The sequence below is a fragment of the Oncorhynchus mykiss genome, chromosome 15 (genome assembly GCF_013265735.2).
Source record: "Oncorhynchus mykiss isolate Arlee chromosome 15, USDA_OmykA_1.1, whole genome shotgun sequence".
Taxonomy (NCBI): domain Eukaryota; kingdom Metazoa; phylum Chordata; class Actinopteri; order Salmoniformes; family Salmonidae; genus Oncorhynchus; species Oncorhynchus mykiss.
Genome location: NC_048579.1, coordinates 24858575 through 24918649, shown reverse-complemented (window position 1 = coordinate 24918649; position 60075 = coordinate 24858575). Strand labels below are relative to the sequence as shown.

Genomic DNA, 60075 nt, shown 5'->3' with positions numbered 1-60075 from the left:
TGGCCTGTCAGCCTGGTAGCCCTGCTCACGGTGGTGAACAGTGCCAGCATCGTCCCTCAAGAACAGCCTATCACTGGCCAACAGGGAACAGCAGTCGTCGCCATCGGAGCTATCAACCTCCTGATGCAGGGCATGTGCCCTCCGTTCAAGGTGGTCCCAGCGGTCCGACTCCTGGCCTCCAATCGTGCCATGCGTTCTGAGAACACCACACAAAACAGGCATCCAGTATGGCGCTCCACCTCCCTCTCTGCGTGGCTCAAACCCAGGCAGTACACAAGGTATGCACATCCCCAGAGGGGAGGCCACCATCACACCTGTCACAAAGGGAAGGCATAAGCTCAGCCAAGCCAAAAAGACCACGGAGCAGGGGTCCAACGCCCTGGGAGAGCTTATATCGTGACGTCCTTAGAGGAATAGGAACCCAGTGAGGGATAAATTACCCAGTATCTCTGCAAAAAATGGGGAAGACCCGTGTGGGAAAAGCAGGTAGACAAAAAAACAGCAACCAGCTAATGGATTTGTTTATTTGTTTTTGTTTCACGCCAACTGCAATATTACCTAGCCGGTTTAATATCCAAGCAGGAAAAACAGCACCATATGATGGAGTAACTCCATTAAGGAACTCCAAAGTTAATGTCTCAACGTAGTGGAAAGCCCACCACAATACTCTTACACTCTGCAGGGGAAAAAACAAGAAAAAACCCTGCAGGGTAATTATCAGAGAACCCGCATCTACGGTGCAGGGAGCAGTATGTTAAAGCAATTCACAACACACACATAGACCAAGCTAGTGGGCAAGTTGGGTAAGGTAAATTACAGTTTGTGGCAGCAAGAGCCGCCATACTAATGGATGCACACGGAGTCGTAGTGTAACGCTAATGAAGCACAAGTACGACAAACCAAGGGCGGAAGGTACAGATCAACCACGTGCAGCAAGTGGAACACTCAAGAGGAGGGGCTGGCCATGTGGCCAGCTGCAAACAGCCAGTGAGTATACTTCCACGCAATATATTATACTTACCAGTGACTTACCAAGCAAACTTCAGATAGTTTGTACCTCAAACCATACGGACGTCCACAGAGAAAATGAAAGAGAACATGCGGCCATGGGGTCTACAGTGCCTTGCGAAAGTATTCAACCCCCTTGAACTTTGCAACCTTTTGCCACATTTCAGGCTTCAAACATAAACATATAAAACTGTATTTTTTGTGAAGAATCAACAACAAGTGGGACACAATCATGAAGTGGAACGACATTTATTGGATATTTCAAACTTTTTTAACAAATCAAAAACTGAAAAATTGGGCGTGCAAAATTATTCAGCCCCCTTAAGTTAATACTTTGTAGCGCCACCTTTTGCTGTGATTACAGCTGTAAGTCGCTTGGGGTATGTCTCTATCAGTTTTGCACATCGAGAGACTGAATTTTTTTCCCATTCCTCCTTGCAAAACAGTTCGAGCTCAGTGAGGTTGGATGGAGAGCATTTGTGAACAGCAGTTTTCAGTTCTTTCCACAGATTCTCGATTGGATTCAGGTCTGGACTTTGACTTGGCCATTCTAACACCTGGATATGTTTATTTTTGAACCATTCCATTGTAGATTTTGCTTTATGTTTTGGATCATTGTCTTGTTGGAAGACAAATCTCCGTCCCAGTCTCAGGTCTTTTGCAGACTCCATCAGGTTTTCTTCCAGAATGGTCCTGTATTTGGCTCCATCCATCTTCCCATCAATTTTAACCATCTTCCCTGTCCCTGCTGAAGAAAAGCAGGCCCAAACCATGATGCTGCCACCACCATGTTTGACAGTGGGGATGGTGTGTTCAGTGTGATGAGCTGTGTTGCTTTTACGCCAAACATAACGTTTTGCATTGTTGCCAAAAAGTTCAATTTTGGTTTCATCTGACCAGAGCACCTTCTTCCACATGTTTGGTGTGTCTCCCAGGTGGCTTGTGGCAAACTTTAAACGACACTTTTTATGGATATCTTTAAGAAATGGATTTCTTCTTGCCACTCTTCCATAAAGGCCAGATTTGTGCAATATTTGACTGACTGATTGTTGTCCTATGGACAGAGTCTCCCACCTCAGCTGTAGATCTCTGCAGTTCATCCAGAGTGATCATGGGCCTCTTGGCTGCATCTCTGATCAGTCTTCTCCTTGTATGAGCTGAAAGTTTAGAGGGACGGCCAGGTCTTGGTAGATTTGCAGTGGTCTGATACTCCTTCCATTTCAATATTATCGCTTGCACAGTGCTCCTTGGGATGTTTAAAGCTTGGGAAATCTTTTTGTATCCAAATCCGGCTTTAAACTTCTTCACAACAGTATCTCGGACTTGCCTGGTGTGTTCCTTGTTCTTCATGATGCTCTCTGCGCTTTTAGCGGACCTCTGAGACTATCACAGTGCAGGTGCATTTATACGAGACTTGATTACACACAGGTGGATTGTATTTATCATCATTAGTCATTTAGGTCAACATTGGATCATTCAGAGATCCTCACTGAACTTCTGGAGAGAGTTTGCTGCACTGAAAGTAAAGGGGCTGAATAATTTTGCACGCCCAATTTTTCAGTTTTTGATTTGTTAAAAAAGTTTGAAATATCCAATAAATGTCATTCCACTTCATGATTGTGTCCCACTTGTTGTTGATTCTTCGCAAAAAAAAATACAGTTTTATATCTTTATGTTTGAAGCCTGAAATGTGGCAAAAGGTCACAAAGTTCAAGGGGGCCGAATACTTTCGCAAGGCACTGTATATATAGGGGTGGACCCCAGTCGTGAGACAGGTATACACGGGAGTAAATCTGTAAATCCTCCCCTCGGATGTATCCCTCCGCCGTGGATTGATACCAATATATTGGAGTGATCCAATATAGTGAAACATAACACAAGTTGCGTGCAAGTAGTTATTTCTCATTAAGCCCCCTCCCAAACGAAATAGTCAGTGAGTTAGTAAACTGTGCTGTGCAGTAGGGTGGGATTGGGTTGGGTTGCCCCCATTCTCCAATCTATGTCTGACCCTTACAGCTGGCACTGTATGGCTTTCTGATAACTGCAGTGTCTCTCTTATCTCACTCTACAACTCTGCAAAGTAATACAGCTTGGTCGTTCCACGAAATGAGTGCCTTTAACATCCCTTGGATATTTTAAGTAGAAATTGTGTGAAAATATATAGAATTTTAAAACCCTGTTATATTAAATTAAATGCCCTTTAATATAAACCGCATGGAAAATTCAATAAATCAGATTTTTAATATGAATAAAGAAGACTTGCCAAAGTGCATTTTGAATGGTCCCTTTTTGCACCCTGTGTGTCTTCTAGGAAGATTTTAACCCACCACTTAACCCTAACATTTCTCCAAGTTGTAACAATCATTGTAAAACCCTATTTATTATGTTGCCTTGACAAAGTCATTTCTGGCTATTATTATTTATTTAATATGATTAGTGATTCATTTTAAGGTAAAACCCTGTTACATGAACAGAACTCTCGTTTTAATATGGTGAAACTATTCCTTTAAAAATATATATTTTAAAGAAACATCGAACATCTTATAGTCAAACCCTAGTGTAAAAGCAGGTGAGCTGGTTCTACTCTTTTTGGCAATTTTCTGGTGTTTTGTAGTGGAAAACTGAGTGGGTCTAGCATAACACATAACCCCTGTTATCCATAGAAACTTGGATTCAATTGCCCCTCCCTGTTGCACACAACAAGCTTCCATTCGCCCTGTCACAAGGGGATTTATGGCTGATTTAAGATGAAATTGTCAACCCTGTTACTTTACTTGGTACTTACTATGATCACTTTTGTATTTAACTACTTGAGATGGGAAAACGTGTTTTTTATTAAGTTGACCATGTGCTCTTTATGGCAGAATGTAAAAATGAGGTGAAACAAAATGTTTTTACCAAATGACACTACTCAAAAGGCTTGGTGGAGTGACCCAGTGTCATGTACTGTATGCATATGGACTCATAAATGAACACATGCAAGAGACCATTCAAAGAGAAAATGACGAGTGAACTGAGAAAACCAATGTGTATACTGTATCAAATGAAAAAATGATAGCAGTTATTTTGTCACATCGACAAAGCAAACAAGCGTTATTTCAATTCCATAACTATTTATTGAAAGTGCCCACTCGAAAACTGACAGGATGTTTTGTGGTGTGTACCAGACAATAAAAATCCCCAATTGTATTCTGCTCTGCTGTAACTCTCCCCTAGGCCCAGAGCTTGTGTACGGGTATTAGGCCTGACAGCTCCACAGTAATTATGACAAATGGCCAGACGTGAGAAAAACACTGGGGTTCAGGACTTAAGCAGGAGGATGTTGCAGTGCTCGCGCGCTTGTGAGAGTGTGTGCGTGCATACAGTATGTCTTCTGCTTATCACACTTTTGCATCAATGTGAAAAGGTTAAGAGAAGGGTAAGAGAAAGATAAGAAAATATCATTCGATTTATAGCAGGTAGGGGACATATATCATACTATCCTTTCTCTCTTACTAAGATGTGCTTCAGAGACACTTGAGACACATTTGAGATGTTTCATAATAATAATAATAATAACTTGCTGGATGAGTAAGATGAACTCAACTCTGGGATCACAGACAGCTGCAAAATAGAAAACCACTCTAGAGAAAGAAATTGTAATATAGTATGTATCTTATTGGTGAATATGAACAAAGTTACAGACAATACATTTTTGGGGGGATTGCTCATTAAATCCTCACTGAAATATTAATTGGATTAATACATTAAGAACACATTTATATTGTGTGTTTTGTGCTATTTTGGGGGGGATAAAAACTTTTACAAAATTGATCAGCTCTTCTAGTTTATTTTGTATTAATACCTGTTTTCCCATAATCAATCAATCAAATTTATGAAGCTATTTTTAATTCAACAGTCCATCCATCAGGCATCAGAAAGCCGATTGGATTTTCCTGTCTCTGTTATGTTGTCTGTAGAGCCCGACAGATACTGTACTGTACAGTCTCCAAAACGCATCATAAGCAACTGACCTCAATTCCTGTTTTGACATATGGTGATTCCGTGCAGAAAATGAGGGAAATCCGTGTAAAACATGACATGACTTCCTCACAAACAGACCGTCAGCAGGCAGTGCATAATGGTGGTGTATATAAAACATTTGATTTGCTTGTTTGAATCAGGTAGCAAACAAGTTTCCAACTTAAAAAACGTAAGTATTTGCCCCCTTTCTAATTTTCTCTATTTTTGATACCGAATGTTATCAGATTTTCAACCAAAACCTAATATCAGATAAAGAGAACCTGAGTAAACAAATAACAACAATTACATACTTATTGGATTTATTTCATAAACAAAGTTATGCAACACCCAATGCCCCTGTGTGAAAAAGTCATTTCCCCCTTAAACTCAATAACTGGTTGTGCCACCTTTAGCTGCAATGACGCCAACCAAACACTTCCTGTAGTTGTTGATCAGCCTATCACGTCGCTGTAGAGGAATTTTGGCCCACTCTTCCATGCAGAACTTTTTCAAATCAGCGAAATTTGTGTGTTTTCAAGCATAAACTGTCCAGCCACAACATCACAGGGATTAGGTCTGGACTTTGACTAGGCCATTCCAAAACTTCCAAAAACATTTTTTTCTGACATTTTCACATGTTGATTTGGGGATGCTCGACGACAGGCCTTAACAGAAGGAATCATGAATTCTGCTCTGTATCACAGAATTCACAGGAGAATGTCAGGCCATTTGTCTTTGAGCTGAAGCTGAACGCAGCTGGGTCATTCAGCAAAATAATGATCCAAAATAGACAATCATCTCTACATGAAAATGGCTAAAAAGAAACAAATTTGAAGTTTTGGAATAGTGTTGTCAAAGTCCAGACCTGATCCCAACTGAGATGTTGTGACAGGATTTGAAACAATCACTTCATGCTTGAAAACCTACAAATGTCGCTGAGTTAAAGCAGTTCTGCATGGAAGAATAGGCCAAAATTCCTCAACAGTGATGTGAGAGACTGATCAACAACTACAGGAAGCATTTGATTAGAGTCATTGCAGCTAAAGGTGGCACAACCAGTTACTCAGTGTAAGGAGGCAATTACTTTTTTACACAGGGGCATTGGGTGTTGCATAACTTTGTTTATGAAATAAATTAAACAAGTATGGAATTGTTGTGTTATTTGTTCACTCAGGTTCTCTTCTTTTAATACTAGGCAGTTGTACAAAGTACTTAAGTAAAAATACTTTAAAGTACTACTTATTAAGTAGTTTTCTTTGCTACCTGTACTTTACTACTCATATTTTTACCAACTTATACTTTTACTTCACTACATTCCTAAAGAAAATAATGTACTTTTTACTCCATACATTTTCCCCTGACACCCAAAAGTACTCGTTACATTTGGACAGGAAAATTGTCCAATTCACACTTATCAAGAGAACATCCCTGGTCATCCTACTACCTCTGATCTGGCAGACTCATTAATCACAAATGGTTTGATTGTAAATTATGTCTAAGTGTGCCCCTGGCTATCCATGAATACATTTAAAAAACTAGAAATTGAGCCATCTGGTTTGCTTAATATAAGGAATTTGAAATGATTTATATTTTTACTTTTGATACTTAAGTATGTTTTAGCAATTCCATTTACTTTTGATACTTAAGTATATTTAAAACCTAATATTTTTAGACTTTTACTCAGGTATTATTTTACTGGGTGACTTTCACTTTTACTTGAGTCATTTTCTATTAAGGTATCTTTACTTTTAGTCATGTATGACAAATGAGTACTTAGGTTTTAGGATGAAGATCTGATAACTTTCAGTATAATAAATATGAAAAACTACAGAAAATTAGAAAGGTGGCAAATACTTTTCACAACACTGTACATGTAAACCATTTGAGAGATGAAAATGAAATCATATCTGCGAAGTTAAGGACAAAAACTCATTTGAACTGTTCATGACCTACCTCTGACCTTCCTAAGTTAGCATGTCTGGACTGCTGAAACAGGCGCCAGATCGGTCCAATTCACCCTGAAAATGTGGCCAACTGTTTCCCTCTGGACACACGTACACACACGCGTACACACACGCGTACACACACACACACACACACACACACACACACACACACACACACACACACACACACACAGAGAGAGAACATCTCAGAGCATATCTCAGCATTGTTGGCAAAGCAAACACAAATACCTTTTCCATATGAAGGCAAAACAGACGCTCATAATAAGCCTTTCAGATGGCCATCAGGCTTCCTCCCCAGTGAGCTACAGTGAGCTACAGTTGCGCTCAGCACTAGCTGGAGTCGCTGTTGAGTAAGTTTGAGGGGTGAATGTAGCACATGATGATGTGTGAAACGTACTCCTCAGCCTGAAGTGTCCGCACTTGCTCCGACGAATAGCTAGCTTTTCTTGAGGTGCCGACTGGTAAGACGCTTTAGGACACGGATGATGAAATACTAAAGTACAGATACAAAATTAAGTTTTGTAATGTATTTAACTAAAACACATTTATTTTGTATTTTAAAATACACAAACTAATCTAAGTAGCCGGTTTGAGCAGCAACAACATTCTCAGTAACAGAAACTTTTTTCTTGCTGACTGTGATGTGTTATTGTTTATATACCTTAGTTGAGCAATTCACTCTCAGTAAGAGCGTCTGCTAAATGACAAATGTGAATGTATAACTGCAAATCACAGTGGGTATTATTATTGGCCTTGTTTGTGGGCGGAGTGCATTAGAATAATACTCAGCATGCTTTGCAATTGTTCATTTTTTACATTTATATTTTTTACATTTACATTTTAGTCATTTAGCAGACGCTCTTATCCAGAACGACTTACAATTAGTGCATTCATCTTAAGATACTATAGCTAGGTGAGACAACATATCACAATCATATAAAGTACATTTTCCCTCAATTAAGTATTTATCAACCTTTTTACATATTCAAGTACATTTAGTTAATTTAGCAGAAACTTATCTCACCATAGTGCTATCAAACTTCAGATGCCAATACAGGGTGAAAGGGGATCACAAAATGTGAATCGCTATAACGAAAAAGGTATATAAAAGTATTTAGTATTTTGAAAATATATATTACAGTGTTTATAATATACACAAGACAAAATACATTGGAGTGTAGTTTACACAGTGTGTAATTCAAATGACAAAATACATTGGAGTGTAGTTTACACAGTGTAATTCAAATGACAAAATACAAAATAGAAGTAATTCAAATAAATATTTCAAATATGTGACAGAAAAACTGCCCCTTTCTGCTTCAGGAGGGCGGTCATGTGTGCTATTAGCAAGGCGGAGGCCCTGGGTTTGAGCCGAATTAGTAGGAAATGGTACTTGCTAAGCAAGCAGCGTGACGTCCTTTACACACAAATATTTGAAGGGAGGAACTGGTTTTCCAGATAATATAGCCTTTACAAGGATAAGCATCACACATCCAAATGTCTCAAATGTACTGCTGGTTCAGTGGCCCTGAGGGCGTCCACATACATACATTTGTTTTGCTAGTCTGCGCGAAGTGATAGTGCCTTATAATACATTAGCTTGAAAAAAATGGCAATATCAATGTTTGCTCCTTTTGAGACACCGTATCAACAACATAGCCAGTACACTTCCTCAAAATAGTAAGAATTAATATTTCCTGTTGAGACACTGTATCAACAACATAGCCAGTATTAATCTATGATAATTCAAGAAATCTGTCATTAATTTAGATGTTTTTGCAGAGTAATATTAGTCGCACAATTTTACATCTAAGATGTTTGATGCAGTATTTCTCAAGTGAAAAAGTGTGCATGAAAACGAGTTGTCCGTCATTAAATGACAACAAACACTTAATTGAAGAAACCCTACTGTCGACCAATCACTGACGAAGGGATGTAGATTTTGGCTACCAAACTTCGACAAGCCTCAAGGAAAAATTGTGTGTGCTCAATAAACCAAAAACCCCTTGCTAAATGCTGCTGAACACCAAAACGAACAAAAACGCCACGTGAATGCAGTAACATAGAAGCTCACTGCTCGATTGTACAGCACAGCCCTTTATTGTGCAGAATATCGTGAGAAGAGTTCAGGAGGTTTATTCATTCTCGGCCATGCAAATTAGTTGTGCATTGACAATGAATCTTACCGTCGAGTCATGCTTGCAAGCATCTGAAGTGAGAGTTGACTCGATTACATGACACACCCAAGCAGAGACAATATGCTCTCAATCAGCTGACGATGGACTGACCTGTACATTTGACATTAAGCCTTCATTGGTAAACTACAGATTGATGCAACCTTTTGCATTTATTCACATTATCATTTAACCTTAACCTGTAAGTAGCAGTGCTTATTTGTTCAATATTAAAGAGGTCAATGACTGGTAAACATTCAAAAGTAAACAGCTGCTTAAACTGCAGTATTCCAAAATAGTTTTGGATTAAATGTCTTTCCGTCTGTTTAAAATGATATTTTGGGCACTGCGGGGGCCGTTTACTGGACATAAAATCCCATCACACTACACACTCCAATAATACATTTGTATTCTAAAGTATCACAGGAGTAGACATGATTTAGAGATTTTTTAAAACCCTTTATTTAACTAGGCAAGTCAGTTAAGAGCAAATTCTTATTTTCAATGACGGCCTAGGAAAAGTGGGTCACAACATCACAACATGCCTTGTTCAGTGGCAGAACGACAGATTTTGACCTTGTCAGCTCGGGGATTTGATCTTGCGGTTACTAGTCCAACACTCTGACCACTAGGCAACCTGCCGCCCCAGATGTTGTTGTTGAGTAAACTGAGTCAGTCTGGGGTTTTCAGCGATTTGACGACAGCTATGCTACTGCACAGTGAATGAAGTGTTGTACAGCCAAAATAGATGGCTACTCAACTTGTCTCTATGCTGAATAGACATAAATAAGGAAAAACGTGTTCTTGCAGTGTTCCAATAAAACAACCTTCTGTGGCTAATATTTTAAGTCTCAACAAGAACTGAGCTGGATTATAATAGCATACTTATGTACTTCCATCTCCATAAAATGATTACACAGAACAAAGGTCTGCATTTATTGCCGTTTAAGATTGGTGTAATTGTTTTAATCCACCAGTACTTTGCACCTGAGGCTTAGTTATGCTTCAGAGACACAAACATTCGAACGAGGAAGTCGCATAAATCCCGAACAGCCAGTATTTTTAATTGTAATTCTGAAACAATGTAAACCATTATGAGAAGTGCTGAGTTGGTAAAGGCCTCTGCCATCACATTAATGGGTCAAGGTTACAGGTCTCAGGGCCAGTCGTTAGAAAATAGATCTCATTATCTTAAAAATAGAACACAACGCTTTAATCGTCTTAGTGAAATCCAAAAGTATTACCACACCCCCAAGCATTCACTATGGCAATTCCGTGTATCTGCCTAGTCACAGACTCGTTGACATTGTTAGACAGGGTTACTAGGATTTCAGATTTCACATACTGTAAGTGCAGACCACAGAATCTCTTGAGAATCAGTGTTCACCCAAGCATGGTTTCTTCCTACCCTATTGACTCCTGAATTTGACTTATACATGCACTAATTGTTCAAAGAATGTCGATACAACTTCTTACCATGCATTTGATTCTCCATTTTATCTTGTGATGAAAGACCTCTGTGAAGTCTGTTGAAAAGGGGGTGCTTTCCCCTGTGTAAATATAAGGTCTAATTGCATTTCCTTATGTAGAAGTCTCCATTGCGAGGTATTTCCTGTATAAACTGTATACTGGGGTCTACAATCCAGCGAGACCAACTTCATGCAATTAGAGTGATCATGCAAATGATAAGATAAACTGCATGCATGGCCCTCTGGACGTCACGTCCCATAACGGAGCAAACGGTATACGAAGGTCAAACGTTCAAATAACCCCCAAGTCCACTTTGTGTTGGACAAACAAGATCCTCCAGTCTTGCCATGCTTTGATGTATGATGTTTATTGTCAAAACAGGCTTGGTCAAAACAGTGATCTAGACAAAACAAGATCTTATGGTTTCATTGCAGTGAAACACGTAGATTATCCTGAATTTCAATTTTGAGATTGGGTTCAACTCAAATTTTGGTTAAGTTTGAGGTCAGGATATTCCACACGTTTACAGCACTACTATGGTAATTTTTAGAACATTTTATGTTCTGATACATTACCATATTTGATTGATGATTTCCATACCCATCTGTCATGTATTTGACATATTTGACCTTTTTCCCCTGTAGGATAACAGGTGCTGCTAATTTCCCTAATAAATCTACAGTGAGATTCTCCCACAATCCTGCATGTTCTCAAAGCCCCATGGGTATCTCCCCCCTTGTCTTACTGGTCCCTGGCTCACTGGAGCTGGCTTTGGTTCTGCTTCCTCCTGAGGGGGGAGGGGAGTGGGCGGAGGGGGGACACTGTGCCAAGTATAATGTATGTGGGACGCAGATCAGGGTAAGCCATGGGCAGGAAATAACAAGGCAAAGCTACTCACTGTTTGTATGTGCCCGATCCTGACAGAATGGGAACAAGAGGAATGCCTGCAGTGACATACAGAATTTCCTCCAGTTTACACCCAAATACATGGCTACTGTTTTCTAGAGCGGTTTTTATACAATAGTCGCAGCCAGGGTGCGTTTTATTAAGAAATTCGGAGTTCCGACCATCCTCCCTAGTGTTGCCAGACAATCCTCCCAAGTGTCGTTCAGGTTCGCCAACAATGCATCACTTGCTTGGTGAGTGAAAAGCCGTCCTTTGGAATCACATTGGACCCGTCAGACAAAGGCTAGAATACAAAAAGTAGATTTTAGCATTCGTACCACATATTCAACGGTCTCAAACTAGTCTTTTTACGATTCAATGGTGCTTTAGTTTAGAGGAGACCTTGTGCATAGATAGGAACCATGGCCAACTGTAATCTCATTCCATTCTGTGGTTCATAGGTTTTGGTAGCCATGACAACGTGTTAATCTCTTATTATGAATTGGTGTCAAAAAATAAATAAATAAGCCAACCAACCAGGATCAGTGTTGGTTCTGTAAACAGAAACAGTTGGGGTTTGAGGGTAAGGGTGGTTTTCCTGATGGCAATACATGTGATGTACGCAAACATTCAAAGAAAGTTGGCAGGAGATTCAGACTGTGGTACATTGGTATTTAATATTATTTTCATAATTATTTTTCTTGGGGGCCAAACTCAGTGTGTGCTCACTTCATTACAGCCAATAGAAAAACAGGAGAAAATAGACAGGGAACATTGGATATTTTCCAAAAGCCCATGTCCATCCCCTTTTAGCTGGCTGGATCAGGGGAGAGCATAGGATCAACATACTGATTTTTCATCACTTCTAGCCTAGTACATCTGTCAAATGCAATTGAGAGTGCTTCCTTGATTGTAAAAGTGGTGGCACAACATCAGTTATATTTGCTTGAAACAAGTGTAACAAGAAAACATTCTCAGCAGTGTTGTAGCATTTTCTAGTTACTCAACTGTGAGCCTTTTCTAGTTATTCAATTGTTACCAAAGTTACCCTTGGGACAAACTCACAAGGACATGAATGGAATATCAATAGTTTACGGTTGGACAGTTTTCCGCTGTGGGCCCAAATGTTCTATGGACAGCTCGAAACCTGTTGGAACGGTTTTCATTCAGATGCCAATGAAGCTTGAAATTGCAGCCTCTCTCTCCCTCAGACTCTTATTGAGAGTCTGTCTTTCTTTGACAAAGCCACTTTCACTCTGAATTTTCTGCAGTCCCTTCAACTTTTGCTTGAGAATGTGGGATGAATAGTAAAAAGTTCCTGAAGTTCATCTCCAAGTGACTGTTACAAAACCATAGACGCAGGATTTGTCCAAAGGGTTGCTGAAAGTAATTTCAAGACTAGAGACATTTGTTATGTGTGTGAATAGATTCAAATCACTTTGATCTCACTGCTGGAAAACATGCAGTAGATACTGCAATGAGACGGTATCAGAGAATTACATTTTGGTTTGTCTTAGTTGCTTGTGTGAAGAACCCTAATAAGCAGTGAGCCTGTTTATTACATCAGCAACAGATATTACGTTGTTGATTCTATTGACCTGTGACCTGAAAGTCAACTCCTTTTACTGTGTGTGTGTGTGTGTGTGTGTGCGTGTGCGCGTGTGTGTGTGTGTGTGTGTGTGTGTGTGTGTGTGTGTGTGTGTGTGTGTGTGCTTGCAATACAGTAGGCTGGAGCATCAGTTCATTTTACATTCTCTACTCGTCTGCTGTGTACAAGTTTGGAATGTGGTGCAGTGTTTTACATACCGCATAGATGTACTGTACCATTTGACCTTATCTGTGTCTGGCATTATTGGTCCCAATGCTGTGGACAACTATGGCAGAGTTCCCAGATTTATAAAGATTTTTCACCCCTGTTCAGCTCTACGGATAACCAAGGACATCAGTCCACCACTTCCTGCAGTACCAACTTTATATTGCTCAATGTTAAATGATCGTTTAGCACTTGACAAAAAATATGCTTGGTGAAAAAGGTAATAATAATGTAATCTACCAGCTATCCATTTACAAAACATGAATATATTCAAGAGTAAACACATCAAAGTACATCAAAGTGCATCGTAAATTGTCAGAATATGCACCAAACCTTTTGGCAACCACATACTGGTGGCTTGGTTTTTATTTTATTTTATTTTGAGTAGATTCTAATCCATTATTTAATCAGACCTGAAATCTAGATTGAATACAAAATGGGATTATGTGGCTCTTTACATAATGTAATACCTAAAGGAGGGTAAAGCCAATATCAAAGCTGCACCCTGCTGTAGAACAAAAGGACATCATCTGCCTATGTGGCCCATTTCCTGTTGAAACTCAGGAGGAGATGTGCTGTACTGTACTGTGCTGAATACCCCATACAACATTCAATGCACGCCAGAAGGGACATCTGCATACCTTCATGCTTTAAACAGCTTTCCAGAAAATGTGTAAAATTCTCTACATGTCCTCTAGGTTCTTTACTTGACCTCTATTTGCTGGAATATTGTAGTATTAGGGGTCATATGCAGATGAAAGGTACTTTAGCTGTGTCTATTCAAATCAACAAAATAAATATACAACTCCAGTATCATGAGCCAGCACTGAGTAAATGTAAATCTATCAACTGATACAACCAAGGTTGGAATAATAACAAATGTTCTTACCAAATATGGTTTGATATAAGAGATGTGTGCTACAAAATCAATTTGGTGGATGAATCCATCCCACTCTGATTATGTAAAAAGGTCATTGAATCAATTACTGCCAAATGTATTGTCTGTGCTCAGTTTGGGTATTTTTTGGAACCCCGTCTGTACAAAAGCCTGTCAGGCAGAGAGGAGAGCAAGCACAGAAAAGATCTGTGTGTTTTCCTATTGGAGCAGGGAAATGTCTTATTATTTACCCTCCAAATGGCTCCCTTCATTTTTTTCAGGCCACTGGTCCATGACTAACTTCCAGTGCCCGCAGTCCAAACTGGCTGTCTCTCTGTGCTCTCTGTCTGCCTTATTTGTGAATTAATGTCCTACTTTCCTCCCTGTAACTACCCATCATGTCTTCATCTAAAGCTGTTACATCATCAGTAGTCGTCAGGGAAGCCCTATGGTTGATACAGTATGTTTGAGCTCAATTACTAGGAGTAAGAAGTCAACTGATGTCATACAGTACCAGTCAAAAGTTTTAGAACACCTACTCATTCAAGGGTTTTTCTTTATTTTTACTATTTTCTACATTGTAGAATAATAGTGAAGACATCACAACAATGAAATAACACATAACCAAAAGTGTTAAACAAATCAAAATCTATTTTAGATTTTAGATTCTTCAAAGTAGCCAGCTTTTGCCTTGATGACAGCGTTACATACTCTTGGCATTCTCTCAACCAGCTTCACCTGGAATGCTTTTACAACCGTCTTAAAGGAGTCCCCACATATGCTGAGCACTTGTTGGCTGCTTTTCCTTCACTCTGCGGTCCAACTCATCCCAAACCATCTCAATTGGGTTGAGGTCGGGTGATTTTGGAGGCCAAGTCATCTGTTATCACACTCCATCACTCTCCTTCTTGGTCAAATAGCCCTTACACTGCCTGAAGGTGTGTTGGATCATTGTCTTGTTGAAAAACAAATGATAGTCCCACTAAGCACAAACCAGATGGGATGGCGTATTGCTGCAGACTGCTGTGGTAGCCATGCTGGTTAAGTGTGCCTTTTAACTCTAAAAAAAACACAGACAGTGTCACCAGCAAAGCACCGCAACACCATCACATCTCCTCCTCCATGCTTCACGGTGGGAGCCACACAAGCGGAAATCATCCGTTCACCTACTCTGCATCTCACAAAGACACGGTGGTTGGAACCAAAAATCTCCAATTTGGACTCATCAGACCAAAGGACAGATTTCCACCGGTCTAATGTCTGTTGCTCATGTTTCTTGGCCCAAGCAAGTCTCTTCTTATTATTGGTGTCCTTTAGTAATGGTTGCTTTGTAGCAATTCGATCATGAAGGCCTGATTAACACAGTCTCCTCTGAACAGTTGATGTTACTGTCTGTTACTTGAACTCTGTGAAGCATTTATTTGGGCTGCAATTTCAGAGGCTGGTAACTCTAATGAACTCATCTGCAGCAGAGGTAATTCTGGGTCTTCCTTTCCTGTGGAGGTCCTCATGAAACACAACTAACTGGCTCAAATGCATTAAGAAGGAAAGAAATTCCACAAATTAACTTTTAACAAGGCACACTTGTTAATTGAAATGCATTCCAGGTGACTACCTCATGAAGCTGGTTAAGAGAATACCAAGAGTGTGCAAAGCTGTCATCAAGGCAAAGGGTGGCTACTTTGAAGAATCTCAAATCTCAAACATATTTTGATTTGTTTAACACTTTTTTTGGTTACTACATGATTCCATATGTGTTGTTTCACAGTTTTTAAGTCTTCACTATTATTCTACCATTTAGAAAATAATAAAAAATAAAGAAAAACACTTGAATTAGTAGGTGTGTCCAAACTTTTGACTTGCACTGTATATAACAGTGAATTAAGGATGACTTGCCATATGTTGTAACATGCAAAGCAGTACTATGACACTTGACACTGTCAACCATTTTCTGTTTCATGCAGGCGTTGGCCCCCTGCTGAGTGGTTTGACTGATGGTCCAAATGCCTCAGTGTTTCTCCAGCTGCCTTTAGTCTTACCAGAGCTGGATATAGTCATCAGTTCCAAGATGGTCTACACCTAATCTGTCTGAGTGGGCACACAAAGAGAGTGACCCTGTACCAGTAGCGTGTTTGGGTGGATCCATCTGAGGGGCACGGTGGATGAGATATGGTACTCTTTGTACCCAATGACAGGCGGGGTGGTGATGCAGTCCGACTTACTAGATGTAACATAGTATAGTGTGATGGATAGACCACAACCACACCCTATGTGGAGAGGTTGAGCTGAAGTTTACCACAAATAAATGTGTCAGAAAGATAGGTGTAAAGATTACCAGCATGATTTAGATCCATAAACAGGAACAATACCAGTGAAGACATCCACCTGCCTGCTCTAAATGTCATAAAAGCATGCTAAAGATCCATTTCAGCCATACCCATCAAATAAATTGTGTTGAACAATAACATATTTTGTAGAAGCTCAGTCGACTGCAGACTGCCTTAAAATGTGCCATAAAATGGCTTGACGGTGAGCAAACAAATCACTCAAATTTACAGTATAACACTTTTTATGTGAAATATTAAACATTTGCACATTTACTTTGCTCCTACACGCACAATCACAGCTGACGCCCAACTAATGAGGCCAACAGATACAGTAGCGAAAAAAAAGCCAAACAAAATGTTACATTCACAGCTGGACATTCAAATATGACCCCATGACTCACAAAGCTCTAGCAGGCTCTAGACAGCATCCATAAAACCAGGCTGCGCTGGGCCCTGAAGGACTGCAGTTGTTAGCCACTGACCTGACCTACAATATTGACTCCTAGACTCTATATATAGCCCTGACTGGCAGCTTCCTGAGGCTTGTGGTGCATCAAGGCCCTGATGACTGCCTCTGCAACTTCAAAGCAGCAGAGCCTACCATCACCTCAGTGCTATCCTGAGATCCTTCTCAATCTAATTACTGTACGTCTTAATAATGGACAGAGAGGCAGATCGCAATAAATCAGCTTCAGTAAAGAAACAGACCTATTTTATGCAGCCATTTCCCTGTGTGCCAATTTTCTTTATCAGAGGTGATGTTTGAATGGAGGATGTTGACTTCAAAGATAAAATCGGTGAGATCAAAACATTTGATTAAAATTCATCTGTGTTTGGGGAGGTGGGGGTAAAGCTTGTCGGTTGCGTAATGTCGCTTTGGTGGAGAACTGGGATCGTATCTGGGAATATATTAAGAGAAGCTAAAAAATATTTCTGAGGGAGAGACGGTGATTACTAATTTTCTGTTAAATTTTTTAAATATGTATTTCAATTCTAAGTATTCTCTCATTTGAATTACATTGGGCTGAATGACACGTTAATGTATTTTGTAAAAATATACTTTCAAGAGCTGCAATTTGTATTTTCTAAATAGAAAATACTTTGCTATACCATTTATTTGTAGCAGTTAACTTTTTGGGGCTCCCTTTCAGACTGCATTGGTATCAGAAGTCTGATGGCAATATGGTGTGAAAGGAGCATCTGCAAAATTAACAATTGCAAAGCATGCTGAGTATTATTCTGAGAGCTGCCCTGAAACAATAACAACAATAATACCCAGTGTGCTTTGCAGTTGTTCATTTTCACATATACATTTCCATTTTGGTCATTTAGCAGACAGTCTTTTCCAGAGTGACTTACAGTCAGTACATTCAACTAAAATAGATTAACAACAACATCACAGTCAGAGCAAATATAAAGTTATGTAAACTGTTACTGAGAATGTTGGTGCTGTTTGGCTGGCTACTTGCAAATGTAGTTTAAAATGTACAATACATGTATTTTAATTAAATATAAGTATTTTGTCGTTTATTTTGATACATTGATCTTTATGGTATTTTGTAATTGTATTTTGTCATTTCTTCCCATCCCTGGTCATTTAATGGAGAATATGCCACTTACACAATTATGTTACTGGTATATGACGCTCACTTTCTGACCAGTAAGAGTCATTGTACACTGGAATAATTTCAATGCATTATGGTCTGGAAGTTAAATTAATATTTGCATTCTGTGTAGATCATGTAGAAAATGCATCAGTTATTACCCACAGTATGAGTGGGGCCTAAATATGGGTGAACAAAATTCAATAACATTTCCTCAGATTCAATGATTCACAATTTCAATACTGCACTCTCTAAGGGGTGAAACGAGTCTCAAGTTAGTCTAATATTGACATAAATGCATGACTAAGTGAAAATTTGAAGTGGAAGTTTGGATTCGCCTCTAGCAAACATTGCCTTTTTAATTTAACCTTTATTTAACTAGGCAAGTCAGTTAAGAACAAATTCTTATTTACAACGACCGCCTACTCAGGCCAAACCTCGGCCAAATGGCCGCCGCCCTATGGGACTCCCAATCACAGTCAGTTGTGATACAGCCTGGATTCAAACCAGGGTGTCTGTAGTGACGCCTCCAGCACTGAGATGCAGTGCCTTAGACCACTGCACCACTCGGGAGTGCCTTTACAAGAGAGAGGGCAAAGGTTACGGCAGGGGCGCATAGTAAGAAGAGATATAGCCAACAAACAACTTGTACACCAAACTGTACATGTGGGAGAGAAATAGTTATTACATAATGCAGACCTTTTTTCCCACACAAAACACACTATAAAGTGACTTCGGGAAAGTATTCAGACCGCTTGACTTTTTCCCAAAATGTTTAGGTTACACTACAGCCTTATTCTAAAATTGATGAAATAGTTTTTTTTCCCCTCATCAATCTACACACAATTCCCATTAATGACGGAGCAAAAACAGTTTTTTATAATTTTTTGCTCATTTATAAAAAAAATAATATAAAAAAAAACATAAATAGCCTTCATTTCGCAGAAAAAGAATAGACTGACGAGTTTCAGAAGATAGTTATTTGTTTCTGGCCATTTTGCTGATGCTCCAGATACTCAACTAGTCTAAAGGCCAGTTTTACTGCTTCTTTAATCGGCACAAAAGTTTTCAGCTGTGCTAACATAATTCCAAAAGGGTTTTGGACTACTGTGGATGGGGAGCATTGCTGCACAGCTATTTTCAGGTGTCTCCAGCAATGTTCGATCAGGTTTAAGTCCAGGCTCTGGCTGGGCCACTCAAGGACATTCAGAGACTTGTCCCGAAGCCACTCTTGCATTGTCTTGGCTGTGTGCTTAGGGTCGTTGTCCTGTTGGAAGGTGAACCTTTGCCCCAGTCTGAGGTCTTGAAAGCTCTGGAGCAGGTTTTCATCAAGGATCTTTCTGTACTTTTCTGCGTTTATCTTTGCCTCGATCCTGACTAGACTCCCAGTCCCTAAAGGTGAAAAACGTCCCCACAGCATGATGCTGCCACCACCATGCTTCACCGTAGGCATGGTGCCATGTTTCCTACAGACTTCACTTTTGGCAGAGAATCTTGTTTCTCATGGTCTGAGAGTCTTTCAGTGCCTTTTACTGAGTAGTGGCTTCCGTCTGGCCACTCTACTAGGCTTGATTGGTGGAGTGCTGCAGAGATGGTTGTCCTTGTGGAAGGTTTTCCCATCTCCACAGAGGAACTCTAAAGCTCTGTCAGAGTGACCATCGGGTTCTTGTTCACCACCCTGACCAAGACCCTCCTCCCCTGATTGCTCAGTTTGTCCAGGCGGCCAGCTCTTGGAAGAGTCTTGGTGGTTCCAAACTTCTTCCACTTAAGAATGATGGAGGCCAGTGTGTTCTTGGGGACCTGCAATGCTGCAGAAATGTTTTGGTACCCTTCCCCAGATCTGTGCCTCAACCCAATCCTGTCTCGGAGCTCTACGGGCAATTCCTTCGACCTCATGGCTTGGTTTTTGCTCTGACATGGGATCTTATATAGACAGTCATGTTCAATCAATTTAATTTACCACAGGTGGACTCCAATCAAGTTGTAGAAACATCTCAAAGGATGAACCTGAACTCAATTTTGAGTCTCATAGTAAAGGGTCTACTTATGTACTTATAGTATGTACATAAGGTATTTCAGATTTTTATTTTGCAAAAATTTCTAAAAACATGTTTTCGCTTTGTCTTTATGGGGTATTGTGTGTAGATTGCTGAGGATGTAATTTAATTTAATCAATTTTAGAATAAGGCTGTAACGTATCAAATTGTGGAATAAGTCAAGGAGTCTGTAAACTTTCTGAAGTCGCTGTATATACAAAAGTATGTTGTCAGTTCGTTACATTTCTGCCCTGCTAGAGCTGCCCTGATCAAGTGCTGTTCTTGTGAAGTGGAAACGTATAGGAGCAATAACGGTTCAGCCGTGAAGTGGTAGGCCACAGAAGGTCACAGAACGGGACCATCTGACCTCGGTTGCAACACTCACTACCGAGTTCCAAACTGCCTCTGGAAGCAACATCAGTTAAGAACTGTTCGTCGGAACTTGGGTTTCCATGGCCGAGCAGCCGCATGCACACAAGCCTAAGATCACCATGCGCAATGCCAAGTGTCAGCTGGAGTGGTGACAATTTTGTGCTTCCAACCTTGTGCCAACAGTTTAGAGAAGCCCCATTCCTGTTTCAGCATGACAATGCTCCCCGTGCACAAAGCAAGGTCCATACAGGAATGGTTTGTCGAGATTTGTGTGAAAGAACTTGACTGGCCTGCACAGAGCCCTGACCTCAACCCCATCGTACATGTTTGGGATGAATTGGAATGCTGACTGCGAGCCAGGCCTTATTGCCCAACATCAGTGCCCAACCTCACTAATGCTCTTGTGGCTGAATGGAAGCAAGTCCCTGCAGGAATGCTCCAACATCTATTGGAAAGCCTTCCCAGAAGAGTGGAGGTTGTAATAGCAGCTAAGGGGGGACCAACTCCTTATTAATGCCCATGATTTTGGAATGAGATGTTCGACTAGCAGGTGTCCACATACTTTTGGTCATGTAGTGTATGTGATTCCTATATGCTTCTCTGGGACCATAAAAAGAGATATTTTTCATGCAGGCCCTTGATGATTAACTCAGGGCTGCAACAACAGAAGGACAACCTCTGTACGACCTTAGTGTTTTTTGTGGCTCGGATATACATCACCGCCATGAACGCAGTGGTTGGATACCCTGCAGACGAGGCTGTGTTGACTCAGTGCTCCATCAGCTCAGTATATGTTACCGTGCAAGAAAACAAATGTCGGTGAGAAAAAAGGCCCCTCTATCTCTAACGGGGGGACGGGTATAACATAAATACATCTTCAATCAACAATTTTGCACTCTGAATCAGCACTCTTGTCATCTTGTCCAAAACAGCACCCAAAAAAAAGATGGCAAAGATTGGGATCTGGTATCTGGAAAAAAGAGTGCAGCAGTTGAAAAAGCCATTAACGGTTGGAGATAAGATCGGTAAGAGGTAATGGACATAGAAACTGAATAGGACCGTTTTATATGTTACATAATCACTTGAAATAGGGGTGAGAGAGGTTGAAAGACCAAGGGGGAGAGACATGGGAGAGAGCGTCAACGACAAAAAGATTGAGACATAAACAATGAGAGTGAGGGACAGAATAACGAACAGAGGTGCAATGAGAAAGAGAGAAATCGGGGATAGAGAGAGAGAAAGAATAAGAGTGAGGAGAGAGAGGGGGGTGATAGGGAGAGATGTTTCACTATGAAAAGCCTCAGATATGTAGTACATATAAATGTACTGTACAAGCCGCACTGTTCAACTGTGTCATGGTGCTTCTTGTAAGGAGTGGGGGCTGGTGACCTTGAAACCACTGCGTCACAATGTAAACATTTAGGTTTCTGGCGCTGCCAGCTCTGCCAGTGATCAAAGTTAAAGGGCAAGACAATGTCACAATGTGTTACCGTGTAATCAAATCAGCTATTCCAACCTTCTTCAGCTTGTCTTACATCGCATAACAGAAAACTACAAGAATATATTACAATAGGTCAAAATGGTGTGCAACAATGACAATTCACTTTATTTAGCCAGATTCAAGTTTTTGTGGGATAAAACTAGAAGCTTATCCCAGAGAAGGGAGAGTAGGAGAAATATGGGCATAACATCTCATATCATGCGAAAATCAAAGATGCCCTCAGAACGACTTGAATGAAGCCTCTGCGCTTGCCTTCAAAATTACCTTTTGGCACTATTGCCACCTAGAGGTGAGGGATAACATGTTTGTTTAGTGGTTGCATTAGTCTACAGGGTCATAAGGAGAATTATATCATAGCTATTTCCATCACCAGGCTGGACTATAGAGGGAGAACACAAGGTCCCTTATGTGACTCCGTCTGCACCTGAACTCTTGAAGACCAGTAGTTCTGAGATTCCCAAGTACACCTCTCCAAATTGGTCCGACTGAACAATGCCTTTTTTCCCTTTGTTACTGAACAAATATTTTCATAATAGCTCTCCACTGCAATGTTTATATGTACAAGTTATTTGTCCTCATTTTCGGTATGGTATGTTGTAATTGTTTATTTAGAGGGACAGAACAGTACATCCTGATGCTCCTCTGTTGTCCCTGTTCTCTTCCTAGGAAGTAGTGGAGGCGCCAGTGATAGGCTAAGTAAACTGTTATGGCTGATGCTTTTAGCGACCATTGACATGTCTGCAATATTAAACACAGTGATCCAGACAGAGGATCAAAAATAAACACAAGCATGGACAAACAAATAGATGACTGTCACCAAGGAAATACACAACAATGCATGGTTATGACATGCAATATAGCCAGTGTCTCCAATCCAGGTACATCTGAATTATATTAGCCAGCACACGATTTGGTTCTGTGTTCTAGATTAGTCATCTATTTTAGAATGGCATATGGGCAGACACCCTATTGAGGTCATAATGTCAAGATACAGTATCATACAAGATAGATGTTCAGTATACATCCCCCCCCCCCCCCCCCCCCCCCACCACCACCCCACACTTCTCTGTCTGCTTGTTGCTTGTATTAATCAGGGAAGCGGAAGTGTGTGTGTGGGGGGGAACAATGCTGGAGCCATGCTTTAGTCAGGATAGGAAACCCCAAACAAGGAGTTTAAATTAGAAGTATTCTCCTATGGGATACCCTGCTGGGTTTTAATTAGGGCAAATCTAATAACATCACACACACACACACACGTGTGCACACTGCTACACATACACGCATGCACACACACACACTCTTAAGTGACTTAACTTGATGAACCAGGGGAAGGAAATGTTTACTAACACACAATCAGATGATGGCCCGGCTACGTACTTCCTGGTCGCATGACCTTCCCTGCATAAAAAACCTACTCCCTAATGAAAAACAGCACAGGTTGAATGAACCATTCATTTTCTGTGTATGGATATTTAATACCTAATCATAAGTGCATATGCCCAGAAATGTCATACCACCAGAGTTAAAGGAAAGCTTAACCCAAATGTGTTAATCTGTCAGCAGATGCAGAATGTCTCTGTCTAGTAGACTGATATTGCCTCCTGCTGGAAAAAGTTTGAAACTATTTGGTACTGCAATGGGATACGCATCACACACGTGGTGAGAACTAGGTATATTACTTTTTCACCGATACCAACATATATCCTTGTAACACATCCTTGTCTTTCTCTCCCTCTCACACACACACACACGCACACACACACACCCCTAGTTGAGTCACAGCAGTGACCAACATCATGTGACTGCTCTCAGTGGCCAGTCATTCTCCACTATGCCCTTCCTTCCATAGTTAACCGAGAACCGTGCAGACATAAGCAAGATTTTTGGATTACTACCTGCTGGTCAAGGGCACAAGAAATAACAACCAGTCTGCAGTGACCACACACAGCTCAACCCAATCTTCCCCAGTGAACAAACGTGCTTTTTTATTTTACTAAGAGCTACTGGGCTAAAAGGCTACACTTAAAACATTTTTAGGTACACCAAATACCAAAATAGCTTATTTTGAGCATAGATTGAGACAAATTAGAGACCAGAGAAAGACATAAAACATAATTGTGTAGCCATGATTGGGCTTTAAAAGTAGTACACTGATGACCCCTTGTGTCAGTCTGAGGTACCTAGTCATCAGAGATAGAGAGGGCAATGTTTCCTACATATAAAAGAAAACAAATATGGTTAAAAAATATATACATTCGGGTCCTTTACCAGGGGTTAACTTTTTTCTCAGATAATATGCAGATAAATTCTACGTTACCACCTTCATGATCAAATTCAACTTTAATACATTCATTATCATATTCCTAATATTGAGTTGCACCCCCCTTTTGCCCTGAGAACAGCTTCAATTTATCCGGGCATGGACTCTACAAGGTGTCGAAAGCATTCCACAGGGATGCTGGCCCATGTTGGCTCCAATGCTTCCCACAGTTGTGTCAACTTGGCTGGATGTCCTTTGGGCGGTGGACCATTCTTGATACACACAGGAACTGTTGAGCGTGAAAAACCTAGCAGCGTTGCAGTTCTTGACACACTCAAACTGGTGCACCTACTACCATACCCCCGTTCAAAGGCTCTGTCTTGCCCATTCACCCTCTGAATGGCACACATACACAATCCATGTCTCAATTGTCTCAAGGCTTAACAATCCTTCTTAAACCTGTCCCCCCCCCCCCCCCCTCCCTCATCTACACTGATTGAAGTGAATTTAACAAGTGACATCCATAAGGGATCATAGCTTTCACCTGGATTCACCTGGTCAGTCTATGTCATGGAAAGAGCAGGTGTCCTTAACGTTTTGTACACTCAGTGTACAGTGATTTGATATGTGTAAGTGAAACATTTTTGTCTACTGAAATTAAATGTAATTTGTACTTGTTATTGTTTTTTTTATCTCATTCATTTTCGTCATGAAAAATAGGATGTTGACGAATATTTTTAGTCATAGTTATTGTTGACTAAATTAACACTGGGCATTTGGAGCATGAGCTGTCTGACAAGACCATCATAACAGCATTTCATTCTAACCTTGCCAAGGCAAACTCACAATGCCATATGGTGGCTTGCTCTCCCAAAGTTTGGCCAAGGTCTTCCTGGCGCCACTCCACAGGTTATTAGAGTAGGTGTCCTGCAGTTTGTTCTTATGCTTGTAGACGTGCAGGAAGAGGATGGAGAGGTAGAGAAAGAACACAATGAAGAAGGGCACGATGAAGACAATGACAAGTGGAGGGAGGACCCAGCCCCAGTAGTCTATATAGCTGAGGTAGTCCTGAAGGTCTCCCAGTATTCCTACAGCTGGAACAGACAGGAAACTGCTGGGCGTCAGTACAGGAGTGATTTTCACAGGTCATCCTGGCTGTCTCTGCACAGCCCCCAGAGATAGCCGAGGCCTCAATGCTTTACGACTGCCTTGGTCCACACCTACATCATACTAAAACCAGGAAGTAGAGAAACAACACATGAGCTTGCCTGCAAACAAATAGCCCACTGCAGGGATCATCAACTAGATTCAGCCGCGGGCCAATTCTTTCTTGAGCGGATGGTCGAGGGCCGAAACATAATTCAAAATACATTGTAGACTGCAAATTGACAGCAAGAAGCCCAAACCGATACAATATTTGACTAAAACAGAATAATTTCCAACCTTGTTACATTTGTATATGATCACGTTTCTCTATTATGTGTGGGAATACTTGGGAACAGACTTCCAAAATTAAAATAACTTTGCATAACTATTCCACTTAGGGGATGGCAAGGTTTCTATCAGTCACATAAACAAATATAAAGCTGGCTGTGTGTGTTATCATACAACAACAGCTACATATTGATATAAACATTTGTATCAACAAACCTAAATTAGTGCGAACACCACACGATGCCACATCTGGGGTGTATTCACTACGCCAATTATGTTGCAAACTGTTTCGTCTATTGCTAAACGTTTTGCAGCGTGAAACCGTTTACTCCAAACGGAAAACGTTTTGCAAAGAAAACGAGAGTTTCTATTGGACAAATGCAGGTAGGTCTTGCTCCGTTTCGTTCAGTTTGCTTTCATATAAGAAGATTTTAGCAACAGAATCGGAGTAATGAATGAAGCTGAGACTGTGGTTTGGTTTACATCAGGGGCATCTTCCACTGCCCGTGTCTATTGAATTATCCGTGGCAAATAAGCTCGTATCTTTAGCTCTGATCTAAACAGTTTTCCGTTTTCATGTTTAGCTAAATCGGACGTGGAGGAGAAAGCGCTGTTGCTGACACTTGTTGCTGTGTAACATAGATCTGTCTTTCAAAAACATCGACCATGTGACACAAGAAGGGTTGTCATCCCAGCATGCAATGCGAGGCACGAATTCTAAAAGACGTGAGTGAACTCGAGCTAGCTAGGTACCAAATTGATTAGCTAGCTAGGTAAGTTGGGAAATTAGTACATTTTTACACATTTAAACACATAATATAATTACAGTTGGCTATAGAGTCATACCATACTTTATTTTTATCTGTCTGTCTAATGTAACGATGAAATTGACTGTGTTTAGCTAGGCTAGGTAGTTAGCTAACTAGTGTTGGCAACTGGCTGTCTTTACCAACTTGACTTGACTTTGCTTGCTATATATAGGCTAAAATAAATTCTAGTATTGTTAGGGAATAATGTATGAGTTAACGAAAGAGCTCTAACTAGGAAAATATCATAGCTAGCTATAGCCAGCAAAAATGTTCCATTCAAAGAAAATCCTCTTCACCTCTCACCCTTGCCAGAATATCCCGACCCTATTGTTACGCTTGTTTACACTTAGCTGCACTGGGGTCAGAACGCAATCAAGGTTACATTAAGACACATTGGAGGGAGAGGGAAATATGGTTCGGAAAACTTAAGGATGGTATATGCCACTGTACTCCAAATTTTACCAGAACAATATTGTGTGTAATTGCAGATTATTCTTTGGGTGCTTAAATCAGTCATTTTTTGATTACATAAAGTTAAGTCGGAGCTCCAGTCCTTCCACACTAGTTGCCGCTCAACTGCATCGAAAATCGTTGAGTTTAATCGGCTACCCTCACCCCAACCTCCCACAACAGAAAATTATAGCCCCCCTCCCTTTTACCTAGCCGCACATGTGCCAATGCTAGTTTTATATTGGTACAGTTACAAGGGGCATAGCTATATCATTTTAGCAATTTAGCAGATGTTCTTATGCAGTATGACTTACACTTAGTATAGCCTAGTATTTTACTGTATAGCGACAGTATATCCTGCAGCAGCATAACCAATATTCATCTGTGCTGTGACCAATAATCTCTAGTGGTTTGCAGAGTGAGAAATACTGTTATTAGCAATGGTCTTTGGTGTGTGTCAGTCTATTTACTGTAGGTGGTGCTGATGGCTAATAGTGGTAGGCTGCTATGCACCCAAGACTGAGAAGCTGGCCATTACAAGGTAGTTCTAGGTCAAATACTCTTCTTTCAAATACTTCAGCTGGACATTTATTTAGCATGGTACAATGGAGCTAATGGAATAGACCCAAAAGTGCTAACTTCAAGCGAATTCGTGTGCATCAGACTTTTGACCCAGGCCTGTCATGCAGCTCACAATCTGATTGCATGTCACCAGCATCTTTAATTTGACGTAGACCTAGTTCAGAAGAGGCACCAATGCAGCACTGCTTTATATATTTGTAAGCGTTTATTGCAGTGCCCCCACGTAGTCCTGCTGGAATGCATCTGGCTGGCACAGGCTTGTCTTGCAGGATGTCTGGGACATCACATACAACACCACCCCTTTCGTGCCCTTGCTTGTCAGAGAACAAAATCCCCACTGACACAACACTAGATCTTTTGTTTTCTTTCTTCCTCCATGTTAGTTATTTTAAGAGATACTTTTAATGAGTTAGCCTAATGTGTGATTTTGTTTTAATCTGCAGACAACCAAAGGTACTGGTGATATCAATATATTGCTGTCAATGGTTAATAAAAATTTATTATCCAAATTAACCTGTGACACTAAAATGTCCATGAAATTGGGCATTTTCCTAAAATTGAATATGTTTTTGTTTACTACTGTGGGTTCAATCTTTCAGAGTGGGGCTGAAATGTCATCTGAAATTACCCCGCTGCATTGGAGTTTATCGTCATTCATTGGCCCTGGATAGTTATGAGTTGACAGTTAGGGCCTAACAATTGGCCTATACTAGTACACCCTAGACATTAGGCCTAGTTTAATAATTTAGGAAGGATAGCACAGGCTGGAAGGATAACACAGGCTGCTTCACATTAAGCTATTTTGGACAGTAAAGACCAGACTGGTATATACGCCTCGGCTTCTGGGTATTGCATGGGAGTGGAGTTAACGATCTTAATAGCTGCAGGCTACAACATTTGCCTTGTCTCTGCAAAGGCAGGGAGGAGTGTGTGCATCTGCCATTTGTGTTTGCTAATGTATGTGCCTTTTTTTGTGTTTGTGCGTGTGATTGTGTGTATGGGTTGTGTACGTGCATGTGTGCTCCTGTCTGTCTCCAACTGTGTGTGTGTACAGGTAGAAGGAGAGTGTGTTGCTATTCTCCTGAGCCAGCTGCTACACATCCCAAGCTCCCCCCCCCTCTCACCTCCCTTTTCCTTTTTGAGCCGACTGGCAAGACCAGTTTGTGTTTGATCGGGAAAACCGGCTCTTCCAGTTGTCCATGCCAACAAATTCTGGTATGATCCCAGCCAGGTCCCTGGGAATGCTCAAAACGCCCGGCCAATCCCATGAAAGGCATATTGGGTTATCACTGGTGGTAGTTCAGTTGGTATAGCAGTTGTTCCCTGGTTTCCTCCTCTCTATGAAGTTTGGATCTGTTGAGTGGCTTTTGTGTGCATTGACTATACTTTGACTGTCAGTTCATTCTAGTGGGGTGAGTGAACAAGGCTCTTTCATTCAGTTTGATATAGGAGGACATTTTGCCTGGTGAATGTCAATGATGACTGTTAGCAGATTTAGAAGCTAGGATTAGGCTACAAAGTGAAATAGGCTAGTTTATCATGTCTATGCTCAAAAATGGGGGGAAATATATTATTTGGCCTTAGTTATTGGATGATTTAATGATTATTATAAACCGGGTGGTTCGAGCCCTGAATGCTGATTGGATGAAAGCCGTGATATGTCGGACCGTATACCACGGGTATACCACATTATTTAATTTTTGTACTATTCTAATTACGTTGGTAACCAGTTTATAATAGCAATACGTCATCTCTGGGTTTTGTGGTATATGGCAAATATACCACGGCTAAGGGCATCCAGGCATTCTGCGTTGCGTCGTGCGTAAGAACAGCCCTTAGCGGTGGTATATTGGCCAAATACCATACCTCCTGTGCCTTATTGCTTAATTCTCCAATGGTGATTAAGCCAAACCTACTGTACCAGCTTGGGAAGAGAGAGGAAAGAGAAGTCAAGGCAAGCTTGAACCGTGTGTGTGCGCATGTGTGCGTGCACTGGCCTGCACTAATGTGTTTGTGTGTGCACTGGCCTGCACTAATTTGTTTGTGCATTATGTGCTCTGGCTACATTGCCTTCAAAACCCGATTTACATATTTGACTGCCCTTTAGGATCAGATATGGTGATGTGAATGAAAGAGAGGACTATATGACTATATGAGCATGCCCTGGATTGCAGTCACTTCTCAGTGTCTACATAAGCAAAATACTGGTTGTATTACCGGTATCATATTTTACCGGTATTGTATCATGTTTTATTACAGGTATTGTAGTGGCCTGTCAGTGCAGCCATTTCCTCTAGGGGCGCTCGTGAGTAAAATAGGGTCCTCTCTTGACTCATCTTACCCTCTGTTATCTTTGTCTTTTTTGCTTTCCCTTCCTCTCGCAGATTTCCGGTTTGGTGCTAGATGGAGTTGTGTATTGGCTGAGTGAAGCTACCAACCAGTGAGTGATTGGATGATGAGCAGTCCTCTGCTAAGTGGGAGCAGCCCCGGCTCCAGTGGGGCCTCGGAATCCACTGACCTCTTCAGGGACCTATGCGGTCGACTCAAAGACTGTCACGATAGTGCACTGCAAGGTAGGCCTACTGTCTACATGCCAGGGAATCTCCACCAAAACAACTAAGGCCAGTGGGACATGTTTAATACAACTATCAGTGTTAAGAGTACTTGTCAAAATAAATGATTCAACAATCCCCTTTTCAAGCTCTTTTTTTTATCCTGTGTTTAGGTTTGCAAACCAAAGTGAACAAGCTGAAGAAGGAGCGATGTTTGTAAGTACAGTCATTTTAGTTGAACGTCAATGAATAGAATCTGAAACTTCATATTTTCTGACATTCAACTTGCCATTTCAAAGTGTGTGATTATTGTTTTACGGCCGCACTTAAGATGAGACCGTTTTCCGTTGACTCCCCGTCAGTGTGTAAGGTTTCAAATGTCACTGAGAAAGTCAGTCTGACAAAGGCCTCTTTCACACTCTTACAGTGCCTTGCGAAAGTATTCGGCCCCCTTGAACTTTGCGACCTTTTGCCACATTTCATGCTTCAAACATAAAGATATAAAACTGTATTTTTTTGTGAAGAATCAACAACAAGTGGGACACAATCATGAAGTGGAACATTTATTGGATATTTCAAACTTTTTTAACAAATCAAAAACTGAAAGATTGGGCGTGCAAAATTATTCAGCCCCTTTACTTTCAGTGCAGCAAACTCTCTCCAGAAGTTCAGTGAGGATCTCTGAATGATCCAATGTTGACCTAAATGACTAATGATGATACATACAATCCACCTGTGTAATCAAGTCTCCGTATAAATGCACCTGCACTGTGATAGTCTCATAGGTCCGTTAAAAGCGCAGAGAGCATCATGAAGAACAAGGAACACACCAGGCAGGTCCGAGATACTGTTGTGAATAAGTTTAAAGCCGGATTTGGATACAAAAAGATTTCCCAAGCTTTAAACATCCCAAGGAGCACTGTGCAAGCGATAATATTGAAATGGAAGGAGTATCAGACCACTGCAAATCTACCAAGACCTGGCCGTCCCTCTAAACTTTCAGCTCATACAAGGAGAAGACTGATCAGAGATGCAGCCAAGAGGCCCATGATCACTCTGGATGACCTGCAGAGATCTACAGCTGAGGTGGGAGACTCTGTCCATAGGACAACAATCAGTCGTATATTGCACAAATCTGGCCTTTATGGAAGAGTGGCAAGAAGAAAGCCATTTCTTAAAGATATCCATAAAAAGTGTTGTTTAAAGTTTGCCACAAGCCACCTGGGAGACACACCAAACATGTGGAAGAAGGTGCTCTGGTCAGATGAAACCAAAATTGAACTTTTTGGCAACAATGCAAAATGTTATGTTTGGCGTAAAAGCAACACAGCTGAACACACCATCCCCACTGTCAAACATGGTGGTGGCAGCATCATGGTTTGGGCCTGCTTTTCTTCAGCAGGGACAGGGAAGATGGTTAAAATTGATGGGAAGATGGATGGAACCAAATACAGGACCATTCTGGAAGAAAACCTGATGGAGTCTGCAAAAGACCTGAGACTGGGACGGAGATTTGTCTTCCAACAAGACAATGATCCAAAACATAAAGCAAAATCTACAATGGAATGGTTCAAAAATAAACATATCCAGGTGTTAGAATGGCCAAGTCAAAGTCCAGACCTGAATCCAATCGAGAATCTGTGGAAAGAACTGAAAACTGCAGTTCACAAATGCTCTCCATCCAACCTCACTGAGCTCGAGCTGTTTTGCAAGGAGGAATGGGAAAAAATGTCAGTCTCTCGATGTGCAAAACTGATAGACATATCCCAAGCGACTTACAGCTGTAATCGCAGCAAAAGGTGGCGCTACAAAGTATTAACTTAAGGGGGCTGAATAATTTTGCACCCCCAATTTTTCAGTTTTTGATTTGTTAAAAAAGTTTGAAATATCAAATAAATGTCGTTCCACTTCATGATTGTGTCCCACTTGTTGTTGATTCTTCACAAAAAAATACAGTTTTATATCTTTATGTTTGAAGCCTGAAATGTGGCAAAAGGTCGCAAAGTTCAAGGGGGCCGAATACTTTCGCAAGGCACTGTACTTCAGTAGGACAGCATTCTGACCCCTACTCATTTACCAGGGCTCTGTGATGGGAATCCCAAAATATAATTCCTCTTGTACCCCAAGAATGCACATTCAAATTCATTACTTGTATACTCAAACACTCCAATGTTTATTAATTCAAAGGATTTAAACCCCTTCTCACCCCGTAGAGATGCCCAAAGGCTGGAGGAGTTCTACAGCAGACACCAGCAGTTGAGGGAGCAGCACAAAACCCTGCGGGACACTGTCACAGTTCTGGAAGACAGGTTGGTACCCCATCAACATGTCTGTCTGTCCCTATTTGTCTGTCTCCCTCTGAGTTTTTCTCTATCTACCTATATTTCTCTCGATCTCTCCTTTTGTTAGTCTTTTGGTTAATCTTTTCTTCTGTCTTCTTTCCTGTCTGTCTCTCTCCCTCTGCCCAGGCTGCGAGCAGGGCTGTGTGATCGTTGTTCTGTCACAGAGGAGCACATGAGGAAGAAGCAGGTGGAGTTTGAGAAAGGCCGTCAGCAGAACATGCGCCTCATCGCAGAGATCAGTGAGTTGTACATCATTCCCTTTTCACTTACACGTACCCTACATTCTGTATCTGAGATTCATTTACCTCCACACTGGTCCCTCTTTTACACAGGCCATACAGCTCCTAAGCTTTTGGTTAAAGTAGGATATGATTATGACAAAGGATTGGGGCAGTCATGAGTCATTCACAAGGGAACTCTCTCCCTACCACCCCCATCTCTCTTTGTCCACTGCACTCCTTTTTTCTCTAACAGGTTCCCTCATAGATCTACACGTCACACAATATAGCCTTTCTCTTTTTAGCTAAGTCTGGGGGTAGCGGGGGGGGCACACAAGTAGAGTCTCTTTTTACATTGATGGAAAAGGCAAACCTGAATGATCTCTTTGTTTCCTATGTTATCTCCCAAATGTAACATTCCTCCGTGCTCACAAAAGGGATGCAGTTCTTCCTCTATACCACTAGTGCTCTGCAAATAAATGGACTAAGACCAATCATTGCTGTAGTAGGGCGATTCCATTGGGAGGAAGGATGTTTGACAAGCTTTTTACATTTGTATCATAAATAATGTTTAAGCAAAGTCACGATGAAAGTGGCCATTTTAGGCCTATACTTGCCTCCTGTAAGACCCTATGATCTGTGCATCTTGGTGTCGTTATACTTACAACATGATACAGACAACATCTTGGTGTCATTATATTCCATAGTGTGTTCTCAAATATGGATTATGTCTACATTCTGAAATACACTTTTTCACGTTAATGTATTCAATATAAAAATTATTAATTTGAATATTTCAAAAGTACCCTTTTTAATTCTGCATGTTTTTAGACATTGTTTGGAAAATTATACTCTTCAAACGTGTCATGTGTCCAGATTGGGCTCTCTGTACTTTTGAAGATCTAACCCATTTCATACATTTACATTATAGGTCATTAACCAATCACAGCCCTACTTCAGGATTGTTTGCACATTCAGCAAATCACCAGCAGAGAGAGTTCCCTTTTGAATCCATTTTACCATTCACTGTGTTGCTTGTGCTCATAAAATGTATCATAACTTCAAAATTTGCAGAGAGCCCACTCTGGAAATTTGATGTACTTGTTGGGTATATTGTTCCAAACAATGTCTTAAAATCTAAAAGGGTACTTTTGCGATATTCATATTTTTCATGTTGAATAATTTAATATAAAAAGTTTTATTTCAGAATCTTGACTTACTCCATATGTTAGAGCACACTATAAGGAGTATAATGACGGTTTTACAGGAGGCATGTATAGTTCTAAAAATGGCCACTTTCATCATGATTTTCTTAAATTCCTCCCAAATTAAGTTTATGTGAAAATTGCAAGAACGATCTGAGATACCAAAAATAGCTAAAAATGTAATTTGCATAAGTATTCCCACCCCTTTGCTATGACACTCCAAACTGAGCTCAAGTGTATCCAATTTCCTTTGATCATCCACCTGTGGCCAATGAAATTGTTTGGACATGATTTATGATTTAGAACGAAATGCATCTGTCTATATGTACACTACCGGTCAGAAGTTTTAGAACACCTAATCATTCAAGGGTTTTTATACATTTTTACTATTTTCTACATTGTAGAATAATAGTGATGACATCAAAACTATGAAATAACACATATGGAATCATGTAGTAACCAAAAAAATTGTTAAATCAAAATATAGGCAGGGTAGCCTAGTGGTTAGAGCGTTGGACTAGTAACCGGAAGGTTGCAAGTTCAAACCCCTGAGCTGAGAAGGTACAAATCTGTCGTTCTGCCCCTGAACAGGCAGTTAACCCACTGTTCCTAGGCCGTCATTGAAAATAAGAATTTGTTCTTAACTGACTTGCCTAGTTAAATAAAGGTAAAATAAAACAATTCCTCAAAGTAGCCACCCTTTGGCTTGATGACAGCTTTGCACACTCTTGGTATTCTCACAACCAGCTTGACATGGAATGCTTTTCCAACAGTCTTGAATGAGTTCCCACATATGCTGAGCGTGTTGGCTGCTTTTCCTTCACTCTGCGGTCCGACCCAATCCCCCGGTTGAGGTCGGGGGATTGTGGAGGCCAGGTCATCTGATGCAGCACTCCATCACTCTCCTTCTTGGCAAAATAGCCCTTACACAGCCTGAAGGTGTGTTGGGTCATTGTCCTGGCGAAAAACAAATGATAGTCCCACTAAGCACAAGCCAGATGGGATGGTGTATCGCTGCAGAATGCTGTGATAGCCATGCTGGTTAAGTGTGCCTTGAATTCTAAATAAATCACAGACATTGTCACCAGCAAAGCACCCCCACAACACCACCACCTCCTCTATGCTTTACGGTGGAAAATGCACATGCGGAGATCATCTGTTCACCCACACTGCGTCTCACAAAGACACGGCGGTTGGAACGAAAAATCTCCAATTTGGACTCCAGACCAAAGGACAAATTTCCACCAGTCTAATGTCCATTGCTCGTGTTTCTTGGCCTAAGCAAGTTTCTTCTTCTTATCGGTGTCCTTTAGTAGTGGTTTCTTTGCAGCAATTCAAGGCCTGATTCTCATTCACCTCTGAACAGTTGGTAATGAGATGTGTCTGTTACTTAAACTTTGAAGCATTTATTTGGGCTGCAATCTGAGGTGCAGTTAACTCTAATGAACTTTATCATCTGCAGCAGAGGTAACTCAGGGTCTTCCATTCCTGTGGCGGTCCTCATGAGTGGCAGTTTCATCATAGCACTTGATGGTTTTTGCTACTGCACTTGAAGAAAAGTTCAAAGTTTTTGAAATTTTCCATATTGACTGGCCTTCATGTCTTAAAGTAATGATGGACTGTCATTTCTCTTTGCCTATTTGAGCTGTTCTTGCCGTAATATGGACTTGGTCTTTTACCAAATAGGGCTGTCTTCTGTATATCACCCCTACCTAGTCACAACACAACTGATTGGCTCAAACGCATTAAGAAGGAAATAAATTCCACCAATTCACTTTTAAGGCACACCTATTCATTGAAATGCATTCCATGTGACTACCTCATGAAGCTGGTTGAGAGAATGCCAGAGTGTGCAAGCTGTCAAGGCTGCTATTTGAAGAAACTCACATATAAAATATATTTTGATTTGTTTAACACTTTTTTTTGGTTACTAAATGATTCCATATGTGTTATTTTATAGTTTTGATGTCTTCACTATTATTCTACAATGTAGAAAATTGTAAAAAATAAAGAAAAACCCTTGAATGAGTAGGTGTTCTAACATTTTTGACTGGTTGTGTATTTCAGAGCAGAAACTATACCATGAAGTCCAAGGAACTGGCCGTAGATCTCCAAGATAGAATTGTGATGAGGCATATATCTGGGGAAGGGTATGAAACAGTTTCTAGAGTGTTAAAAGTTTACAAGAGCTCCATCATTGGGAAATTGTAAAAAAATATGGAACTACCCAGACTCCGGGCAAGAAGGAGCTTGGTAAGGGAGGTGACCAATGACCACTCTGACAGAACTACTGAGTTCCTTAGCTGAGATGGGCAACAGTCAGCCAAAAGGACAACAGTCTCTTCAGCACTTCACCAAGTGCCACTCTCCCATAACGCCCAAATTGGTAAAGTGCTGTAGAGATTGTTGTCCTTTTGGCAGGTTCTCCTATCTCAGTGATGGCACCCCTGGAGTTTGCAAAAAGACATGCGAAAGATGGCGCATAAGTCAAAAGTTTGTGTGATCTGATGAGACAAAAAATAGAACTCTTTGGCCTGAATGCACATTGAACCTTTTTGCCTGGAGATAACCAGGCACAGTTCATCACCCATCTAACACCATCCCTACCGTGAAGCATGGTAGTGGCAGCAGCATGCTATCGGGATGCTTTTCATCGGCAGGAACTGGGAGACTGAGAGGGAACAATTAATGGAGCCTAATGCCGGCAAATTCTTGATGAGAACCTGCTTCAGAGTGCAAATGACCTTAGACTGGGGTGATGATTTGCGTTCCAACAGAACATTGACCGCAAGCATACAGCCAAAGCAATGCTGGACAGGCTTCAGAGCAAGAATGTGAAGGTCCCTGAGTGGCCCAGCCAAATCCCATTGAAAATCTGTGGAAAGACTTTCTGTGGAAAGGCTGTTCACTGCTACTTCCTATCTAACTTGAGAAAATATGCAGGGAAAAATGGGAAAAAATGCCCAAATCCAGATGTGCAAAGCTGATGCAGACATACCCAAGGCGACTCAAAGCTGTAATCGCCGCCAAAGGTCCTTCTACAAAGTTTTGACTCGGGTGTGAATACTTATGTAAATGAGAGATTTCTGTATTTCCTTTTCAATACATTTACAAAGATGTCTAAAAACACGTTTTTACTACGTCATTATGGGGTATTATTGTGTGTGTATATGGGTGAGAAAAATATTTAATCAATTTTGAGTGGAATAAGTCAAGTGGTATGAATACTTTCTGAAGGCACGGTATATGTGGTTTGATGTGACTTCCAGTGACGGAGAGGAACAGCCTGCAGGATGAGAACAGAAAGCTGAGTCTTGAGTTGGATAGACTGAATGGAGCTCTGTGAGTTAAAACCATCCCCATCCGGCACTACAGTACTTTTGTAACCAGGATTGTTGATTCCAAAACAATATTCTTATTGCACATTGAGAAAGCATGGTTGAATTAGAGTTCTCACTTTGAGCTTAATACGGTATATTATTATTTCTGTGTATATTTAATACTTTTTATTATTAATACGGTATGCTACGCCGTTGTATTTCTGTGGTGCGTCTGTTTGGTTTCCAGCTCCGTGTCTCCTGAGCCAGAGGAGGCGGTGATTCCAGACTCTCCGCTGCAGAAGATCTCGCTGCCTGTGGTCAGCAAGATGAGGAGGAGGAAGGAGACCCACCATGTCCGCTACGCCGAGAAGTCCCTGTCTCAGTCTCAGAGCTCGGCGCTCAATGGTCAGTCTGATTCATACAAAGAAATGCATACACAGGTACAGCATTCAAGGGTCACCCTCAGTATCAAACACGCATGCAGGTGCGTGCACGCTCAGTCACACTCGCACACAAACACTCGATATTAGTTTCTTACGATATCAGTTTCATAGACTTCATTGAAGTTCATTTTTTTTGTTTTCATAATGTTAGAACCAAGGAAAGGATTGCCCTCCCAAACCGCGCAGAGCCAAGGAAACGGCATACTGGTGCCTGAAACGTGTTACATGGACGCCACCCAGACCCAACGTAAGGCCTTCATTTACTAACTGCTGACTGATAACATGCGTTTGTAATTATGTTATTGCCTCTAAATGTCTGAGTGTCTTGAAAAGCACTGTAAAAAAAATAATGTAGTATTCTTCTTGTTGATTCAGAGGGCAGCAGCCAGGGCCATGAAGGTGCTGTAGTGGCAGAGACGTGTCGCCTGGATCTCCCTGATGATCCACTGCCTATCCCTCAGAGAAAGGGTCCTCTCCTGGGCTGCCCCGGCACCACCACCACTGAGGACGGCCCCCTGTCCCTCCTCCCCCGCCTGAAGCTCATCCCCGCCAACGCCCAACGGCGCCACCTGGAGGGGATAGCCCGCATCGCACCTCTTAGAGCCACTTCCACCCCATGTGGCGCCTCTCACCGAGAGCTGGAGAGAGGAAAGAGGAGGAAAAGTAGCGAGAAGGAGGAAGAGGTTGACAAGCCTCTGGACCTTTCCGACTCCCCACAGAAGGCCCTCAATGCCCAGAGAGGTAGCAGCGTCCCTGCATCAGAGAACCAAGACAAAGGCCAAAAGCGGCACATCCTATTTAAACATCCCTCTACCTCTCCAAGTGATGAGCGATCCAAAAATATGTTGCTTAGTCAGCAGGTAGAGCCATGATTTTTCATGTAATTTTCTTAACAAATTATACAAGATGTTATACAGGTACATTAGTCACATTTGAGCCTTGTTACATATAGATGGGTTCATCTTGGAAACCCAGAACAAAAATCCTGATTAATCCAAATAACCAGTGACAAAACCAAAGCACCAGAATTTTTGGGGGGTTTGTTTGATCATTTAAAACTAGGTACACATTACACAGAAAAGTACACAGCTCATTTCCATTGTGATCCTCATGAAGGCATATGTGGCAGGATAAAAAAAAACAGATGCTAAAATGGCAGGTCAACTTGGTTATGTTCCTCGTTAGTCGTCACATCCCACAGTCTTTTGACAGACAATACCATTTATGTTACGTTGTCTGTCTGAGATATTATAGATGGGTAGATCAAGAGCTCTTTTTCTTGGACACGTTCACCCGTCTTATGCATCAACATACTACTGTACCCGAGTAGCCCCAGCTTTCCTATTTGTCCATTTAGACCCACAATGTCCACCACGAGCCAATCAGAAAGCGGAGTCGGGAGGATACTGAAAAACTGAAGCAGACCTCTGTCCTGCAGGCCAACCCCTGTGCTCGTGTGAAGAGGAGCCCTCCACAGGACAACAATGGTACTGCATCAACAACACTGCCCTCCAATGCCCCTGAAACTCCACTGGGAGAAGGTAACGTGTTGCAACTCTGCATAATAGTCATTCATTGATACTGAAAATATTTTTTTCTCGATTGACTGGCCCTTAAGTATAGTCTAAGGAAGCAATTTGAATAGAAATGTCATGTTTCATTTCCTACCTTTTGTTTAGCCAAGCTGATGCCAGCAGAGCAGATGTGGAGCCTTGACCTAGAGGCAGCCCTCTCCCAGTATGATGTAGACACCCCAACTTCAGCAGAGGTATGACATTCACCAAATTCATCGGCTACTTTCCTATACCCTCTGTGTATACTTGCAGTTCTTCACGTGTGTGTGTGTGTGTGTGTGTGTGTAGCCCCCCTGTGAAGCTGAGTCTGTCGATATGGACTGCACCTTCGTCAGCCCCAGCCTGCTCCACCGAGGAGCTCCAAGAACCAGCTCTGTTACCGGTACAGCTTACTGCATTTTCGCACAAAATCTTTGATACATTCCCAATCATCTGATTTTAATTTAATCAAATATGGCAAAGAGGAGAGAGCAATGAAATCCTTACTTTTATCTTTCAAGTTGCATTAGATCAGTGATCACTTCAGTGATGGGAGGAAGGACGGTTACATTCGAGCAGGACCCATATAAACCAACCAACCAACCATGTAACCAAACTCAAAACCCTTCTTTTAGGGATTGGTCAGAGGGCCAACGACAGCTTGGCTGAGATATTCGACCGAACAGGTTACGGGGAGTACGAGTCGTGTCCTCAGCATAACGGCTCATATTTGGACAAAGAGGAACCCCATCATGGGGAGGAAGAGTTTGATGATAAGGAGGAGGAAGAGCATAAGGATGGTAAGGACTTTACACTGTATTTTCTCTATAATCTTGTAAACTTGTTTATTTTATTTGACCAGGCAAATTGGTTGAGAATGACCAAAATGACCTGGTCAAGTAGTACAACACTTGAGATGAATTTGCGCGTTCATTGTGAAATATTTATATCAATATTTTGAACTGTAATTTTATTGTCCTCTCATTAAAAGCACACATGCCTCAAAGTGGAACACCCAATGGAGAGCACAAAGAAAGGTGAGATCATAATCGTCAGACTAACGTAGAACACTTTCATGCTAGGTTTCTAAAAGGTTTCTTTGCCTCGTTGTCCTGTAGTAAAAACCTATCGTTTGCACACGTGGAGGTGGTCCGCAAGAAAGCTGAGAGGAGGAAACTCAAGGGGCACACGTGTAAAGAGTGTGAAATCGTGAGTTGACTCGACCGTGTTTTGATGTGTGGAGCTGAAAGTGCCTGTCCGTGGTCATGTTCATTACGTTTACATTTTAGTAATTTAGCAGACGTTCTTATCCAGAGCGACTTACAGTAAGTAGTGAGTGCATACATTTTCGTACTGGTCCTCCGTGGGAATCAAACCCACAACCCTGGCGTTGCAAGAACGATGATCTGCCAACTGGACCTCACGGCACCAAACTGAATAAATGTGGTGTTTTCCGTTTCAGAACTTTTTGCCAGATCGAACACAACCCATGATTTGTAACATATCTATTCCATCTCCCTCAGTACTACGCCGACCTTTCAGAGGCAGAGAGGGTGAAGAAGTTGTCAGACTGTTCTCGGCACCGCTTCCGTTATCTTCCTCCATCAACCCCAGACCACTTTTGGGAAGTCGGCTTCCCTTCAACACAAACCTGTGTGGACAGAGGTATGCTACCCTATTCAATTGGATCCATTCAACAGAACGCAATGGTCATCAAATCCATAGTATTTAATACTGTAGTCTTTTCTACACAAATCATACACAATTGCCTGATGATCTTCTATGATGTTTTCCTGAACTTTCCAAAATCTCCCTGGTGTATTTGTCACGTCAAACCATTCTTCCTTCAGATTGAAATACTGTCAGATTGAATTGTAATAGATAGCCCCAGTTAAACACTGGTTGATGATTATATCATTTGTCACACGGTTGGGTTGTGAGAATTTTCTGATATCAAAATGGGGTTGTGGGCCACAAAGGTTTACAAAGCCCTGGTATTAATTGTGACTGATGTCAGCACTGAATTTACTTATTTCTTCTGAGGAGTGCATTGCTGTTGTCTCAGCCCTCAAATGGGTGTTTTCCCCCTTGCATTCAATGTCAACCTCCACTTAATGAGTTTAACAACATTGTGCTTCTTGTTTCTCGTACCAGGTTATGTAAAAGAAGATAATGATCCAGAGCAGCGCTTAAGGAGGAGAAGACCTTACAATGCTCTCCCCCAAAGGCAAAGAGCAGAAGACTTAAACCAGTAGGGGAAAATACCCAATCAAACATAATGTAAAACTGTATTTAATTTTCACTGCAACAATCTGCCAGTATCATAATCCTAGTGCCTCAAAGGTATACGTGTGCCTTTAGTGGTATATACACCCAGACATATTTCAGATTCTTATAATTGTTCAAAACAATTGAATGGACCATCAGGTCTCCCAATTTCCTCAAAAAATGAATACAGAATATGCAGCAAGTACCTCTGCTCAGTTAATTATTCTTTGTGAAACTAATATGCACCGTTGACCACTACTCTTCGGCTGTCCCCATAGGGGAGAAGTACTTTACACCACTGCCTATGGGGACAGCCAAGGAACCCTTTTTTCAGTCTGTTTTATTTTGGTGTATTTGTAGATAAAAACCCCCTTAATGCCATTTTTTTTATGTTACTCACCTTCAAGTATATCACATCCTAGGAAATTGTATTTAAGTTCAAATAAGCAAATATTTTAATGGAAATATATAGAATCTTTATTTCTGCTTTACAGCAAGTTGTAGAAAAGGCAAAGTAAATGTAAAATAATCTCAATTGAAGCATACATTCTTGTGATACTTGTTCCAAAAGCAAAAAAATATCACTGGGAAATTGAGTGCAAGTAAACTCGTTGAAACATTTAGTGAGGTAGAAGTAGTTTCTTTCGCAAAGCTCTCATCGCACTTGGGAAGTACTTTCAGAGTACACCAGCAGGGCTTCTCCAACATGGCTGAAGAAAACACTAAGGAGCAAGCCAACACAAAATCACTGAAGTAAATAGTATACCTAAAAAAATATTAACTTCAACAAACACAATGATCACCAAACTTGATATAGGCTTTAAAGTAGCAGACTATAAAATCACTGAGTCTCCAAGGAATATCATCAGCTGCTATTTGTCTTGAATGTAAAATTGGTGACTGGATAGACATTATTTACACAGGTAGAGAGAACTCACCAGCAGAAAGATGGCGTGTTAACTTCAATGTTAAAAACAAGTGGGGATAGGCATGTGGCAAACACCTAGACAGGGTAGAGCAAGACACGGATATGTAACTGGCACATCCACTGTCCTTGAAGGAAATCTAAAACAGAATGAATTTACTATTTAACTGTCGGTTTTATGACAATCGTTTACTTAGGTTATTACGGCAGGTTTTCTGCCAATTACTAATACCTTTTTCTGTAGAGGGGAGATGGTGGTAGAAGGTAACAAATAAAGAAAATAATCTTGTGGGAAATAAAGATATGTTTACCATTGATCATTAAGTTGAGTTCTGACTTTCATTACCTTGGACAAAAAGAGCCAGACCCCGCAGTGCTCAAGGGGTAAACCACTCTTTAGTTTGACTGATGCCAACAGCAAGAAAAAGCCCAACAAGGCACTGTGGAAGATGAGTGTTTAAGTTACTACAGTGTACAATGCCAAAAGTGTATATTTTTTAAAGATTTGGAAACCCTATTAGCAAGTTGATTTTATGAGATTGCTTTTAACATGCTCAACTAGACATCTGAGTTCAATTTTTTACCTGGCACAACAGCCACCGTGAAATCTTGGGGACAGGAGGAAAGGGAATTCCAAGGCACCAAATAGGTCACCTAGATGGAATAAACAAACAAAGATAAACCCAGCCATCAAAACAGATTACGTTCTCTCCTCCAAACAGGAAGGGGGGGGGGGGGGGGGTTGAGAGAGATGTAAAATCAGCACTTGACCAAGATTTAAATCAGTGTAACATTGGGATAACGGTCCCAATACACAGTTACATAATTGCAAAAGACCAAGAAGAAGGAAGGCATTGAAATAGCAAACAGCTGTTCATATACAGTCAATTCTGAAATTATTTAGACCCCTTCCCTTTTTCCACATTTTGTTACGTAACAGCCTTATTCTAAAATGGATTACATTTATTTTTGACTCATTAATCTACACACACTACCCCATAATGACAAAGAAAAAACAGGTTGACATTTTTGCACATAAAAACAAAAACATCTTGTTAACATAAATATTCAGACCCTTTGCTATGAGAATCGAAATTAAGCTCAGGTGCATCCTGTTTCCATTGATCGTCCTTGATGTTTCAACAACTTTATTGGAGTCCACCTGTGGTAAATAAACATGGACATGATTTGGAAAGGCGCACACCTGTCTATATAAGGTCCCACAGTTGACAGTCCATGTCAGAGCAAAAACCAAGCCACGAGGTCGAAGGAATTGTCCGTAGGCCTCCGAGACAGGATTGTGTCGAAGCACAGATCTGGGGAAGGGTACCAAAACATTTCTGCAGCATTGAAGGTCCCCAAGAACGGTAACCTCCATTATTGTTAATTGGAAGAAGTTTAGAACCACTAAGGCTCTTCCAAGAGCATCCCTACGGTGAAGCATGGTAGTGGCAGAATCATGCTGTGGGGATGTTTTTCAGAGGCAGGGACTGGGAGACTTCAGGATCGAGGGAAAGATGAACGGCGCAAAGTACAGAGATCCTTGATGAAAACCTGCTCAGGACCTCAGACTGGGGCAAAGGTTCACCTTTCAACACGACAATGACCCTAAGCAGACATCCAAGACAATGGAGGATTGGCTTTGGGACATGTCCTTGATTGGCCCAGCCTGAGCCCGGACATGAACCTATTCGAACATCTCTAGAGAGACCTGAAAATAGCTGTGCAGCAACGCTCCCCATTCAACCTGGCAGCTTGAGAGGATCTGCAGAGAAGAATGAGACAAACTCCTCAAATACAGGTGTGCCAAGCCTGTAGCGTCAAGTCTTCCTGGGTATGAGGTTGTAGTCGCTGCCAAAACAAAGTACTGAGTAAAGGGTATGAATACTTATGTAAATGTGATAATTTTATTTTCTAAAAAACACGTTTTACTTTGTCATTATGGGGTAGTGTGTAGATTTAGGAACATTTTCAATGTAATCCATTTTAGAATAAGGCTGTGCTGTAACAAAATGTGGAAAAAGTCAAGGGGTCTGAATATTTTCCAAATGCACTGTAGCTACAGAACTATTTGATCGATTGGTGGGGAAGAAACAGTCCAAAGGTCTTACCAGTAGGGTGTGCAGCAAAGGCCAACAGCAACACACTAGTTTCAGGATTAATGACAATTAGAGCTTACATTAATGAAAAAAGGGATTGAAGAGTGCACTGCACATACACAACAAGACAGACATCTCAGGTGACATATGAAAGGACAGGAAAAATCTGCAAAGCCCCCCTCAAACTTACTCTGTGACAGCAATTAGTGACAATAACTTGATTGCCCCTGATAGTCAACTGAAGCTATAGATTGTAACATTAACTTTTTACAGTCAATTTAAAAATGCTTTGGACAGTAAAGCAGTGATTTGGCCATTAGCAGTTTTTTGGAACAAAGTATTTCCCTCTTACCTGAACAAGTAGTTGATGTATTGTTGTTCAAGGTCACTGTAATATAGATCATGAAAACAAACATGTTTCATAGTATTCATAACAGGAAACCAGTTTTTCAATCCTTTTTCTTACACAAGGGATGCACAAATTATAGCTTACCTCAAATGACTGGACTTGAAGTGTGTCTGGAACACTCTATAGGCACCTGAAATTGATGTATTTCTGTATTAATATTGTGTTGCTAAGTGTATTCAGCGATTTATATTTATATGCTATACGCTTTAAACATATGACAATCCCACAGCTGGTTTTATTCCAGCTAGACTTGCCAACACAGAAGAGATGTGCCAGGGCCCACATGTAACCACCAGGGTCAAACTGAGGGTCATAGAGGGGGAGGTTGATGGCCGACATCAACAGCAGACTCACACTAGAAAGAAAGCCAATAGCTTACAATTCCATAGTCTTCAAGGACAATCAGGCTAGCTTCCAACAGCAGTTGTATGAGGTATAATATAGTATTTCAAGGGGAGGTTAACCTAATATCCAAAATGTCCCAAGTGATTCCTTACATTGAAACTAGTTAAGTGGAGTTTGCCTTCTTTCCCTGCAGTCTAGAACTGGAAAGCTGCAAAAACGGGTCAGACTGGTGACGAGCTTTTGTGCATTGCTAGCTCTGCTCTGTTGTCAGTCAGTGATTGAGAAATCTGGAAATTGTGGACAAATTGTTTTATTGAAAGTGTATGGCCGAATGAGCAATTTTTTAAATCAAAAGTACTATCGGTTTTGAGTCAGGAAATGTGAACTTCTCCACCTAAAACTATTGAGATTATTTTATGTGGCTGACAGCAACAGTGGAAATTAAAATGGGTAACAACTGCGCACTTGTGTGGCCAACTCTGACGTTTATGCCCTTATTTGGAGCTTTTAGTCACAGATGTAAGTTTTCAGAAGAGAAAGCGAGCGTTCGGAGGTATGTAGTCTAATTGCAGTTGAGTTGATCTTATTGTGTTGTAGCCTAGGCGCTTCACCAGTTAGCATATGTTGAGGAGATAGACTGTAATTGTGTCATCTTACATTGCAGAATAGACAGAATAAAAATTAAAGCTGTTACATTTGAATTACTTAGGATCGGGTCTCACTTTTTTTTTCTCCATAATCTCTGATGTCTGTGTTGGCCAGTAATGGTTCATTTGCATCACATCATTTCACAGAGGCGCAACTTTGGTTTTAGAAGTGAGGGGGACATAATTATTATGTATTTTTTTATCCAGTCAGATAAACACTCCAAACAGCCTACCCTACCGCTCGGAGGTGTCAGCATGGTCCTAAAGCACACCGTTGCCTTGTTTTGTATCACATTCCAATGACAAAACTGGGAGTGACAAAAATACAATTTCACAATGTGGGGCATGTCCCACCCATCCCCAGTGAAAGTTGCACTCCTGACATTTCATGCTTTTAACAACTGTATAGGTTTGTGTGAAATACATGTGCCCAGGAACCACCTGGGGTAGGCCTATTTGGTTGCATGTAGTCTGGTCTATTGTGTATTCGCAACCCCCACCTTCCCCTATCAATAGTGGCCATGAGTATCCTACCAATATAATTACTTTTAGCCACGTGGCCATAAATGTATTACAGATAAAAAATATCGGCACCCCTCCAAGTAGTTTCTAAATCACTCGTGAGTACTTCATCGTCAGACCTGTCTGTAGGTTATTTACTTAGTATAACTAATCTGAAACATTGTATGTCGTTGTGAATAAGGGCCTTAATCTATGCCATTTAGCAGACACTTTTATCCAAAGCGACTTCGTCATGCGTGCACACGGGTGGCCTGAGAATTTAACCCACTATCATGGCGTTGCAAGTGCCATGCTGTACCAACAGAGCTACAGAGGAGTTTTTACGTTAAGGGATTCCCCCACGAGAGCGCAGTTGTTACCCATCTCCGCTGTTGCAGTCGGCCACATAAAATAATAAAATAATTGTTTTAGGTGGAAAAGTACCCATTTCCTGTCTCAGAACCGATAGTACTTTTGGTAAAAATGGCTAATTCGTTCATAAACTTTCAATAAAAACATAATATGCAGATTTTTCAATCACTCTGACTGACAACGGCGCAGATTTTGCAGTGCACAAAGACACGTAACCAGCCATGTGATCCGTTTATGCAGATTTCCAGTTCTAGGCTGCAGGGAAAGAGGCAAACTCCACCTAACTAGTTTCAATGTATTGAATCGTTTAGGGAATTTTTTATTTTAGGTATACTTCCCCTTTAAAGTCAATAAAACCAATACAAATCCAGTTTTGAAAACTTACTAGCTACTTTTTCCTGTAAGAAACTACTGAATATCCAAACTTTTATTATATTAACGATAAGACTTGGAACAAACCTTAATAGCTTCATCCATGGAATTCGCTGTTAAAAAAAATATATATATTTGTGATTGCGTGTGTATAATCGACCTTGCCCAAAGTTCAGTGTGGGTAAAAGCTTACACTTACCTCCATCTGGGTTAATTTCAGGATCAGGCAATTCACCACTTCAGAAGCATTGTGAAGAGTGAAGAAGAAAGGGATAGGCTGGAATATGACAAGCGGACATCTTAGATCAGTGTCTGTCATGATAGTAGGTATACAAAATCAAGAGCAACGTGGAGACCTTATCCCATGGTGAGAGATGCTCCCATCATTTGGGGTCATTTGATGAGTGAAATCCTAGTGTTTGCCCAGTTCCACCTTAAAAGTGTTGTTTGTAACAGAAAAGGCTTGCATGATTAGGAGTGAATGACTCACCAAGCGTGAAAGAGCTCTGGACCCCGCATAAATATTCCCTACAAACAGGAGGGATCCCGGAAGCCAGGAAAGTGCTGCTGACCTGTAGGATAATGGGGAATAATACACAAGGTCATCATCCAGGGATTAAAGGTCTCTGTCACTGCCATGGATTTTCATCATGGATTTATTTTTTATTTTTTTTACATGAAGGGGGGTTAACTTGGCCCTGCAACCAATCAATCTGAGATCAATTTAAATTTCAGTCTTGGGATATTGTTTTGCTTTAATTCCTGTCATCAACCACTAGAGGGTGGTCACAGTCAGACAGTGCCACCTTAGATAACCCCCTTGCATTCCCTAATGCTGGGAATACACAGGACAAATGCAGAGGTTACCTGGGAAAGCCACTTATATCCACCAATCCAAGCTTCCCAGAGAGCAGAAGCAGCAGGCCCCCAATAAAAGTCTGCCATCTGTACAGAATATAGGAAAATGTTTGGAGCATTATTAATTTGCGAGAATCATCCGTAGGCTAATGCTCTAATTACGCAAAAGTTTTTTAATCGGAATATTGCACAGATGTTATTTAACACTAACTAGTGTAGACAAATGTTACTTACCCCTGAAATAGGGTTGGATATGTAAATTTCAAGACAGACAGGACATACTGTAAAACAAATGACAAAATGTATCTATATGGAATTAAGAATTACTACCTCAACTGTACAGCGCTGAACGGCGGTTTAAAACCCGGAAGAGGCTGAGGTCTTGTTACAATGTTAGAATACAGCCACACATAGTTGCTTTCTTTATCTTTGATACAGCGACATACTTGCATGCCAACCAGCTAAAATCAATAATTTATCACTGATAAATCAAGCAACCGTTGTTGAGAGCATTGATGTTGGTAGGTCTGTTTGCCTGACTAGCCTGTATCTGTGGGAAAGCCAGCGAAAACTCACCTTATTCGTGAAATACGATACTACATAAAATAAACAAAATATTAGACCAGTAACATGTCTTTTGAAATGCATTTGTCTTTCTGTCTCTCGTAGTTAAAGATTGATAATTTTACATCATCAAGCTTTTGGTTCACCCTCAGAATGGCCGGGCATCTTTGAACCGGGTTCGAAGTCATGACACGTCATCACACAACCAAGAAATTAACCCTTACCTTAACCATTCGGAACCAGTTTAACCCTATTCCAAACTTTTACCCTTATGGAGTGAACGTTATTTATAATATGGGTTACATGGATAAATTAAAATGGCTGACCCTCCCGTCAGCAAAATATATTTTACCTAAACCCTCCCTGAACGCTTAAGAGAGAAAAAAAAACAAGTGACCCTCCCCTATACCCAAAGTAATAATTAAAACATGTGGAGAACATGTCTACCTTTTACCCTCACTTCTTGGACAGACCAGAGCTGTATATGCAGTTTCAGAAACTGTTCAAGCTGTATGCATTACATGGCAACGAAGGAAATTTGATGTTGCGCAGGGCTGGGCCAGAAGGCTGATGGTTCGCAGACCACCATGGACAAGAGTAGGATCTTTATAGTAAAATCATTGCATGACTATCATCGTATTTGCAGGTCCGAGAAGAGAAAAAAAAAATTGCCTTTTGTATATATTTCATGCAATTCTATGTGATTTTACATACTAGCTAAATATTTTTTCATACCACACAAATTACTCAAATTACAGGCTAAGAATGGACAAGTAGATAGGCCTGTGTTCATCTTATCATATTTTTCCAATGCCAAATCAGTGTGTCTTGTTTGCAACAAAAGTGTCCCTGTTTGCAATAATTAAATCTGAGACATTAGGAATCTGAGCATGGTACTTTCAAGAGTTAGGCCTACCTTTCCACCAGTGGCATGTATTCAAGGATGCAAAGGGTAGCCATGCTTCCCAATTTCTTTTTACAAATACAAAATAATACATATTTCCTCTCTTTGTGTTGAAACATTTTCCTTTAATTCGCAAGAGACTGAATGTATCTTACAGGAGAAAGTATCAGAGCGAGCGACACAGTACCCCTATGTCTCTCTACGTGTAGGCCATCTATCTGATGCTGTCTGGTCCAAACAAGTATGACATTGTTGCCGTCCGTAGCATTGAAGGCAAGGGAAGCCAGTGAGCATCTGACCTCCCTTGACAAAAACAGTATAGAATAATTAGCCAATCAGCGTTAATCGAGCTCAACCGTGAATGCACCAAACAAAGTGTCAAGGTAAACCAGTTTGGATTTGGCTACTCTTCTTCCATGGCTTAATCTAACGAAAGGTCACAAGAGTTTCCCTAAAAGCGGTTTCTGTATAAGCACTTTGTGACATCTGCTGATGTAAAAAGTGCTTTATAAGTACATTTGATTTGATATTTTACAGCTTGTTTCTAGCATAAAGCATCGCAGACCAAAGCTCTGTTATAGATCACTTTATGTAATCGGATCCTAACAAGGGTTAGGCAGGTGCTTTTTGCCATTTTCTTTCATAGAACGTAGACCTATGGCATACTCTCTCATACCCCCTCAAATTCGAATCTTCATTTTAACAGCCCTTCACTGACACGGAGGTAGGCTATTTAAAGAGTACAAGGTGGGTGGAGGAATTGACCAACAAATCTATGGGTATAGCAGCCTTATAACCTAATTGAATCTGTCAAACAGGTAGGCCTACCTCCTAATTCTTACATAGGAATAAATAGCCATCAACACACAGACTTTTACTAACAAGAGGGCTATTTTAAAATTAAGACGTTTTAAATGAGTTATGCCTACTTTCAGCACCATGAGCTGTCCATTTCCAATTGATTGTGCTGCAGCTGCTGCTTCAAGTTTCAGCACCAAAATATAAATTATTCGAATCTGGCTTATTGTGAGTTCAATAACTCTAATTAAAATGAGACACTGAACAGAGTCTGCTGTTCCTCAGTATTGGCTTGTCAGCTTCAAGGGCCTTGATCTCCTCTGTGAAACTATCCCTCTGGGCATCTTTAAGCAGGGAAGTCTCCATGTCTTGCCTTGAGGGCTTGGGATCCCCAACAGTTGGAATCATAGTTTGGTACACGGACTCACAGAGCTCCTTCCAACTGTGAGTTGCTCCAGTCTACCTTTACAGGATAAGGAGTAAGGTTACCTGACCACAGAAAGTAGATTTGTGAGCATTCAGCGATGTCCTCTTCTCTAGCTGTTCTGGGCGTCACAGGCCAGGTGTCAGGCGACTGTTGTAGGACGGGTAGACCTTGAGTCCAGTGGTTCACTCAGGTTAGCTCAGCCAGAGTTTTTCCCCCTCGTGATGTCATCTGCTGGGTAGTTAGCAGTGTCGACATATCTCCACTCCCTAACGTGAGATATTGTATCTCAGCGACTCTGGTACTGACAAACACTTTGCAACGTCACAACTTTGATTGCAGCCAGTGTAAGTCGGTCATTGAATCTGACCACAGGGTAGTCTTGCGGATCTCCAAAGTAAGCTCAGTTTGCAGAAGACGAGCTAGTTGTGTTCCAGTCAGGGCAGCACTGAGCTCCAGGCGGGGTATTGTGAGTTGGCGCTTGGGTGCCACACGAGATCTTGCCACGAGTAATGAGACGTACTTGTCCTTGGTCGTCCTCGGTGCGGAGATGGCTCTTTCTGGAGCATCGCAAAAGATGTGGGTGTTGGTGGTCACTATGGCACTGTCTATATTTGGAGGGACATAACACCTAGGGATGATGACCTCTGACAGTGTCGGAAGTTTACGCTCCCACTCTTTCCACTGGTCTAATAGGGGTGCCTGTAAGATGGTGTCTTGCCATCCTTCTTCCAGAGCCCCTGTACCAGGATCTTTGCTCTCGTCGTGTAGGGGATGATATATCCCAGGGGCTCGTACTGGCTGGCAAGAGTACGGTAGATGGTCCTCATGGTGGGTGTCGGCTCCACCACAGGGTGGTACTTGTACCCCAATGTATCTGTAGGTCAGTGCCAGCGGAGTCCTAATGTGGGCTCTTCAGGGTCCACATAGTCTTGGAAGAGCCACAGTTCTGTGCTCACAGATCTAGGTTCTTTAGGGAGATGCTCAACAATGGCCGGGACATTACTCGTCCATTGACAGATCTCGAATCCTCCCGTGGCAGGCAGCGTCTTTGTCGTGTTCACCAGCTGGCGTGCTTCCTGGGATGCAGGGAGGCTATGCAGGCAATTGTCGATGTAGAAGGCATGTTCCACCATCTGTAGCACATCCTCGTTATCATCCTTGTGATCTCACATGTTGCTGCAAGGCGAATGTGGCGCAGCAGGGGCTGTAGTTCATGCCAAAAGGAAGAACCTGCCATTCGTAGACGTCTGGTCCTTGGTCACTTTTCAGATCCCTCCACGGGAATCGGAGAAGGCCTCGGTCTTAGGGTAGCAGGCGCACTTGATGAAACATGGCCTTGATGTCTCCACATATGTCTCCACTGTGTGCTGTATGAATTTCCTGGAGGATGCCAAGGAGGTAAAGGACGGTAGGTTGGTCCTGGTAGTAGGAGTTTGCTAAGAACTTGGCCCTTGTATGCTGAGAAACAGTTGAACACTAGCCTGTTCTTTTCATTGTGGTGCAGGATGTACCAGGACTCCTCTTCCATGTCAACCTCTTCTTGGGGGAACTTGATCACATAGCCTGCAGTTTCTAGCTTCTGAAGTTCTTGGCAGTAGATCTTTGCCTGCTCTGGCTTCTTGGGTAAACACCACCTAGGGCTCCTCAGATGAGCCAAGACTGCCTCCTTTGGTACTTTCAAGCGTGGAGAGTCCTTAACTCGGAGCATTCAACATCTCCTGCAGTCACACGTATGGTCTTGGAACGGGTCACCATCTTCTTGTTGTGGTAAGGCATGGTATCAATCTGCCACAGCTTCTCCTCATGGCAGAAAGAGGCCATCTGAACAGGAGATGGTGAAAGTGAACAGGCACTGATGTTCCTTGCCGGAATTGGACGGGGAGATGGAAGGCCCTTGGAGTGGTTAACCAAGTGTTCTGTTGACTGCAACATATCCACCTTGAGGGCCCATGTGCACCGGTTCCATTGGTGTCAGCGAGTGGGGGTGATCTGAACCGATCAGGATCAGGGGACTGGCCTTGGTGAAGGTCTTGAGGGGAAGACCTTGGAGGTGTTGGTAATGCTTCTGCAAAGCCTCCACTGGGTAGGAGTACTCTGCGAGGTCTAGGTCATCAGCAGTGAAGGCTTTGGTTATACTGAACTGCTTGGACGGGTTGCACACTGGTGAAAACTTAAGTGACTGAGTGGCCTTTTAACTGCACCACCTCTTGATGTACGGTCCTAAGCATCAGGGACGCCAGCTGCTGAACAGCAGAGGGAAGGACAATGGTTCGCTCTGCGCTGTCATCTAGGACTGCATAAGTTTCGAGGTGCCTGTTACCATTGTGGAGCTGGACTTTGACCACCTTTAGCATCACACGGCCAGAGTGATTTGGTCGGTCCAGGTAGACTGTAGTCGGAGGTGTCTTTGCTGATGTTGCACGGCTTCTTTAGGGTGCAGGTGTCCTCGCCCACACCGCCAGCACCGGTCTTTATCCTTGACCCACTGAGCTATTTGGTGTTTGGAGAGCTTCTTAAACTTCTCACAAGAACTGAGGTAGTGCTCTTGGTTCTTGCAGAAAGGGCAGTATGGTTTAGGCTTCCCTTTGCCCTTGGATGCCTTCCTTTCCTGCGGAGCTGAGGACTCTGAATGCTCAGTAGTCTGGTCTGTGTTGTAGAGGACGGTGGCAGACTTGTTCTTGTTGTGGGGAGGTGGGCACTGTTCTTTAACGCTCTTTTCCTCTTTCTGGTACAACTTGAAGGCTCGACTGGTGTTCCGCTTGGCCCGAGACTTGACATGTAACCATGCAGTCAGGTATCCATGTGGTCTGTGTCCAGAGGGAAACAGGATCAAATAAATTGATACAATGTAAATCCAATAAACACTATTACATTAAACAGTAATGTCAGTAATCTCTATGCACAATTTACAATAAGAGAAAATTAACACCATAATTCCTCTCAAGAATTAACGTTAGTTACTCCAACTGGTAGGTGATAAGGGAGTTATATGCTTAAAGGTAGAATATTAGAATATTCCACCCTGAAACCATATAATTGTATGAAATTTATTAGAATCTATAATATGATGATGCGTGTAGTTTTAGTCAGAATTAGAACAAGGACCTTTTGTTCCTTTTTAGTAGGTAAGCAGGGTGCAAGTGCGAAACAAATGATAAGAGGAGCTATCAACAGACATTCTGTCCCCACCCGTGGAGGGGAGAAACTGTTAGGCTTGCAGAAAATTATGAAACATGTTGCAGATTAAACAATGCATCCGTATAAGTGGAAAAACACAGACTGTCTGAGCAAGGCGTAGTTTAAGATTTGAATTTACGTAGGATATCTACTGTTTGTGTGGAAGTATGTGCGCAGCTATAAAATGTATGTCTTTGTATAATGGACTTCAGAACGTTCTTGTGAATAAACTGAACTATCTTTTTGCATAAGCTGAGTCTTTAACTAATTATTATTAAACCCATGGTCTTACAGATCTCGGGGATTGGTCAGAGCTATTGATTGTCAGTTATTATCATTGGGATTGAAAATTCTCGTGATAGTAGGCTAATTACATAATTGTGCAAAATGGTATGAGAACTGGTGAAGAAAGTTACCCCTCTACATACACATTTCTTGTATTTACATATAACAATAGGAATACTATAAAAGCATTTGTTCTGACTTCCATTTGGTAAAGAAACGCACAAATATCCCCTCCACGAAAGCCAACCGAACTGAGAAATGATTTTTTGTTTATATACTAACAAATGGTTGCCATGGTAAATAATCCAACAATAATTGGTAGGACATATGAAAGGAACCTACAAAGAGTTTGCCGGAATCTCTAAATGAAAACACTGGCAGATCAATTCAATTTAGAGGATTCTAAATGAATATCTAAGGGGCTTTTATACACTTTTAAATAGACCTACTGTCACACCAGCCTTCACTTTGGCTCCCCCTCCTGTCCAGCTCAGGCGTTCGACGTTGCCGGCCTTCTAACTGCTGCCGAACATACTGCTGGCAAACGTCCTTCACTCATCAACTCCTGACATGGCTCGTCCTCATTACACACACCTGGTTCCAATCCCCACTCTATCACTGTATAATTACTCCCTCTGCCATTTGTCTTTGTCGGTCATTGTAGATGTTGCTTATTTTCCTGAGAGGAACCTCTCCTACTATTTCCTGAGTACTTTATATTTTGCACTTTGGGTTCGCCCTGTGCCTTTTTGTTTAAGATAAATTTTGAGCACGACATTGTTTAGGTTTCGTCTCCTGTCTACTCCTCTCTACACCAGTGACAGAATGACTGACCCAAGAAAACAGGAAACAGCAGGACATCCAGACCTCTCCGCTGTAGGAGCAAAGCTCCGCCACCACGACTCGTGCCTGGAGCACCTCGGGACTGCCATGGACGAGTTGCTCTGGGTCGTACACCAACTGCAGGCTACACCACCACCTTCCCAGACCCCACCTGACCCGTCTCGGCCCTTCATCGTAGAGGTGGAAGCCTCCGAGGTTGGAGTAGGGGCTGTTCACTCCCAAAGCACTGGAACGCCGCCTAAACTACATCCATGCGCCTTCTACTCACGGAAGCTGTCTCCTGCGGAGTAGAATTACGACGTGGGTGTTTGTGAGTAGTTGGCCGTCAAGAAGGCACTGAAAGCATGGCGGCACTGGCTGGAGGGTGCTAAACACCCATTCATTGTCTGGACGGACCACAGGAACTTGGAGTACATTCGAGCAGTGAAGATGCTGAACCCGCGTCAGGCCAGGTGGCCCCTATTCTTTGCAAGATTTGACTTTACCCTCCTGCCGGATGGGATTAAAGAATGTTAAGGTCGATGCGTTGCCCTGGGTGCATGACACAGAGGATCGGAGGGAGAAAGTGAAACCCATTATTCCCCTGTCCCGCATTGTGGCTCCTGTCATGTGCACGCGGACATCCATCGAGCCCTGCGACAGGAACCTTCACCTGCCCACTGTCCCGAGGGGCGTGTCTACGTGCCCTCTGATGTGCGGGACCGTCTCCTCGCCTGGTCACACACCGCACCTGTGTCGGGACACCCGGGTATAGCCCGTACTATCGACTGTCTCTCCGCCAAGTACTGGTGGTCCACCTTGGCCCGAGACGTCCAGGTTTTCATCTCTTCCTGCTCCACCTGCACACAAAGCAAGACACCTAGACATCTCCCAAATGGCAAACTCGACCCGCTGCTGGTTCCACAACAACCCTGGGCCCATCTCTCTGGACTTTGTCACAAACCTTCCCCCCTCGTAGGGGCACACCACCATCCTGGTTGTTGTGGACTGGTTTTCCAAAGCTTGTCATTTGATTCCTCTGCCTGGTCTCCCTATGGCCCTGCAGTCTATGGAGGCTCTCACATCTTCAGGCACTACTGGATCCCGGAGGACATCGTGTCTGACCGGGGTCTTCAGCTCACCTCCCGTGTCTGGAAGGCCTTCATGGATCGACAGGGGGTCACGGTCAGCCTCACCTCTGGGTACCAACACCAATCAAATGGGCAGGTGGAAAGGGTAAATCAGGAACTGGGTAGGTACCTTCGTAGTTAATATCAGGACTGGCCGGGGGAGTGGGCTGCGTTTCTGCCTTGGGAAGAATACGCACAAAACTGCTACTAACCTCACACCCTTTCAGTGTGTTCTAGGCTATCAGCAGGCACTGGCACCGGCACCGGAGTCAGATCGAGGCTCCTGCCGTGGACGATTGGTTCCGGCATGCAAAGAAGGCGCAGGCCAAATGTTACCACTGTGTGGCCCCGGACTTTCACCCCAGTGACAGGGTCTTGCTTTCTACAAAGGACCTTCCCCTCCGACTGCCCTGCCGGAAGCTGAGCCCGCTGTTTGTGGGGCCGTTCAAAGTCCTGAGGAGAGTAAATGAGGTGACGTACAGATTACAGCTCCCTGTAAATTACTGTATCTCACCCTCATTTCATGCATCTCTCCTCAGGCCGGTGGAAACTGGTCCCTTGGCTAGTGATGGACCCCACGATGCACCTCACCCTCCTTGGATGTCGAGGGGACCCCGGCATACTCTGTACGCAGCCTGTTGGACTCACAGCATCGTGGGGGGCTTTTCCAGTACCGGGTCGAGTGGGAGGGGTACGGTCCCGAAGAGAGGTGCTGGGTTCTGGCTGGGATGTCCTGGATCCTTCTCTCATTCGGGACTTCCTGACCGACCCTCACCGCGTTTCCGGGGTCACCCCCAAGGTCGGCAGCGCCTCGGGGGGGTGGTACTGCCTCACCAGCCTTCGCTTTGGCTCCCCCTGCTGTCCAGCTCAGGCGTTCGGCGTCACTGGCCTTCTAGCTGCTGCCGAACATACTGCTGGCAAACGCCCTTCACTCATCAACTCTGGACTTGTCTCTTCATCATTACACACACCTGGTTCCAATCCCCTGTGTGTGTGTTCCCCCTGCCATTTGTCATTGTAAATGTTACTTATTTTCCTGAGAGGAATCTTTCCTATTTCCTGAGTATTTTGTACTTTTGGTTCGCCCTGTGCCTTTTTGTTTATGAAGATGTATTTTGAGCACAACGGCATTAAGGTTTCGTCCTGCTTTGACCTATGGTGCGTAAATAAATTCAGTAGTTCTAAACCTGCGACTGCCTACTCCTCTCTACACCAGTGACACCTACATCAGGGGCAAGAAACATTGTTTTTAATAAAAATCAATTATAGTAGTAGCAAGCTATCAAAGTTGACCTTCAATCCATCCTTCTCGAACAGAACATAGGCTAGTCCTAATCCCAAAAAGCCTTTGACTCTACTCCTGAAATGCAGCGGTAGGCCTACCCAGCACAGCCATTGGTTAGGCAGCACAAAAAATAATTTTTGATCAGCAAGAGCAGAGCAGGCCCAGGCTCAGGGGTGGAATAGCCATTGCAGTGTGTAATGCAGCCTAGTTTTATTTACATCCCAGCAGTGCTCTTAGAAATATAATTTTGCTCTGTGCTTCTCCAAGCATGCACTTTGTAGGCTATTGATCGTTTTGAAATACTATGCCTATAGGTGCACTTTGTAGGCTATTGATTATTTTGAAAACACTAAGCCTATAGGTGCACTTGATATTGCACAGCTAGCAGAGAATCTGAGATGAAGGGCGGCATTGGGCACACAATATATAGCCTAATAAAGTAATTCTAAAACAGAGAAATAGACATTTCATGACATTTACCTTAACCATTCAGAATGAGTGCCTAAACTTAACCAGTAACTTTACCTTTAAACTTGGATAAATTTAATACAGAGCAGCATGAAAAACACTTAGAAATGTGATGTTTGGAGAACGTGGATGAAGATCTAATTCTGCAGTGAGACTGTGAGAGACAGCAGCTTGGGGGCATTCTTAAAGGCACAATCTTTCATTTCAACAGCCTGACCTGGCCACTTCAATGATTATTGAAATAAATAACATCTGCTCATGCCCAATAAATTGTGGAACATAGGTTGATCATATTGTAAAGCAGTTGAAGTCAGAAGTTTACATACACCTTAGCCAAATACATTTAAACTCAGTTTTTCACAATTCCTGACATTTAATCTGAGTAAAAATTCCCGGTCTTAGGTCAGTTAGGATCACCAATTTATTTTAAGAATGTGAAATGTCAGAGTAATAGTAGAGAGAATGATTTATTTCAGCTTGTATTTATTTCACCACATTCCCAGTGGGTCAGAGGTTTACATACACTCAATTAGTATTTGGTAGCGTTGCCTCTAAATAGTTTAACTTGGGTCAAATGTTTCGGATAGTCTTCCACAAGATTCCCACAATAAGTTGGGTGAATTTTGGCCCATTCCTCCTGATAGAGCTGGTGTAACTGAGTCAAGTTTGTAGGCCTATGTGCTCGCACACGCTTTTTCAGTTCTGCCCACAAATGTTCTATAGGATTGAGGTCAGGGCTTTGTGATGGCCACTCCAATACCTTGACTTTGTTGTCCTTAAGCCATTTTGCCACAACTTTGGAAGTATGCTTGGGGTCATTGTCCATTTGGAAGACCCATTTGTGACCAAGCTTCAACTTTCTGACTGATGTCTTGAGATGTTGCTTCAATATATCCACATCATTTTCCCTCCTCATGAAGCCATCTACTTTGTGAAGTGCACCAGTCCCTCCTGCAGCAAAGCACCCCCACAACATGATTCTGCCACCCCCGTGCTTCACAGCTGAGATGGTGTTCTTCGGCTCGCAAGCCTCCCCCTTTTTCCTCCAAACATAATGATGGTCATTATGGCCAAACAGTTCTATTTTTGTTTCATCAGACAAGAGGACATTTCTCCAAAAAGTACGATCTTTGTCCCCATGTGCAGTTGCAAACCGTAGTCTGGCTTTTTTATGGCGGTTTTGGAGCAGTGGCTTCTCCCTTGCTGAGCGGCCTTTCAGGTTATGTCGATATAGGACTCGTTTTACTGTGGATATAGTTACTTTGTGCCCGTTTCCTCCAGCATCTTCACAATGTCCTTTGCTGTTGTTCTGGGATTGATTTGCACTTTTTGCACCAAAGTACGTTCATCTCTAGGAGACAGATTGCATCTCCTTCCTGAGCGGTATGATGGTTGCGTGGTCCCATGGTGTTTATACTTGCATAATTTTGTTTGTACAGATGAACGTGGTACCTTCAGGCGTTTGGAAATTGCTCCCAAGGATGAACCAGACTTGTGGAGGTCTACAAATTTTATTCTGAGGTCTTGGCTGATTTCTTTTGATTTTCCCATGATGTCAAGCAAAGAGGGACTGAGTTTGAAGGTAGGCCTTGAAATACATCCACAGGTACACCCCCAATTGACTATCAGAAGCTTCTAAAGCCATGACATCATTTTCTGGAATTTTCCAAGCTGTTTAAAGGCACAGTCAACGTATTGCATGTAAACTTCTGACCCACTGGAATTGTGATACAGTGAAATAATGTGTCTGTAAACAATTGTTGGAAAAATTAGTTGTGTCATGCACAAAATAGATGTCCTAACTGACTTGCCAAAACTATAGTTTGTTAACAAGAAATTTGTGGAGTGGTTGAAAAACGAGTTTTAATGACTCCAAACTAAGTATATGTAAACTTCTGATTTCAACTGTGTATATCAACCATGCCCATTTAGATGGTTCGTTTGACAAAGTCTATGAAGAAAATTAATGGCGTTTTTGTAGGGTTTTTGAATAAACGCTGAAAATAAAGTATGTGGTAAACCCAGGCTTAGTAGATTTTACACGTTTTTTTTTATATGAGATGATCAGCTAACATCACTTTTTGTGATTTTTGAGGAATGTATGTTATTAAAAAAAGGCTTCATAATTCATAAAGTTCATGTTAACTGACTGCTATTATCTCATATAACCAAACGTATAAGATTTCCTAAACCTGTTAACCTCAGACCTTATTTT

The 60075-nt window shown here is 41.8% G+C and overlaps 2 protein-coding genes across 9 annotated transcripts; one reads left to right on the top strand and one right to left on the bottom strand.

The window, feature by feature from the left end:
• The first annotated feature begins 26320 nt into the window (after window positions 1-26320).
• rbbp8 (retinoblastoma binding protein 8) lies at window positions 26321-42721 on the top strand. Of its 5 annotated transcripts, XM_021562816.2 has the most exons (18): window positions 26399-26503; window positions 27451-27530; window positions 29956-30144; window positions 30297-30339; window positions 32337-32432; window positions 32592-32704; window positions 37158-37230; window positions 37456-37613; window positions 37803-37898; window positions 38027-38511; window positions 39009-39192; window positions 39331-39419; window positions 39514-39607; window positions 39840-40004; window positions 40196-40241; window positions 40323-40413; window positions 40728-40869; window positions 41359-42721. In XM_021562816.2, the coding sequence occupies exons 3-18, from the start codon at window positions 30024-30026 to the stop codon at window positions 41457-41459; spliced, it is 2097 nt and encodes a 698-aa protein (XP_021418491.2). In that variant the 5' UTR covers window positions 26399-26503; window positions 27451-27530; window positions 29956-30023; the 3' UTR covers window positions 41460-42721. The 5 variants fall into 5 exon arrangements, with proteins under 5 accessions (XP_021418492.2, XP_036800024.1, XP_021418489.2 ...); XM_021562817.2 differs by lacking the exon at window positions 27451-27530 and having other exon boundaries at window positions 26321-26456; XM_036944129.1 differs by lacking the exon at window positions 27451-27530 and having other exon boundaries at window positions 26390-26503; window positions 39090-39192.
• On the bottom strand, window positions 41926-49044 carry LOC110489866 (transmembrane protein 241). Of its 4 annotated transcripts, none has more exons than XM_036944131.1 (14): window positions 48789-49044; window positions 48235-48281; window positions 48010-48087; window positions 47633-47714; window positions 47342-47419; window positions 47230-47255; window positions 45160-45260; window positions 44990-45035; window positions 44849-44884; window positions 44509-44543; window positions 42982-43051; window positions 42744-42837; window positions 42411-42475; window positions 41926-42194 (listed from the first exon to the last, which is right to left on the bottom strand). In XM_036944131.1, exons 1-14 carry the CDS (start codon window positions 48795-48797, stop codon window positions 42128-42130), a joined length of 834 nt encoding a protein of 277 aa, XP_036800026.1. In that variant the 5' UTR covers window positions 48798-49044; the 3' UTR covers window positions 41926-42127. The 4 variants fall into 4 exon arrangements, with proteins under 4 accessions (XP_036800026.1, XP_021418493.2, XP_036800027.1 ...); XM_021562818.2 differs by lacking the exon at window positions 48789-49044 and adding an exon at window positions 48577-48779; XM_036944132.1 differs by lacking the exon at window positions 48235-48281 and having other exon boundaries at window positions 48010-48088; window positions 48788-49044.
• Between the last annotated feature and the right edge of the window lie 11031 nt (window positions 49045-60075).

Coding starts and splice junctions, on each gene's coding strand:
- LOC110489866 (XM_036944130.1), bottom strand. CDS start 48,452: ATGCAAGTATGTCGCTGTATCAAAGATAAAGAAAGCAACTATGTGTGG. Junction 44,885..44,989: donor TTCAAGTCCAGTCATTTGAG/GTAAGCTATAAT, acceptor TCTATATTACAG/TGACCTTGAACAACAATACA. Junction 43,052..44,508: donor CTTTGCTGCACACCCTACTG/GTAAGACCTTTG, acceptor TATTCCATCTAG/GTGACCTATTTGGTGCCTTG.
- rbbp8 (XM_021562817.2), top strand. CDS start 30,024: ATGATGAGCAGTCCTCTGCTAAGTGGGAGCAGCCCCGGCTCCAGTGGG. Junction 38,512..39,008: donor ATATGTTGCTTAGTCAGCAG/GTAGAGCCATGA, acceptor TTGTCCATTTAG/ACCCACAATGTCCACCACGA. Junction 39,193..39,330: donor TGAAACTCCACTGGGAGAAG/GTAACGTGTTGC, acceptor CCTTTTGTTTAG/CCAAGCTGATGCCAGCAGAG.